Raw genomic sequence first — 55,546 nt, 5'->3', positions numbered from 1 at the left:
TCCAATCAGCCAACCAATTTTCAATCCAATCTAGTACTTTGCCCCCAATAGCATGCGCCCTAATTTTACTCACTAACCTCCTATCAAAAGCTTTCTGAAAGTCCAGGTACACTACATCTACTGGATCTCACTCATCCATTTTCAGAGTTACATCCTCAAAAAATTCCAGAAGATTAATCAAGCATGATTTCCCCTTCATAAATCCATGCTGACTCTGACCTATTCTGTTACTACTATCCGGATGTGTCGTAATTTCATCCTTTATAATAGACTCCAGCATCTTTCCCACCACTGAGGTCAGACTAACTGGTCTATAATTTCTTGCTTTCTCTCCCCCACCTTTCTTGAAAAGTGGTACAACATTAGCCACTCTCCAATCTGGAGGAACTGATCCCAAATCTATCGAACTCTGGAAAATAATTACCAACACATCCACGATTTCTCGAGCCACCTCCTTCAGTACCCTGGGATTTAGACCATCAGGCCCCGGGGACTTATCAACCTTCAGACCTAACAGCCTCTCCAACACCAAATCCTGGCAAATATAAATTCCCTTAAGCTCAGGTCCTTCAGCCACTGTTACCTCAGGGAGATTGCTTGTGTCTTCCCCAGTGAACACAGATCTGAAGTACCCATTTAATTCCTCTGCCATTTCTTTGTTCCCAATAATATATTCCCCTGTTTCTGTCTTCAAGGGCCCAATCTTAGTCCTAACCATTTTTTTTGCCTTGCACATACCTAAAAAAGCTTTTACTATCCTCCTTTGATCATATGAATCATCATTGGAGTGCCTTCAATCAGACTGCTAAAGAATTGTTGTGGTACAGCTGCTTTCAAAGCAACACGCCTTAAAATAAAATCGAAGACTCCCTCTCAGAAAGAGGAGGCCATTCAGCCCTTCCACCTTTCTTCACCATTCATCAAAACGAAGGATGATTGTTTCACAACTCCAATTTCCTATCCCACATCCCTCGATTCACTTAGTGTACAAAGTCCTACACGTTAGAGTCTTCCATTGGCATCGAGACTAACATCCATTCACTTGGCTCTGAGCGAGAGAATTTTTCTTCATCACAGTTCAAATCAGCTGCTCCTTATTCCAGCCTTTTCAGAAATGTCCTGTTTTTTTTTCTGTTCTGCCAACCGTAGGATACGGTCCCACATTTTCCCGCATCAAAGTCTGTGTACCAATTCCTTCCCAAACTACTTATGCAGCCTATATCCCGTTCCAGCCTTGCTATTCCACCTCAAAGTCTAATCTCCCAAAGAGATTCGTTGTGTTCGTTCCATCCTTCTGCAGAGCTCTCTTCCCTGATAGTTGTACGCTTACAAATTTAAAATCATTGCAATGAAGAGGCCAGCAGCGTATCACCTTTGCCAAGGCTGATGACTCAATGTTGGGCTGTGAATCCGTTTCTTGAAAGGGATGTGATTAAAGTTTTTGGAAATAATTGGAGAGGATCCCCTAAATCGCCTAGTCCCATTTTCTAGCACTCGTGTAAGGAGATATTTCTTCAATGATATGTGGGTTTCTGCCTCTAGTACCCTTACAGGCAATGTGTTCCACATGCCAACTATCCCGTGGGTGAAAATAGTTTTCCTCATGTATTCTCGAAACGACCTGCTCCTGACCTTAAATCTATGCCCCCGGTCAGCATGAACGAGTTGAGCTGAAGGATCCGTTGGTTTGCTATGGGCCTGTGTGACTCTGTGTCTCTGCTACACCAAGGAAGCCTGGAGAAAGAAGAGAATTGTAAGTTTTTTTAAAAAAAAGACCTGCGTGTTTTCAAGGGGATTTGGATATAGTTCTTCAGACTAAAGGGATCAAAGGGTGAGAAAGTGGGGACAGGGGGCTGATTTGGATGAATGGCAGAACAGACGAGGTGGACCGAATGGCTTATGTCTGCCCTGATTTACCACGTTCCTCTGGGAAATAAATCCAATCCGATGTTAAACACCATAAACCCGAAAGTTAAGATGATGGACAATCAAGTGAGAAGCCAGAAATAGATCGGTGCAGACCCGAAGTGACGATTTGCCTGTTCTCTGCCTCTTAATTTGCATTCTGCTGAATAAATAGAGGCGGTAGAGCACTCTCCGGTTTACCGACACTGGGTGCAGCGTGGCTCCCGGGAGTTTCCAACAAACGCTTCAACTGAAGGCAACACCCTGACAGCTGACTGTTTCAATGCATTCTCCAGCGGAAATGTTTCCGACACTGTACCTGCTGTGGGCTCTGCTGCTCCATGTAACAGGTCAGAAATTGCTCCGGATTAATGTCTGACCGTTAAATACCACTGGCTGGCCAAGTCTCATCTTCGGAGGTGGGACCACCGTGAATGTTCGCAGTAAGTGATTCTGTTTTCTCTCTCTTTATCATTCAGGTGAATACAATTCTTATCTCTTCAGCGTCAATTCTATTCTCCAGATTTAGCCAATTCACGATTTAACACATTTTGCAACAAATGTAACTTACACACACAAGTCAGTATTGCATAACTATTCTCTCACTTACTCAATCACAGAGGTAAAAGTACAGTTTTACCAATAATTTTCTCACATAATCTGACAGGTCAGGGCCTTTTATGTCTGTCTTGCATTCACAGACATGCAGGACAGATAGATTATATCAATAATTCTCTCTCACACGTGCAGTTTGGTGTTCCTTTTATTATTCTGTCTGCCTCACAGACACACACAGATCGGAATTGTATTTGCATCAATAATTCTCTCTCTTTTTCACCATCTTTGTGTGACACACTGGTCAACGTTATATTAATAACTCACTCTCGCAGGAATACTCAACATCAATATATTTATTGCTAATTGTTATTGTTATTAAAATTTCTCTGTCAATCACACACACAGGCCAGAGATTATATCAGCAATTCTCTCAAATTTACTGGACAGTGTTGCATTAATAATTTGCTCTCGTGTAGACAGACGTAGCTCAGAACATTATTTGTATTAATCCATCTCATTGTCTCTTTCTGTCCCCATGCCTCTCTCTCATACACAGATGAACATGCACACGTGTGCACGCCCGTGCACATATGCACACCCAAGTCAATGTGTTATCTATGTTAATTGCTCTTATTCTCAGATACACACAAAGGTCAGAGATTATATTATTATTTCTGTCTCACACACTCACAGGTCAGTGATGTATTAATATTTCTATCGCTCAAAAATACAAACAGGTCAGTGATTATAAGGACAATTCTCTCTCACGCACGTCAGAGATTCTATCAATAATTCTCTGACACATTTACAGGTCGGAGTTCACTTAATAATTCTCTCTCTCCTCTCTCGCTCACACATAAAACACACACGGGTGAGCGATTGTAACAATCATCTCCCCTCACAGTCAGGATGTTGCCTATATTTTAGTAATTGTGTGTGTGTCTCTCTCTCACACACACACACAGGTCAAAACGTTATTTGAATTAATAAATATCTCTCTCACATATATAGATAGACCTGAGATTATATTAATAATCATCCCATTCGTGCAGGTCAGTGTTACATTGATAATTCCCTTTCTCACAAACACAGGCAGTTCAGAGAATGTATCAATAATTCTCTCTTACACACACCGTTCAGAGTTACGTTAATAGTTTTCTCACTCACAGACACGCACAAGTCAGACTGTCACTTACATCACTTGCCCTTTCTTTCTCTCTCTCATACACACAGGTCAATTTTAACGAATGTTCTGTCTCTCTCTCACACACACACACAATCGGACAGGTGCTTTATGTATGTTGACAATTCGCTCTCTCCATCTCTCTCTCTCCCTCTTGCCTCTCTCCCACCTCCCCCCTCTGTACCCCTCCCGACCCCAATGCATAGAATGCTCAGTGTAATACTTATATTAATAATTCCCATTCACGCAAATATACACACATTAGCATCAGAGCTTATCAATGATTTTCTCTCACAGCCACGTAAGGGCTCCATTAGTAATTGTTTCTCACACAAATATTGAGATTATATCAATAATTCTCTCTCACAAACGCAGGTCAAGATTCCATCACTAACTTTCCCTCAGACACGCAGATTAGCGTTGTGTTCCCGAACTTTCCCTCAAACAATGAGAGAGCAATTGCACTTCTCTCTCTCTCTCTCTCTCTCTCTCTCTGACACATACACATACAAGGTCAATGTGTTATAAATGTTAATAATTCTGTGTCTCTCACAAACACGCAGTTCAGAGGTTGTAAAAATCTTTCTCTCTCACGCAAGGCAGGTTAGTGTTCCATTAATAATTCCCTCTCACACACAAACATGGAGCGATATGAATTCTCTTTAAATTAAATAACTCTCTCTCAAACCCTCACACGTACATATACCCACACACACAGAGACAGGTCAGAGATTCTACCAAAAAATCTCTCTCTCATAAAGGGCATTGTTACATTCATAATGCTCTCACTCACAAATACACACACGTTAAATAGTTTATATCAATAGGTCAGTATTTTACTTGTAGTTTACTGTCTCATAGACACACGCAGACACACACACCAGTCAGAGTGTTTTATATACCTTCGTAATTCTTTCTCTCTCTCTCTCTTCATCTCTCTCTCTCTCTATCTCTCTCTCTCACACACAAAAACACAGATCAGAGTATACATCGTTAATTCTCTCTCTCACGCACGTCAGGCAGTTCACCATAATACTTCTCTCACACAAAGGTCAGAGAGTTTTATATATATTAGTATTTATCTCTCACACGCAGGTGAGATAGTTATATTAATAACTGCTCATCTCTTTCTCTCTCAATCGCAGATCAGTGTTACATTAGTAATTCTCTCACACACAAACATTTAGCAGTCAATGTTATTTATATCAACAATTCTCTCTCTCTCTCCCTTCAACACACATGAGCATGCACGTAAATGTCAGTGCTTTATATATCTTAATAATTCCCTCTCACAAACAGGTCAGATATTATAACAACAGTTCTCCCTCACAAGCAGGTCAACGATATATTAGTAATTCTCCCTTTCACAAAAACTCCCAGGGCAGAGTGTTAAATATATTCACAATTCTCCCTTTCGCAAACACACAACTCCTACATAGCTCCGAGATTTAATCAACAATTCTCTCTCACACAAAGAGATCAACGTGCAATTTCTATGAATGTTTCTCTTGCTCTCTCATTTTCTCTCTCTCTCTCTCACACACACAAACAGACGCACGCACAAGGGCACAGATTAGGGATTATGTCAATAATTTTATCTCAACAGTACAAATCAGTATTACAGGAATAATTCTCTCTCATAGACACACACAGGTCAGTGTGTTATTTGTATTTCTAATTCTCTCTCCCACCTTCTTCTCTCTCCCTTTCTCTCTCTCTCTCTCTACATTTTTACCTCATCCCCGCCCCCCTCACACACACACACACACACACACACACATAGAGAGGCCAGTTTTATATTAATAGTTGTCTTCCAATAACATCACACATGTTAGAGTCATAATTATATTAATAATTCTCTCTTTTAGAAAAACACACGGGTCAGTTTGTTATTTATGTTAATAATTGGCCGTCTCCCTCTCTCCCTCTCACACACACAAGTACACATTAGAAATTACAACAACAATCAGCCTTTGTCAGACATGCAGGTCAGATAGATTATATCAACACTTCTCTCACACAGGCAACTCAGAGTTATATTAATATTTCTCTTTCTCACTCACGCCGGTCAGAGTGTACTGTACATAAGTAATTCTTTCTCTCATATTCACACACGTCAGAGTTGACATCAATGATTATCTCTCTCACACATAAGTCAAATAGTTCATCTTAATCAAAAACACAAATTGCTAGAAAGGTTCAGCTGATCTAGCAGCATCTGTGTAGAGAAATCAGAGTTCATGTTTCGGGTCCTTTGCTTTCTTTCCCCACTCACAGGTAGTGATGATCAGAAACCCTCTGTCCTTCTACTCCCTCCTTCACCGGAACAAGTAGACACAGGATCAGCCACCCTGTCCTGTCTGGTGAGTCGCTTTAAGCCGGGCTTTGTGCAGGTGCTCTGGAGCGTGGGTGGCAAAGAGACAGACAGCGGGGTGACCACAAGCGCCGTGTCCCCGGACAGTGATCAGAGCTACGGCCTGAGCAGTTACCTGACCGTCTCAGCTTCCGACTGGAAGAAGGGCTCCAGGTATTCCTGCAGTGTGAGGCACGGTTCACTGAACTCGCCTCTCCTCAACACCATCAGCCCCAGCGACTGTTAGCTCTGAGGAAAACAATGACTCGGGGTCAGTCGCTGTGAGACATGCGGCATTTTGCTGTTTGATTTCGTTTCGCAACGGATGTTACTATTTAGCGAATAATCCGAATGTGGAAGGGCATCAGGAACGGGTGAAATGATTATTCCATTTGGTGAGTGGGGATTTCCTGCTGCGACTGTCCCCAGCATTTTGTGTGTATCCTCTCGTTCTGGGTAGAATGGGGAGTGATCTCCCCTTTTAGACAATGACCATGTTGCATTTGCGAACTTTGTAAACACCAGCTCTGAATAAATATGAAGTAGTTCCAGGAAACGAGTGTGCTTCGTTATTGGACACTGAAAGAGGCACTCAGGGTCTTGGCTGTGGGTACTTTACACGTGTGGCAACATTACACAGAACTATATCAAGTAATGGTATGGGATCGCACATCAATAATTTTCATCTAAATCACTCCCTGAAAGACCGAGTCTCCAGTTCTCCCCCTACACCCTGTGAGAGTGATTCCTTATTTCCCCCCCACTCCCCGTGGGAGCTAGTTTCACAATTCTCCTGCCTGTGGAATTTCCTCTTGTCTTACGGACCGAATTTATTGGGGCTGGGTGATGATGATCAACTCGTTTGCTCAAGAAATAGAACATTCCGCACTATTCAGGCCCTCAGAATTTTAAAAGCCTCAGTCAGATAATGTTCCTCAGCTCTTTATTTTCTATAGAGAAGTGGCCCAGACCGGTCACCCTCTCCTGATTCATTTAACCTCCCAGTTCTGTCATTAACCTTGACCATGAATCCTCCTTCCTAGTGACTCGGTAATTATGATAGAATTTGTTGTTTCGGCCTCTGCACCTTCGGGCAGTGTAACAAACAGACATTGTTCGTGGTTGGACTGTGTAATACAAACACATGCTGTGTCAGGGACAGCAGATTAAACCTGCCAGCCTGTTTACCAGTCTGTATTGCCAGCCTGTTTACAGTAACTCCCTCTTAACTCCCATTTTCTCTCTCACACACCCATTCCCTCTTTTTGACACACTCACTCACTTATACACACCTTCACCAACACTCCGTCTGTCACATGCACACATTCGCACACACATTTTCTCACTCTGACACTCAGTCTCTCCAACGCATCCTCTCGCTTGCACATGCACACTTTTCCTTTTCAACACACTCTTTAACTCTTTCTCACACACTCACACTTTCCCTTTTCAACACACTCGCACAACATGTGCATTCACAATTTCTACTCCTTTAGCACTCTAACTCTCCCTCTGTGTCTTGCAAATTCACTCTGAAACGCATAACGCCTCACATGCAGTCAGCCTGTTTCACATTCCCACTTTCACTCCCTCACACACTCACACTTTCTATCTTTCACGCACTCTCCCTCACTTCCTCCCTCAATCTCTCTTCCACTTATCCTCTCTAACTCTCTCACGCACACCATCTCCGTCTCTTACACACACTAACAATTTTTCATATGCACTCAATCTTTCATATGCCTTCATTCCTATGCATACACATATGTTCTCTGTCTTCCAGTCATTTGCTCTTTTACCCATGCATTCACCCCAACATCTCTTATATTTACAGCCACACACATTTTTTTTCTTGCTCGAGCACATTTTTCTTTTTGACATGCCCGCTTTCACGTACACATGGTTACAGATTAGCACATTTGAGGCTGAGATGCGAAATTTCTTCACTTGGGTGATGGTGAAACTGTGGAAATTTCCACCACGGAACTGTGTGGAAACCAAGTCATCGGTGTCTATATCAGAAAGAAATCGTTTCCTAAGCACTATAGCTGTTGAGGAGTCTGGGAGGTAGTGGCAGATTACATTGAGATAGAGGTTGAGCCATAATGGCATTGAATGGCAGGTTTGACTTGATGGGCCAAATGTTCTCAGACTGTCTCTATTTTTGACAGAGACAATGGGCGTACACATGTATAGAAGGGCACACACAAATACACACAAATTAACCTCTTCTATGTCAGTCTGGAGTGGGAAAATTTTCAGCATAGAGATCACTCCACAATTATCCAGGTATTTGTCTCACTTATACATGTGCTTAATAATCCTGAAGCAAGGGGACCCCAATGGTGAGAGCTGACATTTGTCTTATGAGGAGAGATTGAACAGTTCTGACGTGGTCAGAAGAATGAGACGAGAACTGAGACGAAGATCATGCTAAAGCAGATTGACAAAGTAAACGTAGAGGGGATGTTTCCTCACGGGGGGTCATCTAGACCGCGAGTTTTCGAATCGGTGGTAGTAGATTTAAAACAGGGATGACAAAGAATTATTTTTCTCAGAGGGTTTGAATTTATGGAGTGTGATGAATGCTGTATTATTAAGTAACTTTGAGGAAAAGATATAAATTTAATTAAGAAGGGGTTAACTGTCTTCCGGGGATTGGGAAGGAAAGTGGAGTTAAGGGCATGATAGCATTGTATGGAGGAACGAATGGCCTACCTCTGTCCTTGATCTTGTCTTCTATTGAGACTCTGCAGAGATTGAACAAGTGCACAAAGGTGATTGTGTGTAACTACAGCAGAACCTGCTGAAATAACATGGTGGATATATGTGTGTCACCACGGCATGAGCCCACAAGAGTTTAATTAGCTTTCTCTGAATGCGGATGGCAGGGAAGAAAATTGATGATTGCAAACTGCAAGTGCCCCGTATAACAAAGCAAGGAAATTGAGAATGAGGATAATTAAATCAGGCAGCATCCCATTAAATGGTGAAGCAGACTCGATAGGCTGAATAGCCTACTTCTCTTCCTGCATCTGAAATTCCAGCCACGTAAAAACTGTATGAGTCCAATCCCATAAAATTCTGTTCAACTGCAAATGGGGATCAAAGTTGTTCAGTTGATTCAGATTCAATCCTGACAATTGTGAGTAATAGATTGAAGAAAGAAAGAAAAAAAAACATTGACTGAAGTATTGTAGTCAGTGCTGTTGGCCAACTGGATTTCACTCTGCGTCAGAGAGCTGCAAGCACAGGAGGAAGCGATATCTAGACAGTAAAGCAACACACTGGCCGTGGCTGTGGCTGTCTTCTTTCTGCTTGGTGTCTGGGAAATGGTAGGATTCGCTGGCTGAGATTCTGATCAGCATGAGCAGGGTCTAAAGAGGGCAGTAAGCGCACGTGAGAAGTTTCACATCTCCAGGCACACAGTGAAACCACTCGCACAAGATGAGTTGCCACTCGGGGTGATAGAGGGCAAATAGGGGGCGGGAGGAGTCGGTTCAGCGTGCTTGTTCTCTTAATTGTTGCAACTATGACCTAGCTCGAGTTTGAAAGACACTGGACTCTCTGGAAAAATCAGGGCAGTGCAAGTAGTCAGGGGAATGTTTCTTCTTGAGCTCAGGTTCGGCATTTTCAGAAGGTGGGCACCTTCCTCATCCCTGCCGCTGGAGGCCGCTGTGACTCAAGTATACCCCCAACAAAACCGCTGTGTGGTGCTGTGACTGAAATGTGTCTACTTCCCCATCTCTCTCACACTGTCACACATGCACACAAACACGTTTCTCTGCCGCTCGAAAGGGCAATGCGCTATTTTTTACTCATCACTCCCCTTATATTCTCTACAGCTCTGCATACATTCAGTGATCAAAGCCGTGGATCGTGCAGCACTTCCCTGCAATGTGTTACTTGAGGTACAATGCGTGTTCTGTGGAAGGGTCATTGGACCCGAAACGTTATCCTTGCTAACTTGACCTGCTGAGATTTTCCAGCAACTTCTGTTTTTATTTCTGCATTCCACCATTCGCAGATCGTTCCGCTTTTATTAGCTATTTGGGATATTTGACTTATTTATTTATTTTCACATTAGATTAGTTTTAATTTTAATTGACACGTACTGGGATGCATGGGAAATTTTGCTTTTGCATGCAGCACAGGTCGATCACATCATACCAAGTGTACTGGGAGCAGAGAGCATAGCAAGGACATAATGGTATTGCTGTAGAAAAGTTGCACATCGCGCACGATCATCATTAGATTTACAGTTTCAGAGGTTCATTCAGATGTCTGATAACAGCAGTCAAGAAACTGTACTTAAACCTGTTTATACCTATGTGGAAGCGTTTGTATCTTCTGCCTGAGAGAAATTATAACAGGGGTGGGAGTGTTCTTTGATGACGTTGGCTACCTGCCTGAAGCAGCGAGAAGTATAGATGGAGTCATTGCAAGGAAGAGGATCAATGTTTTGGCATCTCTGACTACTCTTGGATCAGCCTCCACTGCCTATTATCCACTCCCCACCGAAAGGCAGGTAGAAATGATCGTATCAATGTCAGCGCATTGGACCTTGCTGGAATCCAAACAGCCTTTCTCTTGTGATATAACTTATTGCTCGCTTTCAAATGTTGTATCTTTGTGTCTAGTCCCGATGAATTCAAACTCTAAGCCTTTGACGTTTGCAGTAAGACACAATACGACATTGGTACAAGGCACAGAAAGAGGTTATTCAGTCCATACCATAGCATACCAGTGCCGATGTTCCAATCGAGGCTCCACGCATATTCTTGCACTTATATTTTTTCATTGTGATCCTTTATTCCCTCTTCCCTCCCGCTTGCCATGATTCTCTACAAGGGCACTGATTTCATGCACTTCGCTACCATTCATTCCCTTGAGGAGCACGTTCTCAACACACCTTGCCTGAGCTAATCAGAGAATCGCGCATAGTCATAGAGTCCCACAGAATGGCGACAGTCCCTTTGCCACAAACTGGCCCATACCAAGTGAAATGTCCATTCACTACAGCCCCATTTTCCCTATACTTGGTCCACATCCTTCTAAACTTTTCTTATCCATGTATTTGTCAAAATGCCTTTTAATGTATCCGCCTCAAACATTTCCACAAGTAACTCATTCCATACGTGTACCACGCTCTCTGTAAAAACGTTTCCCTTCAACTTCCCTTTTATTCTTTCGCTTCTAATCTTAAACTGATGCCATCTCCTGCTCAATTCTCAAACCCTGAGAAAAGGTCTGAGTGCATTCAACTATCCATGCCTCTCGTGATATCATACACTGCCATAAAGTCCTTCCTTAGTCTCCGGTGCTCTTAGGAAAAGAAGTCCCCAGCTTGTCCAACTTCTCCCTGTAAAGCAGACTGTTGAGTTTTGGCAACATCCTCGTAAATTCCTTCTGAACTCTTTCTAGTTTGACAATATCCATCCTGTAGCAAGCTGTCCAAAACTGAACACGATACCCTAAGTGTGGCCTGACCAATGTCCTGGACAACTGCAAAATATTTTCCAACTTCTATACTCTTGCCCTGACAAATAAAGGCCAAGGTGCCAAAGGTCTTCAACACCGACCTGTGTCACCGTGACACGACATTTAGAGAAGCGTGCAACTGTGCTCCAAGGTCCCTCTGCGATGCCTTAAGGCCTTACCATTCATTACAATCGAATCTATCGGGACAGCAGGAGACCATTCAACCCCTCCAACCTCTTCGGCCATTCAAACAAAGAGTGAGGCTGAGTTTCCCCAAAACGCCCTCAAAACACGTGCATAATTCCTGAAGTATTTAATCTCTTACCCAACACAGTCATTGCAATGAGTTGGGTTGGGGCGGTGTCTTGAGAAATCGTGCTGCTTTGACCGATCAGCGACATAAATGGTGTCGCTTCAAGGGAAGGTCAGAAGCTGTGAACTCTGCAGCGAATACCTCACCCCTTCGCTCGCCAAAGACTTTCCAACTTCCAACACGGCACAAGTCAGGGATGCAATGGAATTTTCCCTCCTTGCCTCGCTGGGTGCACTCTTACTGCACTTGAGAAGCTCTACACCATCCAGAATACAGCATCCCGCTTGTTTTGCACTGCGTCCACCATTATCCATTCCCTTCACCACCGACGCTGAGTAGCAGTAGTGAGTACCACCTACAATACGAACTGCAGCAACTTGTCAAGATTTCTGAGGGCCTCTACCCCCCAGCAACGCCACTTGTGAGTTCCCCTCCAAGCAACAGATTCTAACTTGGAAGCCCAGTCGCAAATCCTTCAGTGTGGCCGTGTCAAAATCCTGGAATTAAATCGCTAACAGCACTGTGGGTGCCCCTGTACTTTCCACAGAGTGTGGGAGTTCAAGGAGGTGGCTCAACACCATTGTCCCAAGGGGAACTAGCAGTAGATAATAAAAGGTTGCCCAGAGAGCAGCGCCTACATACCCTTAAAGGATAATGCAAAAAAGTCTTGAGGTTTTGGAAACCGAGTGTGCGGATAGACTGCCATGTTAGCGTCATCACAAAGTGATCACAATGCCACAAGTAGTTAATAGATTGTAAAAATACGCTGGGACACGCTAAACTTGTGAAAGCTGCTATACAAAATGCAACTTCCTCGCTTGTTCTGAGTGAAAAGCCTGCTGCTCATCAGACATGACATCTTGAAGGACAGTGAGTGGAGCTGAAAGCCAGAGGGAGAGAAATAAAGTACTGCTGACAGATATTGACTGACACTGATTTTAGAATACTGGATTAGTGGTGCTGGAAGAGCACAGCAGTTCAGGCAGCATCCAACGAGCAGCGAAATCGACGTCTCGGGCAAAAGCCCTTCATCAAGTGACAAAAGTTATTGGGTTCTGAAGAATGCAGCCCCTGCCGATGGGCACAGAGGGCGAGTTACTAGAATGGGAGCAAGGATGACATGCTTCAGTTGAAATTACACCCCCCTCCTCCTTCTCTCATGAAAGTAACTTCAATCTCTTTCAAAAGACACAAATTCTTGAGCAAGAGAAAACAAACATCAAGACTAGAAGCGAGTACATAGATGGGAGGGTTAAATGGGCTTGGGGAGGTGAAAGAGGCAGTGAGGGACGAAGGGGCCAGAGGAGGTAAAAGCTTGGGAGAGGATATAAGGTGTTGCAGCCATAGCGAGCAGCGTAGCAGCTACAAAAGATCATAGAGATAGGGAGGGATGTTGGAACTGGGAAAAAAACTTCAGAGACAGGGAAGGCCGTAGGTGCTGGAGGATTATACATATATGAAGAAGTGTGCAGAGGCTGGAGGAGGTTACAGGTAAAGGGACGATGTCGGAGCTGGAGGAATTAGCTGAGGCAATAATTATTATTGAGGCTGGACAGGATACAGAGACAGACTCTTAAAGTTATGCAGTCCGGATACATGCCCTTCCGTCCAAATCATCCAGATATCCAGACATTCGCATTTGCCAGAATCTGGTCCATCTCCCTTGAAACCCTATTCATGTGCCCATTGAAATGCCTCATACGTATTGTAATTGTACCCACCTCTGCCTCTTGTTCTGATAGCTTATCACCCTCTGGGTAAAAATGTTGCCCTTCAGCTCCCTTTCAAGTCTCCTCCTTCCACCATAAGGCTAAGCCCTCTAGGTTTGGACTGCCCTATCTTGGGAAACAACTATTCACTGTGTCAATACTTCTCCTGATTTTATTTTTTGTAAGTTTTATAAGCCTCTCAGCCTCCGATGCCCAAAGTTGAATTGCCCCAGCTTATTCAGCCTCTCCATGCAGCTCAAAGCCTCCAAGTCCATCAACATCCTTATGAGTCTTTTCTGAAATCTTTCAAATTTAACAACATCATTCATCTAGCAGAATTCAACGCAGGATCACAAAAGTGGCCCAGTTAATGTCCGGCACAGCTGCAACATAAGCTCCCAACTCCTATACTCAATGCATTGATTAATGAAGCAGGAATGCCACAGACCTTCTTCCCTACTCTGTCAACATGGGACTCAACTTTCAAGGATCTGTGCACCTGTACACCCCTGTCTCTTTGTTTGGCAACACTACCCAGGGCTTCCCACAAGCTATAAGTCCTGTCTGATGTGCCTGACCAAAATGCATCAATTTATTAGGATGTAGAGACTGAAGAAGTTTCTATATTTAGGGAAGGAGCTGTGACTTGTGAAGGTGAGAGAGAGGGACGTAGGCTGTAGGAACTGGAGGTGGTTACAGTGATGGGGGGGGGGGCACTTAGGGCTTTAAAGAAGTTTCAGAGAGTAGGGAGGAGGTGATAGGGCTGCAGGAGGGCTTCGCAATTGAGTGATAGTAAGACCTTAGAGGACATTCTAGTGATAGGTGGATGCTTTGGTGCTGGAGGGATTTACAGACAGATGGAGATTTGACAGAGCTGCTGGTGGTTAGAGCGATAAGGAAAAGTGCAAGGCTCGAGAAAGTTACAATGAGGAGAAGGGGTGTAGGGGCTGGAGAAGGTAAGATAGATTTGGAGGACATCGCGACAATGAAGGGAGACATGTGCAGGCGCTGGAGGAGGTGAAATATTTAGATAGGAGAAAGTGAGGACTGCAGATGCTGGAGACCAGAGTTGAAAAATGTGGTGCTGGAAAAACACAGCAGACCAGGCAGCATCCGAGGAGCAGGAGAATGGACGTTTTGGGCATAAGCCCTTCTTCAGGAATATTTAGATAGGTGAGATAGGTGAGATATTTAGATAGGTGGTTAGCACTGCTGCCTCACAGCGCCAGAGACCCGGGTTCAATTCCCGCCTCAGGCGACTGACTGTGTGGAGTTTGCACATTCTCCCCGTGTCTGCGTGGGTTTCCTCCGGGTGCTCCGGTTTCCTCCCACAGTCCAAAGAAATGTGCAGGTTAGGTAAATTGGCCATGCTAAATTGCCCTGAGTGTGAGGTGAAGGGGTAAACGTAAGGGAATGGGTCTGGGTGGGTTGCGCTTCGGCGGGTCGGTGTGGACTTGTTGGGCCGAAGGGCCTGTTTCCACACTGTAAGTAATCTAATCTAGATTAGAGCTGAAAGAGATTACAGAACTGTGGAGGGATGTCGGGTTGGAATTATTTCCAGAGGTAGGGAGAGGTGTAGCGTTTGGAAGGTGTGACAGAGATAGGGATAGGTAGGTTCAGTAACTGCTTCCAGAAATAAGGAAAGGTGTTGTATCGGTAGGGGTTAAACGAGGTCGAGGGTGGTATAGTGTCTAGAGGATTTTATATACATAGGGAAGAGTGTTGTGGAGGGGATTGCAGAGATATAGAGGCTACTTGGGCTGGTGGAGATAACAAGGGAAGGTTATTAGGACCCGAGGTGCTCAACGTGATTGGGAGATGTGTAGGCACCGGAGGGATTGACATAAATATGGAGGAATCTGGAGGCTGGAGGAAACGTCAGAGGTAGAGAAGGGTGTATGAATTCGAGGAGTGTATGGAGATATGGTAAGATACAAGAGCAGGAGGAAGTGACAGAGATAGGGAGAAGCGTAGGGCTGGAGGAAATGACAGAAATATGGAGGGATGTTGGGACTGAAGGAGTGTCGGAAGATACAGATGGGTGCAACAGCTGGAGGAAGTGACAGAGACTGGGAATGGTGATGCATTTGGAAGTAGTTGCAGTGATAAGGAGAGGTGTAGGCACTGGAAGCTTTGTTTGAAATAAGGAGGAACCCATGGTCTGAATGAATTCCCATGGTCTGGGGTAGTAGGGCTGGTGGCGATAACCGAAGAGGGATTTAGGGACCTGAGGTGGTTACTGTGAAAGGCAAGGGTGTAGACAATGATACAAATAGTGAGGAATCTAGTGTCTAGAGGAAGTGACAGAGACAGGGAAATGAAGTAAAAATTGAAGGAACATATGGAGGGAGGGCGGCATTTAAGGGCTGGAGGAGGTAAAAGAGACAGGAAGTGGTGCAGATTCTGAAGAAGATTATTGAGTTCGGAGGGGTTGGAGGAACACATGCTGATAGAGTGACATGCATAGACTGGAGAATGTTACAGAGATAGGGAGTGGTGAATGTTCTGGAGTAATGTGCAGAGAAGGGGAAGGTTTCAGGGGCTGGAGATGGTTCCAGAGTTAAGGAGAGGCAAAGGGTCTGAAGAAGGTTTTGGAGATATTGAGGTGTGCAGGGTCTGTAGGAGGTAACAAAAATAGGGATTAGTCCAGGAACTCGAGGAAGTGTTAGGGATAAAGAAGGATTTCGTGGATGAAGGTGATTATAGAGATAACGAGGAGCTTGAGGTAGTTACAGAAAGACGAACGGGTATAAATGCTTGTTGAATTAAGGAAGTGTATATTGGCTGATAAGGCAGCAGATGCAAGGCAGCGTGTAGGAACTGAAGAGATAGGGAGGTGCGCCAGAGATGGAAGGTGTTAAATTGATAAGGAGAGGTGTAGTTGCTGGATGAGTGATAGCTGGTGTGAGATCTGGTGCTAGAGTGATTGGGAACAGGAGTGAGCTGGAGACTGTGAGAGTCCAGAGGATGAAAAGCTCATCTCCACTTTGATTATTTTGTGTGACCCAGTCTATCGTGGCCTTGTTTGTGTAAATGTGTGACATGTCTGCGAAGGTGAAGATTTGTTGGAGACTGCGTTTTGCCTCCTGCTCCTTAGTGAAGCCACAACCACCTCTGTGATGTTTAGGAGCTGACAACTGAGGGTGCCACTGGCTGCTGCAGTCTCTGCTAATTGCTCAGCCATCAGAGAGATTTCAGTTCCCCCAACGTCATGACCCTTCCCTTCCCCTCCATCTGGAGCAAGTGACCACACCATATGCAGCCCCTTCACAGACAGGCCAAAGACAGCATCGTTTTGGCTTTCGATAGCTCAAATGAGGCACTTCAAACGCCATCCAGGTTCCCCCCCACCCCCCAGATCGAGACCCAGTACTGCATTGAACTCGGATGCAGAGGCAGCCTTGAAACCGGCTGCTCAACTCTGAAACATCATTGAGATGGATTTAACCAGACTGCTGAAGAGTTGTTGTTTTATAGCAGCTTTCAAAGCAACAAGCCTTAAAATAAAACCGAAGACTCCATTTTAAGGAAGAGGAGGTCATTCAGTCCTTTGACCGCGCCCTGCCATTCATTAGAATGAAGGATGATTGCTTCACAACTGCACTTTCCTATCCCATATCCCTCGATTAGCTTAGTGTACAAATTGCTGCCCATGAGAGTCTTCCATTGGCATCGAGAATACCAAAGATTCACCCGGCTCTGAGCGAAAGAATTTCTCTTCATCTCAGTCCAAATTAACGGCTCACTGTCCCAGCCCTTTAAGAAATACCCTGGTTTACTATTCCGCCATCCTAAGCATATAATTCTACATTTTTCCACATTAAGGTGCATTTACCACTTCCTTCCCCAATCACTGACACCGTCCATATCCCATTCCAGTCTTTCTATTCCGCCTCTAAATCTATTCTGCCAAGGAGTTTTAAGTCTTCATTTCCCTCCTTCTGCGAATTCTTGTCATTGATGGTTTTACCATAACGGATTAAAATAATTGTAATACAGATGCCAGCCCTCTGCCAAGGGTGGCAACTTAAAGCTGCTGCGTGAGCACATTTTTGACGGGGCATGATTAATATTTTGAAAATAATTGGTGACGTCAGCCAAAACCCAATGTCACAGAGTCATAAAGGTCTCCATAACATAAATGGACCTTTCAGACCAACAAGTCTGTGCTGATCAAAAATTATCCCCCAACACTCCCAATCTCATTTTCCAGCCCTTGTGTAACTAAATGCATCTTCAATGTTATGAGGGCTTCTCCCTCTCCCAACCTTACAGGCAGTGTTTCCCATATACCCAACAATCTGTGGATGAAACCAGCTTTTCCCAAATGCTGTGGAAGCATTCTGCTCCTTACCTTAACTCTATGCGCCCAGTTGGCATGAACAGATTGAGATGAAGGGCTTATATCTGTGCTTTTGCTTGACTGACTCCGTGACTTTGTGACACCAAGAAAGCTCAGAGAAAGAAAAGAGAAGTGCAAAATATGATTAGAAATCCATGTTTTCCAGAGGAGTTGGATGTTGCTATTCCGGCTAACGGCATCAAACGGAATTGGGGGAGAAAGTGGGAACAGGAGACTGATTGGGATTATTGATCATGATCCTACTGAATGGCAGAGCAGGCCGAATACCCAACGTTGGCCCTTACTTGCTGTGTTCCTATGAGAACTAAATCCAGTCCCATGTTAAACACCGCAAGCCCGAAAGTTTGGATGATGGACAGTGATGTGAGAAGTCAGAAATACATCAGTGAAAACCCATCGTCGTTTAGCTGGTCGCTGCGCCTACATTTGCATTGCAGTGAATAAATCGAGGCGGGAGGGGCACTCTTCGGTTGACCAACACAGGGGTGCAGAGCAGCTCCTGGGAGTTCACAACAAACGCTTCGACTGGAGACAACCCCCAGACTGTTTCAGCTCGTGCTCCAGCGGAAAAGTTTCCGATGCTGCGTTGGCTGTGGGCCCTGCTGCTCCCTGCGACGGTTCAGAAATTGCTCTGGATTAAGGTCTGACCATGAAGTACCACTCGGCTTTGCTTCGCACCCTTTGGCAAAGTCGCTCAACGTGCACAGTTTATTTCTTCACGTGGAGAGGCTGCTCCTGTCCTCAATCAGAGTGCAGTGTCCGACCCAGTCCCCGCTGGTCAGACCTCCCGATTGAAGCGTGGGATGCAGAATGACAATGTGGGCAGCCCCCACGTGAGTTGATACCGACAGGCTCCCGGAGAAGCCCGGGTGTGGATGATCAGACGTGATTACGATGCTAATATATATATATATATATATATATATATACACAGAGGCACCGGTGTCACTGACCGTTTCCAAACTTCTTGCGCCATCTCCAGTAACAGTCACATCCTAACCACCGGAAACATGCTCCCCGGTGACTCTACCGTCTATCGCTGTGCTGTGTGGAATGTCTCCGCTGGTTATCACAGTGAGACTGTCTAATAACACAGGGTGCAGAAACGGTCAAATTTACAACAGCCTCTGAAACGTGGCTAAACGCATGTCAGTTCTGCCAGAAATATCCTTCAATACAGGCAGCCCAGCTGAAATGTCAGAGGCTTCTGCCCGATCTGCAGAGCTGTTAGTCTCTGGATGGACTCCCTCCCTCAGTCACTCACTCACTCATTCACTCAATCACTCAGTCACTCGCAGAGATTAGAGAATGTTGTATGTCTTTTTTTTTGCCTCGCATAATCGCACAGGTCAGGGCATTTTGCTTGTATTAATAGTTCGTTCTGTCACACACAAAACAGGTCATATAGATTATATCAATGATTCTCTCGCCCTCCAGCGCATCTCGTCCACATCCCGCACCTCCGCCCTCAGACCCCACCCCTCCAACCGTAACAAGGACAGAACGACCCTGGTGCTCACCTTCCACCCTTTGCATAAACCAAATCATCCGTCGACATTTCCACCACCTCCAAACAGACCCCACTATCAGGGATATATTTCACTCTCCACCCCTTTCCGCCTTCCGCGGAGACCGTTCCCTCCATGACTATCTGGTCAGGTCCACACCCCCCTACAACCCACCCTCCCATCTTGGCACTTTCCCCTGCCACCGCAGGAACTGTAAAACCTGCGCCCACACCTCCTCCCTCACCTCTATCCAAGGCCCTAAAGGAGCCTTCCACATCCATCAAAGTTTTACCTGCACATCCACTAATATCATTTATTGTATCCGTTGCTCCCGATACGGTCTCCTCTACATTGGGGAGACTGGGCGCCTCCTAGCAGAGCGCTTTAGGGAACATCTCCGGGACACCCGCACCAATCAACCACACCACCCTGTGGCCCAACATTTCAACTCCCCCTCCCACTCTGCCGAGGACATGGCGGTCCTGGGCCTCCTTCACAGCCACTCCCTCACCACCAGACGCCTGGAGGAAGAACGCCTCATCTTCCGCCTCGGAACACTTCAACCCCAGGGCATCAATGTGGAATTCAACAGTTTCCTCATTTCCCCTTCCCCCACCTCACCCTAGCTCCAAACTTCCAGCTCAGCACTGTCCCCATGACTTGTCCGAACTTGTCCTACCTGCCTATCTCCTTTTCCACCTATCCACTCCACCCTCTCCTCCCTGACCTATCACCTTCATCCCCTCCCCCACTCACCCATTGTACTCTATGCTACTTTCTCCACACCCCCACCCTCCTCTAGCTTATCTCTCCACGCTTCATGCTCACTGCCTTTATTCCTGATGAAGGGCTTTTGCCCGAAACGTCGATTTCTCTCTCTCTCTCTCTCTGTCTCATACACCCACAGTAATCGGTATGCTATGTGTAATGCTCTCTCTCAAGCAAATACACAAGGATCAGAGTTTTTCAATAATGCTCTTCCACAGCCAGGTTAATGATAAAATAATAAATCTCTCTCACACAAATACACCTACAGAGATTATATCAATAATTCTCTCTCACAAATACCCACAGGTCAAGATTGTATCAATAATTCTCCCCCCACACCCGGAGGGCAGTATTATATTCCTAATCTCTTCCTTAAACAAAGATTTTACGGTCATAATTCTCGCTGTCTTTCTCTCTCTCTCTCCGCCCCCCCACCCCCCCCCCACTCTCTATTTCTCTCTTACACGCATACGTACACAAAGGTCAGCTTGTTATGTATGTTAATACATCTCTATCTCTCACGAACATACAGGTCAGAGGTTACAACAATATTGCTCTCTCACGCAAGGCAAGTCAATGTTACATTAATAATTCTCTCTCTTAGACAAACACATAGCGGTCAGAATGCTCTTGATATTAATAATTCTCCCTCTGTCTACCACACACACGGACAGACAGACAGACACACAAACACACACGGGCACACACACACACACTCATCAGATATTATCACAATGATTTTCTCTCACGCAAACATGCATAATTTCCTCGTTCACAAATACACACACGTCAAGTAGATGATATGAATAATTCTGACACAGGCGTAAGTCAGTGTTTTATCTGTAATTCATTGCCTCATAAACACACACGCACTGTGGTCAGGGTGTTACATATGTTTGTAATTCTTTCTGTTTCTCTGTCTCTCACATTCTCTCTCACACACTCTCTCTCTCAAACAGTGCATACATAAATAATTTTCTCTCACACACAAGTCAGATTAATATTTCTCTCACATACAGGTCAAATATATACATATATTAAAATGTATCTCTCATACACAGAATAGATTGTTATATTAATAACTCTTGTCCTCGTTCTCTCTTCTACGTAGGTCAATGTTCAATTAATAACTCTCTTTCACACAAACGTGTAGCAGTCAATATTATTTATACCAGTGGTTCTTGCTCGCTCCAGCACACTTGGACATAAATACAAAGGCCAGTGTTTTACATAGAGCGTTAATTCGCTCTGATATCCACGCACAAACAGGTCAGAGAGCATAACGATAATTCTTTCGAACACAGGTTAACTATATATCATTAATAAGAAAATTACATAGGGCATTAATAAGAAAATTACATAATTACATTATATTCACAATTCTCGAACTCACACACAAATCACACACATTTCAGACATTTAAACAATAATTCTCTCACACAGAAATAAGTCAGCCTGCACTTTATATTCACGATTCTCTCTTGTTCCCTCTCTCTCGTTTCCCCTCTCCCTTTCTCCGACCCACACACAAGTATACATGTCCGACATTACGTCCCTTCAACCTCTCTCAAATACACAGGTCAGTCTGATAGCAATAATTCTCGCTCACAGGCACGCACAGTATACTGTGTTATTTGTATTCATCACTCTCTCTCACCCCCCCTCTCTCTTCCCCCCCCCCTCTCTGACAGTGCTTGTGACAAGTCTCTCATTAAAAAAAACCCAGGTTAAAAACATAAATATCTTAATAATTCTCTCTTTTACAAAATCACACAGGGCAGTGTGCTATTTATGTTAATAATTCACTGACTCCCTCTCTTGCTCACGCACAAAACACACACAGGTCAGAGATTCCAATCAATAATTCTCGCTGTCACACACTCAGGTCAGAGTGTTATTTATATTAATAATACTGTCTCCCACTGTCTCTCACACACACATGCACATTATAAATTACAACAGTAATTCTCTGTCACACACTCAGCTCAGATAATTTAAGTTAATATTTCAGTCACACAGTCGGGTCAGAAATATATTAGTATTTCTCTGTCTCACACAACAGTGCGATTAGAGAATTTCTTATAGAAGTAATCCCCTGTCTCTCATATTCGCGCACATAGCACACAGATCAGAGTTTACCTCAATAATTTTCTGTTGCACACACAAGTCAGATAAGACTTGGAGGTGGCGGCGTTGGACTGGGGTGGACATTGATAAAAATCACACAAAGCGCTGCCCGTGGGAGTGGTAGAGTCAGAATCATTGGCGACCTTTAAGCGGCATTTGGATAGGTACATGGATGGGTGCTTAATCTAGGTTAGAAGTTCGGCACAACATCGTGGGCCGAAGGGCCTGTTCTGTGCTGTATTGTTCTATGTTCTATGTTCTATAAAACCAGTTTATAGTCAAGGGTACGGCGCTGGAAAAGCACAGCAGGCCAGGTAACATCCGAGGAGCAGGAGAATCGACGTTTCGGGCATCGGCCCTTCATCAGGAATGTGAGCCCTGATGAAGGGCGCATGCTCGAAACGTCGATTCTCCTGGTCCTTCGATGCTGCCTGGCCTGCTGTGCTATTCTTGCACTACCCTCGCGACTCTGATCTTCAGCAGCTATGTTCCTCACTTTCTTCAAGTTAATTAACGCCTGGTTATGGTCCAACAGGTTTATTTGGAAGCATTAGATAGCGCACGTCAGATCTTAATCAAAACCATAAATTGCTAGAATGGCTGAGCAGATCTAGCTGCATCCATTTGGAGAAATCAGAGTTAATAATAAGGGTCCAGTGACTCCTGCGCAGAAGATATTTAATGTTTCTCTTACACACACAAATATTAATAGCCAGTTCTGATGCACAGGCCAGATTGCTATTTGACGATTACATTAGATTCTGGTCTGCGAATCGATCCAACTCCCATCCCCCTAATTCCTCAAGAAAGGTATAATGTGGAAAATGACAGATTAAGAGTATTTTTCCCACTTTGCTCCCCTTCAGCCCTCTATTGATTCTTGATGAGCCGTGCTATGGGAACATCCCTCTGTGATGGATGTTTGGACGTGGAACCACCCTGACTGGTCGCAGTAAGTGACTCTGTTTGTCTTCCTCTGTCTATCATTCACGTTAGTTTCATTTTGTATCCCGCTAGAGTCGATTTCACACATTTTGCAACAAATCAAATTGACACACACACAAGGTCAGAGACATATTAATAATTCTCTCTCCCACTCATTTACTCAGTCACTCACAGTCACAAAGACGGTTCAGAATTTTATTTTTATTTGTATTTATAATTCTATCTCACGCTCTCAAAGTTCGGCATGCTTTATATATGTTAATTGTTCACTCGCTCATTCATGTGGACATGCAGGTCAGTGTTATTCATATTAATTTTTTAAATCTCACACTCCCAGACCAGATGGATTATATCAATAATCCTCTCTTACTCATGCACTTTAATGCCCTTTTAATAAGTTTCTCTTCAGACACAGGTCAGTGTGATATATATCAACAATTCTCCTTCTTCCTCTCCCTCTCTCGCTCACACATCGTTCAGTGTTGCATCGATGAGTTTGTCTCTCACGCATACAAAATCACACAGGTCAGAGATTCCAACAATAATTCTCTCTCTTATATACAGAGTTCCTTTAACAATTCTCTGTCCCCTTCTCTTTCGCTGTCTCACACAGGTCAGAGATTGTACCAATAATTCCCCTCACGCACACACAGGTCAGGTGTTCTCTGCATCAATAATTCTGTCCCTCAGACACACAAGTCGGGGTGTTATTTATAGTAATAATTCTCTCTCTCCATCTCCCACCATGCACATACGTTAGCGTGTTATTTATATGAATAATTCTTTATAGCACACAAACATTGACAGATCTGAGCTCGTATCAATAATTCTCTCACACAACCAGGTCAGTGATACATTGACCATTCCATCTTTCACAAGCACACATAGTTCAGAGATTATAGCAACAGTTCTTCCTTACACACTCACAGATGCATGTTGCATTAATAATTCGCCCTCCCACAGACACACAAGTCAGAATTTATTTATATATTTAATAATCTCCCTCCACTCTTTCTCTGTCACAAACACACAGAGTTCAGAGATTATATCAATAATTCTCTCTCACAGACACAGAGCGCTCAAAGTGTTATTTACATGAATAATCTCTCACCCTTTCTCTAACACACGCATGCACATCACTCTGTTGTATATGATAATAATTCTGTTTCATGAGCACAAACAAATCAGAGATTACGTTACAAAATCTCTCACACAGACATACACAGACCAAAGTGCTATTTATACTAATCAACCTCTGTCGCTCGCCTCTCAAAAATAAACACAGATAAGAGATGAGATCAATAATCCTGTCTCTCACACACAAACAGAGTGTTATGTCTATTAATTATTCTTGTTTCACACGCACAGAGACAGGTCGGCGATTATATTCAGAATTGTCTCCACAGATCAGTGTTCCGTTGATAATTATTTTGCACCCACAGGTCGGAATGATATTAATAATTCCCTGTCTCACAAAAATACACAGGTCTCTTTCCCTGGCTCTCTCACTCCGACAGATAGACTGATGCGCATGCTCACTCATAGATTTACATACAAGTCAGAGATTATATTAATAATCTCACTCATGCACATACTGGTGATTCTTATATTTAAAAACATTATCTATCTCACTCAATCACTCCGGTCAGAGTGTTATACATATTAGTAGTTCTCTCTCACTCCAACATACACACAGACATGCACACACACCCATATTCGTATATATATATACACACACACACACACATAAATTAGAGTTTACATCAATATTTCTCTCAGGCACACACACGAATGAGATCAATAATCCTGTCTCTCACACACAAACAGAGTGTTATGTCTATTAATTATTCTTGTTTCACACGCACAGAGACAGGTCGGCGATTGTATTCAGAATTGTCTCCACAGATCAGTGTTCCGTTGATAATTATCTTGGAACAATTAATTATTCCAAAGTGTTATTTACATGAATAATCTCTCACCCTTTCTCTAACACAAGCATGCCCATCACTCTGTTGTATATGATAATAATTCTGTTTCATGAGAAACAGAATCAGGAATCTTGTTTTAGCATTTCACTCACACAGGTGGCAGTGATGTTTAAATTCAGACTTATCTCTCCCAGGCAGGTCAGATAGTGAAACTGATAACTCTCACCTTCTCTCTCACACACACATGCATGCACAGACACGGGTTTCAGTTATATTCATAATTCTTTTCCTCTGTCTGTCTGTCTGTCTGTCTCTCTCTCGCTGTCTCACACGCACATAATCACAGAGGTGTCAGTTACATTAATAACTACTTTCCTCTATCTCCCTCGCACACACAGACAAGCACACGCCCACACACATAGGTGTCAGATTGGCATACTAATACTTCACTCATTCCCTCAGACACAAACAGGTCAGACATATATATATATATATTATATATATATATATATATAAATAATTCGCACTTATATCAGTCAGAAAGCTAGATGAATAAGTTTTGTCTCGGTCCTTAACACACACACACAAGAAGTTCAGAATCATATACACGAGTACCTATCCCTCACACTCATAGGTCAGAGAGGTTTTCATTCCAGTTTTTAAACCACTCTTTCTCTCTCTTTCCTCACGCACAGGTAGCGATGTCCGGGAACCATCTGTCCCTTCTACTCCCTCCTTCGTCCGAGCAAATAGATACAAGATCAGCTACTCTGTCCTGTCCGGTGAGTCGCTTTGAGCCGGGCTTTGTGCGGGTGCTCTGGTGCGTGGATGGGAAAGAGAGAGAGAGAGAGACAGCGGAGTGTCCACAAGTGCCGTGTCCCTGGGCAATGATCAAAGCTACAGCCTGAGCAGTTACCTCACAATCCAGGCCACCGACTGGAAGACGGGCTCCAGGTATTCCTGCAGGTGTGAGGCACGGTTCACTGAACTCGCCTCTCCTCAACACCATCAGCCCCGGCGACTGTTCGCTCTGAGGCTGACAATATCACGGTGGGCCATGCAGCACGTCGTTGCTTGCTTGTTTTTTTTTTGTTGTACAATGCAGCTTCTGCAGTAGTGTCACTACCTGGTGAACATTGAAGGATGTCAGGGACGGGTGAAATATTTGTTCCATTCAGTGAGTGGGGATCTCCTGTTGCAATCATCCCCCAGTATTTTGTGTGTAAACTGTCTTTCTAGGTAGAATGAGGAGCAATCTCCCTTTTGGACGATGTTGCATGTGTGAGCTTTGTAAACACAAGCTATGAATAAACATGAAATGGCGCCATGACATGATTATTCCTCATTATTGAACACTGAAAGGGGTTGTCAGTGGACAGTTTGTACTTCCAACGATATCACACAGAATTATGTCAAATGATGGCATGGGATCACATATCAATAATATACACTCCAAACACTCCCTACAGGAGCGAAAATCCCATTTCCTCCTTGTTCTGTTTTGGGATTGAGTCCCCCTTCTTTCCTGTGTGCCATAGTAGCTCATCTCTCAATCTTCCTGCCAGAGAGAGTTCCTCCTGTATTACTGACCAATTCATTAAAACTGGGTAATGCTGATCGACCTTGGTATGTTTGTTCAAGAAACAGAACATTCCTTTCGACCTAAACTGTAGCATTTTAAAATAATCAATCTAGCGATGTTCCTCAGCTCTTTATTCTGTCGAGAGAAGTGCACCAGGCTGGTCACGCTCTCCTGATCAATCTAACCTCCCAGTTCTGTCATTAATCTTGTCAATTAAACCCCCTTTCCGAGTGCCACTGCAATTCTGATATATTGGGCGCCTTGGACTCTATTCCTTAGTGCAGTCGAAGTAAGAAGTGAGGACTGCAGATGCTGGAGATCAGAGCTGAAAATGTGTTGCTGGAAAAGCGCAGCAGGTCAGGCAGCATCCAAGGAGCAGGACAATCGACGCTTCGGGCATAAGCCCTTCTTCAGCCATTCCTGGGGAGACTTGAACACCCTGCCCCCAAATGTCAACGTCTGCGAAAGTGTGACATCTTTGCCCTATCCCATCTCATTCACTGTGGAAAACATTTATCAGACATCAGCAAAGGCAGTCAAGAGAGACATTCCCAGGGGAGGGAGGGATACCAACCAAGTTTGGAAAGGACGGCAGTTGGAAACGAAACTTTGTTTTTGGCCCAGTGATGCACTGTGACTTCGGATTCAATAGGAACGTTCAGCAAGCGGGTGGGGCAAAAAAAGCAAGGCTTTTTTTTTTCAGAATGAAAGGCGTTGGCTGTGCACACCTTCACATCTTCAGTCGCAGTCCCAGCTAACAGCAGGATGAGGATGAGAAAATCTCAGCGGCAATGATGTCACTTATTAATGTATTTAAAAAGGCTTCACCAGCCAAAAGTGGCAAGCTTCATTCTAAGGACAATCCTCATCTGCATATACAGACTTATATAGATATATAGTCATATATTTCTGTTTTTACTTGCTTAACTCCCTCTCTCTCTCGCACACTTTCCCTCTTTTAGACACATTCCCTCTCTCACTTGCACACGCATTCACAAGCACTCCGTCTGTCTCGCACAGACACATTCACACACAGTCACACATTCTCTGACCCTTTCACACGCTCTCTCCAATTCCCCACTCACACACATACAACCTGCCACTCACACACGCACAGTTTACTTCTCTTACACGTAGCGTTTTAACTCTTTCTCTCACACACACACTTCCTCTTTTTTGCCCCCTCACTCACACACACATATTCACAGTTTCTGTCCCTTCAACAGTCTTTCTAATTCTTCCTCTCCCTTGTGCACATTCTCTCTCTGTAACACTCTCACATACACTGACATACGCACTGTCCTTTGCACATGCTCTCTCTCAGTCTCCCACACTCACACTTCCTATCATTTACACTCTTTCCGTCACTTCTTCCCCCCGTCACTCTACACAGATCCTCTCTAAATCCCTTTCACACACACGCTGTCTCGCACACACACTTTCACCTTTTCACACACTCTCATTCTTTCATGCACTCTCGCTCTCTTTCTCTTTCATTCAACACACGCACACATTTTTTTCTCTTATATGCACTCCCTCAAACTCTTCCTCACTCACACGCACTCATTTGCTCTTTTAAACAAGCATTCACTCCAACACATCTCACTTGTACAGTCATACATCTGCACACAGACACACACACACACACAAAGAGATCAGAGTATACTTCATTAACTCTCTCTCTTACACACAAGTCAGACAGTTAAGCTAAACATTTGTCTCACACGCAGATCAAAGTATTATATATAGCACCATTGGAAATTGTGTTACTTATTAATATATTTAAAAATACTTTACCAATCGAAAGCTACAAGCTTCTTTCGAACCACAACCTTCGTCTACATATACATCCATATGCACATACACACTTTGTCTTTATACACACCTAACTCCATCTCTCTCACGTGCACACACTTTCCCTCTTTTTGACACACTCCACGTCTCACACACATTCTCTAACACTCCGTCGGTCACACGCACGTTAAACACACCAACACATTCTTTCTTGCACACACTGTCTCCCATCCCCCCTCACATTCATACACCTTCTCACTCACACATGCTCTCTCTCTCTCTTACACCTACCCTCTTTAAATCTTTGTCTCATACACGTACTAACCTTTTTTCACACAATCTCACTCATGCACACATTTACAATTTCTATACTTTTAACACTCTCTCTAACTCTCCCTCTCATTCTTGCGCATTCTCTTTGTAACTCTCTCACGTAGACTCTCTCTCACACACACTGCCCTTTTTACATTCTCACTTTTACTCCCTCACACTCACATTTCCTATCTTTTATTCTCTACCCCTATCTTCCTCCCTCCCTGTCTCTTACACAATCCTCTCTCACACTCTTTGACACACACCCTCTCTCTCACACACACACACTTTTACTTTTTCACACACTTATTCTTTTACATTCACTCTGTCACACACGCATACAAACTTTCTCTCTCTTCCACACACTCTTTGTATCACTTCCTCTCTAGCACGCACTCATTTGCTCTTTTATGCATGCATTCATTCCAACACCTTTTCTCCTACACAAATCCACTTGCTTTAACACAATTTCTCTTTTGACGCACCTTCTTTCACACATTTGGGACTCAGACGAAGAAAGCTTCATTCATTTTGCTGATGGAAGGCTGTGGACGCCAGGTCAAAGATGCCTATTTTAGAAATAAATCGTTTTCTAAAGGATAAACCTGTTGAAGGGCGTGGCAAAGACCAGCAGAATGAGGTTGAGCTATAATGGCATTTACTGACAGAGCAGACTTGATGGGCCAAATCGTCTCAAGCCGTTTCTCTGCTTTGTATTTTTTGACACAGACAATTAACTTACACATAGGGAGAGAGAAACACAAACACACAAATTAACATCATCAACGTCAATCCAGAGTGGAAACCAAATTTCAACATAGTTAGAGCTCACTCCGCAATTATCCCGATATTTTCTCCCTTACACATGTACTTCATAATTCTACGGTAAGTAATTTGCCAGGGAAACCCACTTGGTGAGAGCATAGACTTCTCTAATCCAGAGAGCTTGGGCAGTCTCGGCCTGTACACACTGGTATTTAGAAGAATAAGAGGAGAACTAATTGTGTTGGATAATATGTGAAAGGGGATTGATAAAGTAGACATAGAGACGACGTTTCCTCATGGGGACTACCTAACCCGAGAGGTCATGGTTTTCGGATAAGTGATAGGAATTTAAAACATAGATGAAGAGAAATCATTTCTCTCAAAAAAGGGTTGTGAATTTATGGAGTGCGATGGATGGTGGATCACTGAGTATCTTGGGGGAAGAGATGGATTTTTAATTAAGAGTAGGTTAAGGGGCTCATATAGCGTGAGCAGGCAGGTTGAGGGCGGAATGAGATCAGCCACGATAGCATTGTGCCATGGAACAGGCTGGTGGGCTGAATGGCCTTCATCTGACCTTGATCTTATGTTCTTGTGAGACACTCTGCAGAGGCGAGACAGCCGAGCAAAGCTTGGGTGTCTGTAACCAGAACAGAAACAGCTGAGATTACACGATGGAGAGTCAAATGTCACCAAGGCATGAGCCTATGAGACTTTAACTAGCCCTTTCTGAATGCAGATACGAGTACAGCATCTGTGTCTTTTGGGATGCAAGAAGAGTGATGATTAGAAACTGCAACTGCCGTTGTGGTTCTGTTCGCCGAGCTGGGAATTTGTGTTGCAGACGTTTCGTCCCCATGTCTAGGTGACCTCCTCAGTGCTTGGGAGCCTCCTGTGAAGCGCTTCTATAAATGCCAGAGGAAACATCACAGCAGCGCTTCACAGGAGGCTCCCAAGCCCTGAGGAGGTCACCTAGACAGGGGGACGAAACGTCTGCAACACAAATTCCCAGCTCGGCGAACAGAACCACAACAACGAGCACCCGAGCTACAAATCTTCTCCCAAACTTTGAACTGCAACTGCCCCACAACAGGACAAGGAAAGTCCGATTGAGAATGATTAAATCAGCCAGGATCTCATTAAATGGTGAAGCAGACTCGAAGGGCTGAGTGGTCCAATCCTCTACCCACGTCTGAAAATCCTTCCAAGTCACAACTGCTTCAGTCCAAGCCTATAAAGTCCTGAAGAAGGGTTGATGCTCCTGCTCCTTGGATGCTGCCTGACCTGCTGCGCTCTTCCAGCACCACATTTTCAGCTCTGATCTCCAGCATCTGCAGTCCTCACTTTCTCCTATAAAGTCCTGGTCAACAGCGAAAGGACATCACAATTGTTCAGTTGTGTCAGAATCCATACTGAGTCCGCGTGAATGATATGATTGAAGGAAAAAAAGTAGAAAGAACGTACTGAAGCATTGGAGTCAGTGTTGATGATGACTGCACTTCACTCTGTGTCAGGACGCTGCAAAAAGAGGAAGTGATATCTAGACAGCAAAGCAGCATACTGACTGTGACTATAGCTATCTCATTTCTGATTGGTGTTGGGGAAATGGTGGATCTCGCTGGCTGAGATTGTGACCAGCATGAGCAGGGTCTGGGGAGGCCAGGCAGAGCCTCTGAGCGGTTTTGCAACTTCCATTTCACACTGAAACTGCTCGCACAAGACGCTTCGCGAAACAGGGCGGGGTGTGATGGGAGACAGAATCGGTTCACAGCAGCATGGAATCCTTCCAGTGCTGAAGCAGACCATTCCACCCTCCGATTCCACACTGACCCTCCACAGAGTGACCCAAGCAGAGCCATCGCCATACCCTATTGCCCTACGTTTTCCCCTGACTAATGCATCAAAACTACATATCCCTGAACACCATGGTCAGTTGAACATGGCCAGTTCAACTGACCTGCACATCATTAGATTGTGGGAGGAACCCAGACCAAACAGAGGAGCTCACGTGGGCACATGCAGGATATGGGAACTCCACACGGACAGTCTCGCGAGGCAGGAATCAAACAATGGTCCCTGGCGCTGTGAGGCAGCCATGTTTGCCACTGGGCCACCATGCCGCCCAGGATGGTTCAGAATGCTTGCTTTATTCATGCTTGTTGACATTACCTGGCCCGAGTTTGAGAGGCATGAGACTCTCCGGAAACCATCAGCACAGTGCAAAAATGTAGGGGAGAGTTTCCTGTTGATGGATTCGGAGCCCAGGCTTCGCATTTCCTGCAAAGCATCCTCATCCACGCTTCAGGGTGGAACTGTAACATGCATGCCCTCAACAAAACTACTGTGTGGTACTATGATTGAAATGTTTTTTTCTTTATTCTTTAACTACCTAGCCAGTGACGCCCTCATCCATGTACACACACACACACACACACAAACACATACTCTTCCTTACCGCTGATTGGTGCTGCAACTGAAATATATACATGCCACATAAATATGTGCACACACGTGCACCCGCGCGCGCACACACCCACCCACACACACTCATCCCTGCTGCTAGGCGGTGCTCTCACTGCAGATGGTGCCCTAACAGTAATATTTATACCCACACACAGAAACACACGCTTATCCGAGGTGGTAGCTCTGCTAAAAGCAATGGAGACTATTTAAGGAGCAGTTGATGGCGAGTGATGCACAAATTTGTTCCTCTGAGACAGGTAAGAAGCGGTAAGATTAAGGAACCTTGGCTGATGAGAACAGAGGAACTTCTCGTCAAAAGGAAGAAGGCAACGTAGGAGGAAGCAAGGATCTAGCACAGCTTTAGAGGATTACAGGCTTGCTAGAAAGGAGCTCAGAAATGGACTGAGGAGAGCCAGGAGGGGGCACGAAAACGGCTTGGCAGGAAGGAGTAGGGAGAACGCAAAGGCATTTTACCCATACGTCCGGAATAAGAGAATTATGAGGGAGAAGGTAGGGCCGATCAGGGATAACGGAGGGAACTTGTGCGTGCAGTCTGAGCAGTTAGGGGAAGCCCTAAATGAGTTTCTTGCTTCCGTTTTCACCAAAGAAAGGGAACTTATTGTAACTGAAAACTTAGAGGAGCTTGGACACAGTCATGACCAGATCAAGATTGATGAAGATGATGTGCTAGAAATCTTGGAAAACATTAGGATTGAGAAGTCCCCAGAGCCAGATCAGATTCATCTTAGGCTGCTCCAGGAAGTGAGAAAGGAGGTTGCTAAGCCGATGGCGAGGATATTTGCCTCCTCACTCTCCACATGAGTCAGATGGGAGGATTGGAAAGAGGCGAATATTGTTCCTCTTTTCAAGAAGGGTAATAGGGAAATCGCTGGCAATTAGAGACCAGTCAGTCTTACGTCTGTGGTCAGCAAGGTTTTGGAAAGTAATTCTGAGGGATAGGACTTATGACAATTTGGCAAAGCATAGCGTGATTAAAGGCAGTCAGCATGGCTTTGTGAGGGGCAGGTCGTGCCTCGCAAATCTTATTGAGTTCATTGAGGAGGTGTCAAGACAGGTCGATAACGGTCGAGCAGTGGATGTGGTGTATATGGATTTCAGCAAGGCATTTGATAGGGTTCCCCATGGTAGGCTCATTCATAAAGCCAGATATTTGACTTTCTGGATTCAGAATTGGCTGGCTGTAGATGAAAACTTCTGTAGATGGAAAGTATTCTACCTGGAGGACAGTGTTGTGTGGGGTCCCGCAGGGCTCTGTTCTTGGGGGCCCTGATCTTTGTAGTTTTTATAAATCACTTGAATGAGGAGGTTAAGGGGTGGGTCAGTAATTTTGCTGACGACACAAAGGTTGGAGGTGTCGGCGATAGTTCAGAGGGCTACTGTAGGCTTCAGCGCGACATAGATAGGATGCAGAGCTGGGCTGAGAAATGGCAGATGGAGTTCAACCTGGATAAATGCGAAGTGATGCATTTTGGAAGGTTGAATGCGAATGTTGAATGTAGGATTAAGGACAGGATTCAAGGCAGTGTGGAGGAACAGACGGATCTGGGTGTGCAAGCACATAGATCCCTCAAAGTTGCCTCCCAAGTGGATAGGGTTGGTAAGAAAGCATATGGTGTTTTGGCTTTCATTAACAGAGGGATTGGGTTTAAGAGCCACGAGGTTTTGCTGCAGCTCTACAAGTTCCTAGTGGGACCATACTTGGAATATTGTGTCCAGTTCTGGTCGTCCTACTATAGGAAAGATACAGAGGCTTTGGAGAGGGTGCAAAGAAGGTTTACCAGGATGCTGCGTGGACTGGAAAGCTTGCCTTATGAGGAAAGGTTGAATAAGCTTGGACTTTTCTCTGTGGAGAGAAGGAGGAAGAGAGGAGACCTGATCGAGGTGCACAAAATAATGAGAGAAATAGATAGAGTCAGTAGCCAGAGACTTTTCCCCAGGGCAGGATTGACTGGTACGAGAAGTCATCGTTTGACGATATTAGGAGGAAGGTATAAAGGAGACGTCAGAGGAGAGTTGTGAATGCATGGAATCCGTTGCCAGCTGCGGTGGTGGAAGCAGAGTCATTGGGGACATTTAAGCGACTGCTGGACATGCACATGGGTAGGAGTGAGTTGAGGGGTGCGTAGGTTAAGTCACTATATTTTACAGTAGGATTAAAACTCGGCACAACATCGTGGGCCAAAGGGCCTGTTCTGTGCATATATACGATGAACCTCGATTTTTCAAACGAGACGGGCATTCAGTATTTCATTCGGGTAGTTGATTATTCATACAATCAATTTGACCTTATACAAGGGAAGCCATGCTGATCGAATGCTGTACTCTACCGGAGAGATTGAATAAATATATAACTTTGACTTTCTGCGATTTAAATGAACTAATCGTTGCATTCTGCAAATTGCACGTTAAACTGAGAAGGACTAAACCCTTGTCATCACATAAATGTATGAAATCTCAGCATTAAGCAAGGTCCCCAACAGCTTCTAAAATCCCAAGAGCATTTAGCAGTTTCCGCTAAATTCATTTCCATGATAGAAAGGCAGAAGCACGGCCTTGCACATGCATTTACTTTCTCTGCCATTCCTTTCATGAACGGATGGTAAAGTGACGGAAATAATGCACTTACTTTTGCAAAGGGCTGTGCAACTAACATTGACATTAAAAACACTATATGTGCACAGTGCACACATACCTAAAAGTCGCATCTCTGCCGTTAGGTGGCGGTCTAACCGAAATATATGCATGGTAAACATGCGTGCATGCACACACATCCTTGCATCTGAGGGGTGCTCCAGCTAAAACATACATGTAAACACACACACACACACACACACACACATACGTAATCCTGCTGCTGGCTGGTGTTGTAACAGGTACACGCTCATATATACACAAACTCATCCCTGCCGCTGGTTACACTCTGACTGAAATATATATTTGATGTACATGCACACACACTTACATGCACATCCCTGCCACTTGGTCGTGCTGTAACGGAACTGACCTACATGTTATACACGCGCGCGCACACACACACCACACACACATACACACACACACACCACACACACACACTCCTGCTCTCTCTCATCCCTGACGCTAGGTTGCGATGTGTTCTATTTCCCCCCAAAACTTTTACATTCTCAATCGTTCTGTATACCTGAACTGTTTGAAACAATGGATCGTGCAGCACCTGTTTGCAATGAGTTATTCCAGGTAAGATGCATCGTCTAAGGAACGCTCATTGGACCTGAGATATTTATTTCGATTTATTGTCACAGATGCTGCCAGACCTCTGGAGATTTTCCAACAACTTCTATTGTTGTTTCTGCTCTACAGACTCCATAGTTTTTTCGATTTTTATTTGTTATTTGTGTTCTTAATTATTTGTCACATTACACTTCTTAAATTTTGATTTATTATTGGCACATGCATCGAGGTACACTGAAAAGTTTTGTTATGTGAGCAATACAGGTAGATCATATCATATAAAGTGTACTAGGGTAATAGAACAGAACGAGGAAAATAATGTTATGCATGCAGAGAAGTTGCACAAAGAGCAAGATCATTAAGAGATTTATAATTTGAGGGGTTCATTCAGAAGTCTGATAACAGCAGGGAAGAAACCATTCTTAAATCTCTTCCTGCGAATGTTTAACCTTTGTACCTTCTGTTCGATGGAAGAGATTAAAACCAGGTTGGGAGGTGTATTTGATTATGTTGGCTTTCCTGCCAAGTATAGTTGGAGTCAGTACATGGAAGGTTGGCTTGTGTGATATACTGGAATGTACTCACAACTCGCCATAGTTTCTTACTATCCCGGGCAGAGCAGTTGATAGACCAAGACATGAATTATCTGAAACAAATATTTTCAATGTTGCATCTGTAATAATTGATAAATGTCATTATTGACATGCCAAATTTCCTTAGCCTCCTTACGAAGTAAGGTGCTGTCCTGCTTTCTCTATTATATTGACAACGTGGGTGGACCATCCATGTGCTGATCCAAGAAGTCGTTTAAATGTCCATATTATACCTGACTCTACAACCATTTCTGGCAGCGCATTCCACCACTCTCTGCGTAAAGAACAAACCTCTGACATTTCCCTTAAACCATTGTCCAATCACCTTAAAATTCTGTCCCCTCGTGATAGCCATTTCCGCCAAGGGGAAAAAAAGTCTTTGGTTATCCACGCCTCCTTTGCCTCTCATTATCTTGCACACCTCTATCACGTCAGCTGTCACCCTTCTTCGCTGTAATGGGAAAAGCCCTAACTCTCTCACCCTTTCTTCATAAGACATGCCCTCCAGCGACAGCAGCATCCTGGTAAATCTCCTCTGCACTCTCGCTGCAGGTTCCACGTCCTTTCTAGAATGAAGCGATCAGAACGGAACACAATATTCGAAATGTGGTAAAGCCAGGGCTTCATAGAGCTGCAGTTCAACCTCACAACTCTTAAACTCCACCCTCCAGCTAATGAAAAGCAGCATATATTACGCCTTCTTAACAACCCTATCAACTTTTGTAGCACCTTTGAGGGATATATGGACACGGGTACCAAGATCCTGCTTTGTCTCCACGCTGCCAAGAGTCCTGCCTTTAACCGTGTAATTTGCATTCCAATTCGATCTTCCAAAATTAATCACTTCACATTTTTCCAGGTTGAACTCCAATCTGCCATTTCTCTGCCCAGCTCTGCATCCTGTCAACGTCTCATTGCCATCAAGTAGGGGAAAGTGAGGACTGGAGATGCTGGAGATAAGAGTCGAAGAATGTGGCGCTTGGAAAAGCACAGCTGGCCCAGCAGCTGAGAAGCAGGAGCATTCCTCATGAAGTGCGTATGCTCGAAACGTGCATTCCCCTGCTCCTAGAATGCTGCCTGACAGGCTGTGCTTTTCCAGCGCCACACTCTTCGACAATGTCCCGTTGCAGCCTACAACAGCCCTTCACACTATCCAGAACTCCACTAAACTGTGTGTGGTCAGCAAACTTACTAACCATCTTTCCACTTCCTCATCCAATACAATTAGAACAATCACAAGGAGCAGAGTCCCAGAATAGATCCCTGTGGAACACCACCGTCACTGAGCACAAGGTGAAATATTTTCCATCTACCACCCCCTCTGACGTCTATGGGCCAGTCAATTTTGTATCCACGCAGCCAGGTTTCCCTGATTCGCATACCTCCTTACTTTCTGAATCAGCCTACCATGGGAAACCTTATCAAACGCATTGCTAAAATCCACGGACCCCATATCCACTACTCTACCTGTTTTGTCACATCCTCAGAGAGTTCTGTAAGTTTTATGAGGCATGACCTGCCCCTTATAAAGCCAAGCGGACGATCTCTAATCAAACTATGATTTCCTCAGTAATCATAAATCCTATCTCTCAGAATCATCTGTAATTGTTTGCTCACCACAGACATTAGACTGACTGGTCTGTAATTCCCACTGTTACTCAATTCCCTTTTCCTTGAACAAAGAAGTAAGATTTGCCATCCTCCAATTATCTGATGGTATTCCAGTGAACAGTGAGGACGCAAAGGTCATCACCAATGGTGCAACAACCTCTTACCTTGCACCCGTGGTAATCTTGGGTATATCCTGTCTGTCCCAGGGGTCTCATCTGTCCTCATGTTTTTCAAAATATCCAGCGCATCCTCTTTCTTAACAACTTATTCGACCGTATCAGCCAGTTTCACTGTGACATCATAAATGGCTAGCTCCTTCTCACTGGTGAACATTGAAGCAAGGCACTCATTCAGGACCCTCCCTCCCTCCTCCTCCACGTCCCCTCCAATATCCATGATCAGCCCTACCATCACTCTGGCCTCCTATTGTTCCTCACTTAAGTGTAGAACTCCTAGGGTTTTTTTTTTCTCAATCTTAACCGCCAAGACATTTTCATGGCCCCTTATCTCTCCCCTGAGTTTGTTGCTGATCATCATTCCAGGAACATGACAATTTCAACCATCTCTCCCTGACCACCACTCACGCAGAAAGATACACTAAAAAAGTGTTTTCAACACAATTCCCCCACCATTTTGATTGCAAAAAGAATTTTTAAAAAATCACAGAAGTACTGTTCGTCATTTGTACAAGGCATCTTCAAACACACCTTCAGGGCTTCTGTTTGGACTCTGCACGGTGTTCCCGGCCTCGAGGATCCCTCGAGTGTTTCCAGATCAAATGGGTGTCTGCATTCTTCCCAATACTTCGCACAGATCTGCAGTTTCATGTTATTACCGCACTGTGACTGATATACCTTGTTCCCTCCTACTGGTTTGAGTTGTAACTGATATTCCGTACCTCCCTGTCCTCATGCCTGCAGCGAGGTGGAGATGTGATATATATGTGTTTATATATATCCTTTTGTGACAATGTAACACATACTCATCTCTGATGCTGTAACTGGCATTCATCCTTATTACTGCTGCTGGCTCACTCAGCAACTGATATCCATCTCTAGCCCATCGGTGTAGGTCGCTGAGAAGGATACGCCTCCTGACAATAGGAGGCGCTATGAATTGTGTCCATCTTCATCACAGATAGTGGGGGAAGCTGTAATTGACGATTTCTTTTCCCCCATACTCGTCACTGTCCTTACATTCTCAACAGTTTTGCATAGCTTCAGCGATCGAAATAATTGATCGTGCACCTTTTGCAACCCTGTAGCAAGGTCTTCAAATGTCTGGAAACTTTGCTTTCTTGTCATTTCATTTTTTAATGTGCAAGTTTTAGGAACAAGGTCATAGAGGCAGTAAGTCAAGAAGCTGGAGAGCACAGAAACAGACCCTTCGATACAAGTCGTCCATGCCAACCGGATATCCTAATCTGATCCAGTCCCATTTGCCAGCATTTGGCCCATTCAAAATCCTTCATTTTTATGTATCCATCCACATGAACTTTCAATGCTATCATTGTATCAGGCTTAAGCAATCCCTCTGGAATTTCATTGTGCACGCACCCACCAACTCTTGTGTAAAAATGTTGTACACTTTTAAATCTTTAAACTCTCACCATAAACCTATGCACTCCATTTTTGGACTGCCTACTCTGGTAAAAAGGAACCGTGGCTATTCAAGCGATCCATACCCCTCATTATTTTATATATCTCTACAAGGTCACCACTGAGCCTCAACGATTTGGAGAGGCACTTCCTTTGATCTGCAGTGTTACAGACCCAGCACGGGGGCAGAACCAAATAGCCTTGTACCTGTGGACTCAAAATGTAGTGAAAGTAAAATCTTGAAACATCATCAAAGTTAACCCAAATGAATCCAGACCAGACATATTTGAATACGAGTCTCAGACTTGATGAATAATCAATTCTCAATACTAATTGTATCCTAAACAAAAGAGTTAGGAAATGATTTAAAATGCACAAACGTCAGTAGAATTAGACTGAATAACAAAGTAATTGGTCTATGTGATAAACCTTACTTTTTCATTCCCATTCACAGAAAAGGCAGGCAGACAATTGCGTACAGTTAAGGCGTCAAACATTAAAACAAAATCGAATCATATTACAGCACTGGTGTTCATGCTGTGTTCTTCCAAAGTCACAGGATAAGGTCTTCTTGGTTGATGCTCAAGGTGTCCATCAAGTTCACTTCTCCAATTCACTCCGCTTAAGGCAGTTAGAACTAAGACAGAATTTTCTATTCTCTGCACTTTCAACATTTGAAAAAGGAGGTTCGACTGGGAACCTTCATGTTGTAGCTTTAAGTGCAAAAATTCCTTTTGTTCATTGAAGACACAATTTCAAACACAATTGGAACTCTGACCACCCCTTGAAAGTATGACCCTCTCCTCCTCGAGATCCCAGCTGCCAGTCAACATATGCCATCTGCTTGAGCAGAAGGTATTTTCCACATTTGCAGGAAAACAACTTACCCGGTATTGACCTCATTAATGGTCATGTTCTACTCTCTGTTTAAGCTCTCTTCCCTGTTTACGAGTCAACGTCAGGGACCAAACTGTCAGTAACTTCCAAGCCTGGCCTTAGATATAGACATAAGGTTTTTTGGTCTGTTCTCCTTTCAATACAAGCTGTTACCCAGAGTCTGAATGTCATTTATGCCTCACCATTCACACTTCAAACCAACATTGGTAAAAGATTTAAAATAAAAACGATGAAATATCATGGAGGGTACTAAGAGATGGAGAATTCCTTAATATTCCTTTCGTGGATTAAGTGCCCTTCTGACGTTTTTGATTTCTCTAACAGCAAACGTTGATACTGTGCGATGTTCCCCAATGTCCTGCCTCCCCTACTATTGCTTTGCACAGCTAAAGAGTGATGACTACCCTCTAGCTGGGGCGAGTCCAAACTTGATTCATTCCAATGTGGTCTCTGAATTGCGCCTGGCTGGCGTGGCGGGGCTCTGTATGGATCGGGAGAGGTAGCATTTAACAGTATGGGTGGTTGGGTTGGGGGGGGAGGTGGTGGTGAACTAAGAGTGAGGATATGCCGTTCGAGGTGCTGTTATTTGTGGGAGATGAGAAGTTAGAGATAGTTGATGTGGGAAAGGCCCAAGAGTTATCAGGCATACATCGAACTAAAATGCAACAGACTGCACCTAACGATTGCATCCAACAGTACATTCCTTTTCTTTAGTCAATACACAGGATATTGATGTAACTCAATAAACGTGTATAAAACATAAGAATAGAATATCTGATTTAAGGTGTCATTGTACAGTTGGACAGAACTGGCTCAATTCTCGCAAGTGAAGAATGAATTATGCATGCAGCCAATTTAGGGTAGGAATAGAGTTTTGAAAGTGATACACAAGTGCATCCTCGATCCACACATGTGCAGAGGAAGGGACCTGTCCTCTGCAGCCAGAAGGAACTTCCCTGTACACTCTCAAAATAGCTTCTGCCGCTTGGTCACTCCCAACAGAAGGGCAGTTAGTGATACTTGTATCAACGTGGATAGTTTTGGAATTTAAACTTATGCATGGGGTGGAAGTGGAGGTGGGAACTGTTGTTTGGTGGGAGAATGTTCATGGGGAATTCTTCATGGCAATACAGCAGCCAAATGGAGCTGGCAGATATCCAACGTCCCCCATTTCTCTTGTGGTATAAATGATCACTCCTTTGAAATGTCGCATTGTGTCTTGTCCTGCTCAATGCATAATTGAAGTTTTTGACAGCTTCAGTAAGATAATGTATGTTATATCGGATATGGGGCACAACGAGGCCATTCAGCTCATAACAGCCCACGTCAGTGCTGATGCTCCAAATGAATCACCTTGCATCGTTTCCCATTTATGATTGCTATTGGGTCTCTTTCTTCCCACGTCGATCCCACTTGCCAATATTCCTCACAAATGCATCGATACCATTCACTTCATTGTCACTTATTCCCATCGGGACCGAGTTCTACATTCTCACCACTCTTTGACTGAGAAAATTCATTCAGAAGGGGCAGGAGGAGACCATTCAGCCCCGCGAACCTCTTCAGCACTTCATTACAAGATTGAGACTAACGTGTGACTCAACTCCCTCAAACCAACTAATGTTTCCTGAAATGTTTCATCTCCTTATCCAACACAATCAATGCAATAAGTTCGGCTGGGAGTGGCTGGAGAAATAACAATGCCTGAACCGTTGGCATGGTGGCTCAGTGGTTAGCATTGCTGCGTCACAGCATCAAGGTCCAAGGTTCGATTCTAGCCTCAGTTGCCTGTCTGTGTGCAATCTCCCTGTGTTGGCATGGGTTTCCTCCCGTAGTCCAAAAATGTGCAGGCCAGATGAATTGGCCATGCTAAATTGCGAGGTGCATTAGTAAGAGGGAAATGAGTCTGGGTGGGTGACTCTTCGGAGTGTCAGTGTGGACTTGTTGGGCAGAAGGGCATGTTTTCACACTGTGGGGAATATTCAATCACACGCCTGACTTGTGCCTTGTTGATGGTGGACAGGCTTTGGAAGGTTAGCAGGAGAGTCAAACGCTGCGTAGTTTCCAGTTTCTATCCTGGCCTTGGAGCGACATGATTTTGAGACTGTTTTCATTTTAAGGTTAGACTTGCTTCACTGGGTGCAGTCCAACAATACTCGAGAAGCTCGACACCAGCCAGGATAAAGCAGCCACTTTAGTGGCACCACAATCCTAAATATCCACTCCCTCCACCACTCAGTAGCAGTAGTATGTACAATCTACAAGACAAACTCCAGCAACTCATCAAGCGTACTTAGCACCTTGCAAACCTCCAACCTCTAAAGAGACAAATGCGTCAGATACACGGAGCACCACCACATGTAAGTTACCCTTCAAAACACACACTCGAACTGGGAAATAATCTTCAGTGTGACTGTGTCAAAATCCTCGAATTATCTCCCTAACTGCAGTGTGGTTGTCCATATACCATCCAGGGTCTATGGAAGTTCAAGAAGGTGCCTCACCACCACTGTCTCTTGCTGGAATGAGATAATAAAAATTGCCCAGACAGCAACACCCACATTCCCTGAAAGAATAATGCAAGCTAAAAAGCGTTTCGTTTATGGAAGCTTGCTGTGCACAGATAGGCTGCCACGTTAGCGTCATCACAAAGTGTCACACTACTAAATGTAATTCATTGGCTGTCAATCACGCTGTGACCGGCTGTGGTTTTGAAAGGCGCTAATATGAATACAACTTTCTCACTTGTCCTGAGGGAGCAGCCTGCAAGTCAACAGGCATGACATCTTGAAGTACTGCGATGGAACTGAAAGTCAGAGGGGGACAAAGGCGTGCGACTGGCAGCTCCCGACCAGCACTGACTTTAGAAGTTCTTATTTAAGTCACAAATGTAATTGGGCTTTGATAAATGCAGTCACTGGCGAGGGTATGGAGGGCAATTGACGAGAATGGGAACCATGGACGAGGGGCTTCAGTTTAAGTTTCGACCTCCCCCTCCTCGCTCATGAAATCTACCACGGCAGTAACTTTGCAGATTTTCTCCTCCTTCAACAAACGGATGATTTTGCAAAGGCCATTAGTTCCAGAAGAGAAACACACGTGATTTCTCCGGATGTTCTCAACGGTTTTTTTCAAGAAACAGGTTAGATCAAGAAAAGACTTCTTCAAGACTGGGAGAGAATATAGAGATGGGAGGGGTGAATGGGCTTGGGGAGGTGAAAGAGGTTGTGTGACGAAAAGGCTGGAGGAGGTAAAAGCTTGGGAGAGGCTGGAAGCGGCTGTAGCACCGACACAAGATCTCAGAGATGGTGAGGGATGGAGGAGCTGGAGAAGGCTTCAGTGATAGGGAGGACTGCAGCTTCTAGAGGAGGTTACAGATATGAAGAGACGTGCTGGAGAGGTTACATATAAAGGGAGATTGTAGGATGTAGGAGCTGGAGGAACTTACAGAGACAGTGCTGAGTTTTGAGACTGGGAGGGCGTACTGAGAAATACTGATAGAGATATGCGGCCTGGATACAGACCCTTTGGTACAAATCATTCAGATATGCTGAATTTAATCTAATCCAATTTTCCAGCATTTAGCACATATCCCTCTAAATCCTTCCTCTCCATGTACCCATCACAACGCCTTATAAATATTATAATTGTACCCACCTCTACCACTTCTTCTTACAGCTTGCTACATATCGTCTTTGAAACAGTTGTCCCTCGGGTCCCTTTTAAGTCTCCTCTCACCGTAAAACTATACAGTCTAGTTTTGGGCTACCCTACCCTGGGAAACGAGACCTTGGCTATTCACTCTATACATATTCCTCATTGTTTTATCAATCTCTATAAGGTTTGTAAATCTCTCAGCCTCCGACACTCTAGGTTCAATAGCCTAAGTCTATTCAGCCTCTGCATGCAGGTCAAACTCTCCAAGCCCGGTAACAAACTTGTGAATTTTTTTTCTGAACCCTTTCAATTTTAACAACGTCTTTCCTGCAGCAGAATTCAATGCAGCATTCTAGAGTGGCCCAACCAATGTACAGCTGCAACATGACTTCGAACTACACGGTGGCACAGTGGTTAGCACTGCTGCCTCACAGCGCCAGAGACCTGGGTTCAATTCCCGCCTCAGGCGACTGACTGTGTGGAGTTTGCACCTTCTCCCCGTGTCTGCGTGGGTTTCCTCTGGGTGCTCCGGTTTCCTCCCACAGTCCAAAGATGTGCAGGTCAGGTGAATTGGCCGTGCTAAATTGCCCGTAGTGTCAGGTAAGGGGTAGATGTAGATGTAGGGGTAGGGGTAGGGGTGGGTTACGCTTCGGCAGGGCGGTGTGGACCTGTTGGGCCAAAGGGCCTGTTTCCACACTGTGAGTAATCTAATCTACATATACTCAATGCACTGATTAATGAAGGCATGCATGCCAGAGGCCTCCTTCACCATCCTATCTATCTGCGATCCACGTTCCAGGATCTGTACACATATAGCCCCAGATGTCTTTGTTTGGCAAGACTCCCCAGGGCTCCCCATTAACTTTCACTCCTGTCCTGGGCAAAATGGGATGTGAGGGTTGGAGGAGTTCATAAATTTAGGGAGTGAATTGTGACTGGAGAAAGTGAGAAAGAGAGAGCAGTAGGCTGTAGGAGCTGGGGGAGGTTACAATGACAGGGAGACGACTAGGCCTTTAAAACTGTTTCACGATAGGGAAGGAATGTCCCAGCTGCAGAAGTGATTAGAGATAGACTGATTGTAAGGTCCTGGGGGAGATTGAAATTATAGGTAGATGTTTCACTGCAGGAAGGGTTTTGCAAACAGGAAATCCTGTCGGGTGTGGAGGAGGTTAGAGAGATAGGGATAGGTGCAAGGGCTCGAGGAGGTTACAGAGTGGGGAAGGGGTGTAGCGGTTGGAGAAGGTGAGAGAGATTAGTAGGACATCGCGAAGAGTGAGATCAGAGAATGTCAAAGATTTAGGTAGGGGGTATTGGAGATGCCGGAAGTTACAGAGATGGAGAGGGATATAGGGATGGAGTTAGTTGCAGAGATAAGGAGAGGTGTAGGGATTGGAGGTTGTGACAGAGATAGTGAGAGGTGTAGGAACTGGAGGGCTGCCAGTTGGAGGGTGTCGCAGTTGGAGGAGGTGACCGAAATTGGGAATAGTGTTGATGTTAAAAGTAGTTACAGAGGTGGGGAGGAAGCGAATGTAGGGGTCTCTGGGAGGTAGGACAAAATGGATGAAGGAGCTGCACAAAATGGCGTCTGCATTGCTAAACTAAATTGCAAAAAAACAGCTAGCGACAAAATGGTTCACTATGCGTGACTACTGGGCGATTGGTGATATCTGGGGAATGGTATTGTGATGTGAGGTGGCGACAGAGATAGGGATTAACAGAGGTAGGGAGTGGTGTAATGTTCAGAGGATGTTATACAGGTAGGGAGGTGTTGTGTGTGGAGGGGATGGCACAGAAATGGAGGGTTGTTGAACTGGTGGAGATAATAGGCAGGGGTATAGGGATCAAAGGCGATTACTGCAAAAGGTAAAAGTGCAGGCAGTGATAGGAAAAGTGAGGATTCTCGGGTCTAGAGGAAGTGCCAGAAACAGGGAAAGGAAGGGAAAACTGAAGGACACTATGGAGATAGGGCGGGATATTGGGGGCTGGAGGAGGGAAACGAGATTGGAAGCGGTTCAAGTGCTGAACAGGTTAACTGAGATCGCAGGAGTTGGAGGAGCACGTAGTGATTGGATGACATGCATGCAATGGAAAATGTTAAGCAGTTAGGGAGTGGTCGAGGGTCTGGAGTAATTTACAGAGAAGGGGTTCTGTAGCTGGATGTGGTTCCAGAGTTAGGGAGAGGCAAATGGGCTGAAGAAGGTTTTGGAGATATTGGGGCGTGTAGGGCCTGGAGGAAGTAACAGAAGCAGGAAGTGGCATTGGAAGTTTGCAAGGTGCTTGGGATAAGGAAGGATCTAATAGCTGGAGATGATTATAGAGATAGTGAGGTGTTTATGGTCTTGAGATGGTTACAGAAATCTAAATGGATATCGGGGCTTTTTGTGATGACAGCTATAGCAAAATGTATAATGGTTTATGAGGTGACAGCGATTGGGAGGTGTGCAGGAGCTGGAGAAGTTTAGAGTGATATGTAGGTGTACAGGAGATGGGAGGCATTAAAGAGATAGAGAGAGTTGTAGGTGCTGGTTAAGTGAAAGCTGGTGTGAGATCTGGTGTGAGTGATTGTGAACAGCAGTGAACTGCAGAATGAGAGAGTCCAGAGGATGAACGCCAATGCCCACTTTGGGTATTTCGAGTCCTGCAGTCTGTTTGTGTAACTGTGTGACACGTCTGAGAATGTGATGGTGTAGTGGAGCCTCTGCAATTTCTTTCCTGCTCGTGGGTAAAACCACAGCCGCCTGTGTGAAGTTCAGGAGCTGACGACAGATTGTTCCACGGGGTGCTGCTGCTGCTGCTGCTGCTTCTAATCGCTCAGTGATCAGCTCTTCCACCGACATACACCTTCCCTTCCCTTCCAACCAGAGCGACAGACCACACCACCCGCAGCCCCTCGCAAACAGGCTGAGAAGAGCAACGCTTCCACTGTCGAGAGCTAAAGTGAGGAACTCGAAACTCTCCCCTGGCCTCCCGGGTCACCCGAGATCGAGGGGTCGCATTGCATTGAACTCAGATGCAGATGCAGTCTTGAAACTGTCTCTTTAACTCTTTGAATCATCATTGAGGTGGCCTTAATCAAACTGCTAATGGATTGTTGCTGTTGTACAGCAGCTTGAGAAGGCAGCAAATCTTAAATTTTGTTTCGAAGACTTCATCAAAGAAAGAAAAGATCATTTAGCTCTAACATCTTTCTTCACCATTCATTACAATGAAGGATGATTGTTTCACAACTCCAGTTTCTTATCCCATTTCCCTGGATTCACTTAGTGTGCAAAGTTCTACACATTACAGTCTTTCACAGATATCGAGACTAACGACTAACTAGCGAGAGAATTTATCTTCATCTCAGCCCAACTTAGCTGCTTTCCATCCCAGCCCTTCCAGAAATATATTGCTTTTCTATTCAGCCTTGCTATTCCACGTCAAAGCCCACACTCCCAACGAGTTTTGTATCCTCATGTCCTCCTCTGTAGAGTTCTTGTCACTCGGCAGTTGTACTGTTACAGATTTAAAATCATTGCAATACAAAGGCCAGCAGTACATCTCCTCTGGCAAGGGTGCTGACTCAAAGCAGGGTACTGAATACGTTATGAAGGGATAGGATTAATAGTTCGAAATTAATTGGAGAGGTCAAACCATCATGTCTCATGAACCTGATTGAGTTTTTTGAAGAAGTAACGAAGAGGATTGATGAGGGCAGAGTGGTGGACGTGATCTATATGGAGTTCAATGAGGCGTTCAACAAGCTTCCCCATGGAAGACTGGTTAGCAAGGTTACATCACATGGAATACAGGGAAAACCAGCCGTTTGGATACAGAACTGTGTGGTGGAGGATTGTTTTTCAGACCAACGACCTGTGACCAGTGGAGTGCCACAAGGATCGCTGCTGGGTCCACTACCTTTCGAGATCTATATACATGATTTATATGCGAGCATAAGAGGTATAGTTAGTCAGTTTGCAGATGACACAAAAATTGGGGGTGTAGTGGACAGTGAGGAAGGTTACTGAAGGCTAAAACGGGATCTTGATCAGATGGGCCAATGGGCTGAAGAGTGCCAAATAGACTTTAATTTAGATAAATGTGAGGTGCTGCATTTTGGGAAAGCAAATTGATGACAACATTTGAAAGTCATCTGCATAGGTATATGAATAGGAAGAGTTTAGAGGGATATGGGTCAGTTGCTGGCGAGTGGGATTAGATTAGATTGGGACATATGGCCATGATCAATTTCATCTGGTATGAACGAGTTGGGCCGAAGGGTCTGTTTTCCTGCTGTATATATCTATGAATCCATGATTCAAAACTTAACGTCAAAAAGTCATAAAGGTATCCAACACAGTAAAAGGTTGTTCAATCCATCAAGCCTGAATTGATCAAAAATAATCCCAAAGCATTCTGATCCCATTTTCCAGCACGCGCACAACTGAATACTTTTTCAATGTTATGAGATGTTCTGCCTCTACCCCCTTTACAAGCAGTGTGTTCCACATGCCCACCATTCTATGGGTGAAAACATTTTCTCTCAATTATCCTCTAAACGTCCTGTTCCATATCTTACCTCTAAGTACCCCTGTAGGTTGGACGGGTTGAGCTGAAAGTCTTGTTTCTCTGCCATAGGTCTCCATGACTTCATGCCTCTATAATACCAAGGAAGCTCAAAGAAAGAAAAGGGAATTGTAATTTTTTTTTATCAAGCTGCATGTTAGCAAGAGGATTTAGATATAATTCTTCGGGCTAAAGGGATCAAAGGGTATTGGAGGAGAAAGTGGAAACAGGGGACGGATCTTGATGATCAACCAGCATGCTATTGAATGGGAGAGCAGGCTCAATGGTCCAAATAGCCGACGTCAGCCCCAGTTGCTAAGTTACTGCGAACACAAAGTGACACAACCCGGAAGTTCAGATAATGGAGAAGCCAGAAATAGATCGGTGACAGCCCAGAGTGCCGATTTTCCTGTGAATAAATAGTGGTGGGAGAGCCCTCTCCAGTTTACCGACACTGGGTGGATGGGCTCTCGACTGTCCAGAACAATCCGTTAGACTCAAGGCAACACACCATCACCTGACTGCTTCCACGAATTCTCCAGTGGAAATGTTTCCAATGCTGCATTTGCTATGTACTCCATGTAACAGGTCAGAAATTGCTCTGGATTAATGTCTGAGCATTAAATACCACTCGGTTTTTTTTCACACCCGCTGACAAAGTCTCTCAATGCGTACATTTTGTTTATTTCATTCTGGGTACTTTGGATGTTCCTGTCCTCATTCAGAGTCCTGTGTCCAACCCACTCTCCGATGGTCAGACCACATGATCGAAGTGTGCGATCCAGAACGGTTATGTGGGAAGGTATTATGCGAATTGGGTCCGACAAAGACCCGGAGAAGTCCCAGTGTGGGTGATCTAGCATCAAAACGGTGGTGATATATACAGGGTCACCGGCTTCATTGACTGTTTCCAATCTTCTTGGAACACTTTCAGTGACAATTTCATCCTAACCATCAGAAACCTTGTCTCCGGTGACTCCGCTATCTACTACCGCGCTGTGTGGGATTGCTCAGCTGGTTATATCTTCGGCGGTGGGACCACCCTGACTGTTCGCAGCAAGTGAATCTGTTTTCTCTCTCTTTATCATTGAGATTAGTTCAATTTTGTATCCCTTCAGTGTCGGTTCTATTGTCCATACTTTGCCAGTTCATAATTAAACACATTTCGCAACAACTCGAACTCACACACACAAATCAGTATTACATAACAATTCTCTCACTCACCCTGATGAAGGGCTTTTGCCCGAAACCTCGATTTCCCTGCTCCTCAGATGCTGCCTGAACTGCCGTGCTTTTCCAGCACAACTCTAATCTAGAATCTGGTTTCCAGCATTTGCAGTCCTTGTTTTTACCCATGTGCAACATTTAAGAGGCATCTGGATGGGTATATGAATAGGAAGGGTTTGGAGAGATATGGGCCGGGTGCTGGCAGGTGGTACTAGATTGGGTTGGGTTATCTGGTCGGCATGGACGGGTTGGACCGAAGGGTCTGTTTCCATGCTGCACATCTCTATGGCTCGAAGACTCTAAAAGCGCCGATGAGAGTGTTATGTACATAAGTAATTCTCTGCTTCTCATATTCACACACATAATGAACAGATCAGAGTTTACATCAATAATTATCTCTCTCTCACACAAGTCAAATAGTTCACCTTAATCAAAAATATACGTTTCTGGAAAGGATCACCAGATTTAGAGGCATCTGTGTAGAGAAATCAGAGTTAATGTCTCTCAGTCTTACTTGCACTCTCCCGAACTGTTTCTCACTCACACACACTCATTTGGTCTTTTCCACTTCAACACATTTAGAGTCATGCACATTTTCCCTTGCTGAAACACATTTTCGCTTTCCATACGCTCTCTTTTATGCACGCATAGATACAGAGTAGTACATTTGAGGTTGAGATAAGGAGAGATTTCTTCACTTGGTTAATGGCGAACTTGTGGAGTTTCCCAGCACAAAACTGTGTGGACGCCAAGTCATTGGTTTCTATATTAGAAAGAAAATCGTTTCCTAAAGGCTAAATCTGTTGAGTGTAATGGGACATAGCGGCAGAATGCATTGTGAACGAGGTTGAGCCATAATGGTATTGAATGGCAGGGCAGATTGGATGGCCAAAGGGTCTCGGACTGTTCCTATGCTCTCTATTTTCGACACAGACAATGGGCGTACACATGGAGAGAGGGACTCACAAAAACACACGCAAATTAATATCTTCCATGTCGATCTAGAGTGGGAAACAAATTTCAACATAGTTAGAGATCACTCCACAGTTATCCAGGTATTTATCTCACTTATACATGTGCTTAATTAACCTGAAGCTAAGCAATGAGCAAGGGGAACGTACTGGTGAGAGCTGACATTTGTCTTCTGAGGAGCTATTGAGCAATTTTGGCCAGTATCCGAAGAATGAGATGAGAGCTAATTGAGGTGAATATCATGCTAAAGCGGATTGACAAAGTAAATGTAGAGAGGATGATTCTTTCAAGAGGGATAATCTAGCCCAATAATTTTGGAATTAGTGGTAGTAGATTTAAAATAGAGATGACAAGGAATGATTCATCTCAAAGGATTGTGAATTAATGGAGTGTGTTGGATGCTGTATTAATAAGTAACTTTGAGAAAAAGATAGAGATTTAATTAAGGAGGGGTTAAGAGGCTTCTGGGGAGGAAAGTGGAGTTAAGGATATGATGGCATTGTATGGTGGAACACAATGAATGGCCTACGTCTGTTCTAGATCTTGTCTTCTATTTGGACTCTCTGTAGAGACTGGCCAACCGTGCAAAGATTGAGTGTCTGTAACCACAACAGAACCTGTTGAGATAATACAGTGGACAGATATATATCACCACAGCATGATCTCACAAGACTTTAAATAGCCTTTTCTCAATGTGGATGACAGACCAGTGTCTACATCCTTTGAGAAAGAAAGAAAAATGGAGATTACAAACTGCAAGCGCCCTGTATAACAAATCAAGAAAATTGTGGGTGAGGATAAATATATCAGGCAGGATCTTATTCAATGGTGCAGCAGACTCGATGGGCTGGATAATCGACCTCTCTTCTTACATCTGAAAATCCTTCCAAGTCAAAACTGAATGAGTCTGCTCAACTGCAATTGGGAATCGAAGTTGTTCCGCTGACTCAGATTCAATCCTGAGACAATGTGAATCATGGATTGAAGAAGCAAAGAAATAATGAACTGAAGTATTGCAATCAGTGTTGGTGGTGAACTGGATTTCATTCTTTGTCAGGAAGCTGTAGAGAAAAGAGGAAACGATATCTAGACAGTAAAGCAGTCCACTGAGTGTGACTGTGGCTGCATTATTTCTGCTTGGGCTTAGGAAATGGTGGAATTCGCTGCCTGAGATGCTGACCAACATGAGCATGGTCGGGGGGAGGAGGTAAAAGCATCTTAGCAGTTTCACATCTCGTGGTTTACACTGAAACTGCTCACACAAGATTATTTGCCACTCGGGGTGATATGCATTGGAGGGTATTTGGGGTTTGTGGGGTGGGGTTGGGAGGGGGGTGGACTTGGTGAGGGGCGATTCAGTTCAGAATGTTTGTGAATATTACCCAGCTCAACTTTGAAAAACACTATCTGGAAAAATCAGACCTGTGTAAACTTTAGGGGAAAGCTTTTGTTGGTGGATTCCGAGCCCAGGCTTGACATTTTCTGAAGGTGGACGCCATCTTCATCACTGCCGCTAGGTGCCGCTGTTGACTCATGTATGTCCTCAACAAAACTGCTCTGTGGTGCTGTGACTGATATGTATCCTTTTCCTTGCGCGGTGTGGTGTTCTAACTGAAACATACCTGACTCATCACTACCCCCAAACACGCACACTCAAGCATGCACGCTTGCGCGCGTGCACACACACACACACACACACACACACACACACAGACTCATGCTGTTCCTACGTGGTGCAGTAACTGAAAAATATTCCTGGTGCGCCCCCACCCGCCACAAACACACACATTCACGCTCATTCTTGCAGTTGGGTGGTATTCTATTTGAAATAAATGCACGAATGAGGCATAGACGTTTATCTCTGGCATGGAATAGTGCTGTAACTGAAATACATCTAAAATACACACACGCACACAAAGACACACGCACACACACAAACACACACACATACACACACACACACACACACACACACACACACACACACAAACACACACACACACAAACATTCATGCTGCTAGGGAGGGCAATGTGCTATTTTTCATCACTCCCCTCATATTCTCAACACCCCTGTATACCTTCAGTGACCAAAGCAGTGGATAGTGCAGCACTTGGTTGCAATGTGATACTCGAGGTACAATGCGCGTTCTGTGGAAGGGGCATTGCACCTGAAACGTTATCTTTGTCACCAGACCTGCTGAGACTTTCCAGCAACTTCTGTTTTTGTTTCTGCTCGATAGCATTTGCAGTTCTTCCCGCTTTTATTTGTTATTTGGGGTATTTGACTTATTTATTTATGATCACATTTGATCTGTTTTAATTTGATTTATCATTGGGACAAGTACTGAGGCACATGGAAAAGCGTTGTTTTGCATGCAGTACACCACATCGTACAAAGCGTGCTAGGGTAAAAGAACAGAGCAAGGAATACAATGTTATGCCTCCAGAAAAGGTGTACAAAGTGCAAGGTTAGATTCACAGTTTGAGAGTTTCGTTCAGAAGTCAGTTAGCAGAAGGGAAGAAGCTGTTCTTAAATCTATTTGTGCAAAAATGGAAGCATTTGCATCTTCCGCTTGATCTAAAAGATTATAACTGGGGGTGGGAGTGTTCTTTTATTATGTTGGCTGTCTTACTGAGGGTGTGACAAGTATAGATAGAGTCAATGCATGGAAGGTTGGCTTATGTGATGTACTGACTTTGTTTGCAACTCTCTGCAGTTTCTTTTGATCCCTGGGCAAAGCAGCTGACATACCAAGCCATGATGCACCTGGAAACATCACTTTCTATGTTGAATATGTAAAAAATTGCAAAAATCTTTTTTCACAGATCAAAGTTCTTTAACCTCCTTACGAAGTAGAGGAGTTGTTGTGCTTTATACACTTTCCAGTTGCTGGACCAGGACAGATTGTTGATGGTCATCATCCTAGGAAGGTGAAGCTTTCCATCTCAGCACCATTAATGTAGAAAGATGCATTCAAAAGTGTTTTCTCAACACCATCTAGCACCACTTTGTTTTACAAATAAAATGAAAAGAAATTAGACAAACACTGTCCTTAATTTGTACAAACGACCTTCAAACTGAAATTCTGCAAGGACTCTTCAAGATGTGCCAGTCCTCGAGTTTCCCGAATTCTGGGTCCAGCAATGACAACATGACCAAGTCTCTCTATTCTGGCCACCACCTCTGCCGCAGCTGACAGCACACCGAGCACCACCACAGATGACAACCCACATTTCCCAGTATTTACGTTTCAAATGGGGATCTGAATCCTTTCCCGTATTCCTCTCGGATCCGCTGGTTCTCGCCATTCTCGCGCAGTGAATGATGAGTACAGTCAACCTAATAGCTGGAGGTGCTGTGACTGATATATATCCTCATCATTGGTGATGTAACTAATATATATTGCATACACACCATCTTCATCCCTGCCTGTGGGAAGTGCTATGAATGAGGCACATCATCATTCCAGGTGCAAGGTAACGCTGCGTCTGAGGATTCCATTTGCTCTTACGTTCTCAACAGCTTTGCATAGCTTCAGCAATCGAAATAATTGATCGTGTAGCACTTGCTTCTCTGTTGCAAATTCGTCACCTATCTGGAAACTTTGCTTTCTTGTCACTCCCTCTCCCTTTCCGTTTCTGTCACCCTTTCTCTTTCTAACAACACTCTCTCGTCCTGTCTCTTTCCAAACCTCTTTCCTCCCATCATCCAACGTCCCTCTGTATTCTTTCCTTTCACCACCTTTGTCATGGCCCTCAACCTCTCAGCCCTCGCTCTCTGCTGCTGTATTCCTGCCCTTACTACCACCCACCCTGAATCCCGTCTCTGACTCTCTCCCTCACTTTTTTTTAACACTCTGTCAAAATTTTCCCTCCTTACTCTCTGTCTCCATATTCCTTGATATATCTGACTTGCCATCTCTCTCCAACTGAATCTCTCAATCGAATTCCTCTTTTACTCTCCGACTCAATCTCCTCTCTACGTCTGTCCCTCTCTGTTACTCCCATTATTTATAACAACACTCATTCTCATCCTGTTTCTCTCTCATCCTATTCCCCCTCACTTCTCGCTCCCTCTGTAACTTCTCCCTTACCCATGCTCTCGCTCCCATCCTGTCTTTATCTCTCTCTTTCTCTCTTACTCTCTCTCACCCTCTCCTTCTCACACTCTCTCTCACATTTTAACTGTTTTACCCTCACACTGCAACCTTTTTCCAGTAACTGTGTCTTCCTTTCTGTTTCGCACCCCTCCCCGAATCACTTCCTCTCTCACTCACAGTTTAACACCCTCCCCCTCTCATTTTCTTTCCCTCCCTTTTCTTTCCCGCTACATCTCCCTGTCTTGACGCTATGAAGACGCTGTTGCCGGATGCCACCTTCCTCCTCTCTTCCTTCCTCGTGTGTCAAAACTGAGGCACATTGCACCCAGTCTCGCTATCAAACTCAGTCACTGCCCTCATGTCTTGAGCTCTGAAATTGTAGCTGGCAGACCCTTGTGGCCCTCAGTGAGTGCAGCATGACCAGAGGTGCCACCAGCAGTGAAGTCTAAACCCAGGCACTGTCATTTGGTTTAAGGTGCAAACGTGGAGCTGAGGGTAGGGGTACATCTCCAGCAAGGTCAATGCATTTCCGAAAAACAATTCTGGTCTGCAATTGGCCGCCTGGTCACATCCCTGGACGAGCAAAGCCGAGGTCAAGGAGTTTTGAATTTGACCACATCGGTTTGAAACCAACCACATGATTAATTAATACATTCATCAGTAAATGTGGAATCTATTCTGATTCAGAGTGACGGTGACAGCTATCATCAAGTGTCATTTAAAAAAAACACTCACCATCGTATTTTCACTAATGGGGGAAGTAATCCAGCATTTGTTACTCTGGTCTGGGTCTCCATGTGACTCCACGCCCATACAATGATGAGAGGGTGGGGTGGCATATGTGTGTGTGTGTGTGTGTGTGTGTGTGTGTGTGCATAAGCACACTTCATCTTTTTGAACACATTAATCTCTCTTTCTCTCTCGCATACACGTTCCTTCTCTTAGGCACACTCACTCTCTCACTTGCACAGACATTCACAAACACTCCATCTGTCACACACAGTCACACATTCTCTCACTCCTACATGCAGTCTCTCTAATAACTGCTCTCGCTCACA

General features: G+C 44.4%; 1 pseudogene; it reads left to right on the top strand.

Moving 5' to 3' along the window:
- Positions 1 to 1,692: 1,692 nt before the first annotated feature.
- On the top strand, positions 1,693 to 26,175 carry LOC140453897 (immunoglobulin lambda-1 light chain-like; annotated as a pseudogene).
- Positions 26,176 to 55,546: the final 29,371 nt, after the last annotated feature.

The sequence above is a fragment of the Chiloscyllium punctatum genome, chromosome 28, assembly GCF_047496795.1.
Source record: "Chiloscyllium punctatum isolate Juve2018m chromosome 28, sChiPun1.3, whole genome shotgun sequence".
Taxonomy (NCBI): domain Eukaryota; kingdom Metazoa; phylum Chordata; class Chondrichthyes; order Orectolobiformes; family Hemiscylliidae; genus Chiloscyllium; species Chiloscyllium punctatum.
Note: the sequence above shows the minus strand (reverse complement) of the source record. Positions and strands in the feature narration are given on the sequence as shown.